Genomic DNA, 72089 nt, shown 5'->3' with positions numbered 1-72089 from the left:
CCCATAGACCTTGCTGCATCATTATGGCCTTCATCTTGAGACGCCATAATCCAAAATCATTCTTGCCGATGAACTTTTCAATCTCGAACTTTGCAGAAGCCAGCGCGCCGATCAATCACCCAAGATCCTCGTTCCCACAGATGACGCCAATTTGTTAGAAGATTGATTGGTGAATACGAGTTGCAAACGAGCTAAAGAAGTGCATTGATTGCAGAGCAATAACTAAAAGCATCATTAAGTATAGGCATCTCATAGATTGATCTTTCTAGTGGTATCATCAGATTAGGATGAAAGAGTGAGATGAGTGGAAAACGATTTTCAAACAAAATTTGGGTTGTAGGAGTTGTTGGTCATCCCTTTTGGTTTGACTAATGCACTATGTACTTTTATAAGATTAATGAACCATGTGCTATAACCTTTATTTGGAAAGTTTGTTGTGATTAATTTTGATGATATTTTTACATATAGCCTAAATATGGAGTAACACACTAACTAAGAAACCACTTTTTCTTTTGATGGAAGATAAATTGTATGTCAAATCACCTAAGGGTGTGTTTTGTATTGAGGAAGCTGTTTCCTTGGACTTTTTTTTGGGAGGGATGGTGTTAAGGTGGATGAGGAGAAAGTTAGAGTCATAAGGGCATTGGCCACACCTAAGAACGTTCGTGAAATTTGATTTTTCACGGCCATTTTAGTTTTCATAGAAGGTTTGGTTTTGTGAAAGATTTCTCAACTAAAGCCCCACATTTAACATATTTTGTAAAAAAAAAGTGTTTTTTTTTCAATTGGGGAGAGGGGCAAGAAAATGGTTTTAATACTTTGAAGCACGACCTCACACATGCACATTTGCTTGCTCTTTGCCCAATTTTGATAAAACTTTTGAGTTGGATTTTGACGTTAGTGGTGTTGGGATTGGAGGGGTGTTGATGCAAGAAGGGAAGCATATTGCATATTTTTTTAAAGAAAAGCTTTATGTTATGGTTAGATGTATGGAAATTCGACAACACTATATGGACCATGAGTCAATTAAATTTTTGAGTGGGCAACATAAGTTAGATAAGAGGCAAATCAAGTGGAGTCCCTTTTTGGAAACTTTCCCCTACGTCATTAGGTAAAAAAATGGAAAAGAGAATGTGGTCGTCGATGCCTTGTCCCTAAGCCTTCTCTAGATGCATTGTGAGGTTATGCATGATAGTAGTACTATTGCCTTAAGAAAATATATGCTTGATACGTGCAGTTCCAAATTCTTTGCTTCTAAATGCATTAAAGAACGTTATGAGCATAATCAAGACTTTACCACTATATTTGTTCCTTGTGAAAAAAGGTTCTTTTAAGATGTTTTATAGACATGATGGTTGCCTCTTTAGGGTGAATCCGTTGTGTATTCCATAAGAATCTTGAGGGAAGTCCTTGTTAAGGAATCCCAACTTGGGGAATTGATGGGAATTTTGGGGTGGCTAAAACTTATGATAACTTGTGTGAACACTTTTATTGGCCCATAAGGAAGAGAGATGTTGACAATTGTTTTGGGGATGCATCGAGAGTAGATTTTTATTTATTCAAACACCGTCACGGTGGAGGGTTTGTGGGTCCCTCATCCCTATATATCAAAAAATAGTTCTCGGTTACATTTGCCCTAGCACAAGACTAAAGGTACAAGTAGCTATTACAACCAGAAATCAAGAACTATAAAAAATGAAGTCACCACAAGAGTAAGTAGGGGTCGTGTCATAACTGGCTTGACACCCGCCTACTCTACAGTGTCCTCCTATGGTTCTTCCTCGGCACGGACCCGGACATTAGGAATCCCCATTTGTTCCATTCGAATGACATCGTGGACGGCTCTCGGAATGTCTTGGGCCTCCAAAACTCGACAGTGGCTCATATCCACGCCGATCTTCGCAAGTAAGTCAGCCGCCTTATTGCCTTCCCGGTGGATGAAGGTTGTTCGAAGGGTGAGTAGATGCTTGTGTAAGGCCATGTGCGCCATGACTTGGCGAGTGTGAGCAGGCCCCAGCTTGGCCCTTTGATAAGATTAAGTGCTTGCTCGGCGTCCGATTCAAGCCAAATTGGCTTCCCGAGCTCCGAGGCCAGCTTCAAACCGTGGTGCATGGCGAGCAGCTCGGCTTCGAGTGGTGATTGTGCTTCGAGGGGGAGCGCATAGGCGACGAGCACCTTACCTAGGTGATCTCGAATGAGACCTCCTCCCCCGGCTTTTCCAGTTGCTTCAATAAAGGACCCATCCGTGTTGAGTTTAATCCAGGGCTGATCCGGTGGTTCCCACTTAACCATCATAGCAAGACGCGGTGGCCGTTGGGGTTCGGCATGGCTTGGAATACTAAATCCGAGCTTCACCCCTCTCCAATGCTTCGGCTTGAGCCTGCCATTGGCCATGCTGTTTCGGACGAATGTGAGGACCTGCCAAATCACATTGCTCGGTTTGAATTGAACATCGTGGTGGCGGCTTCTATTTCTCTCTGCCCAGAGGAACCAAAAGAGAAGGTAAGGCATGGCTCGGCTGAGGTGCTTCCTTCCTGGCTGCTGCGATCTTCTCGCCCATACTCCAATTCTTGTTGGAATCGTGTCATTCACCCCGAGAGTGGGGGTCGAGCCTTCGAACCACCCGTCGAATTCCCTCCATACTCTAATCGCACCTGCGCCTTGTATGAAGAGGTGTTGGAGGGACTCGGTACTTGGCCTTTGTGGGCAGCATTGACATTTGGATGCAAGTTCAATCTTGCGCCATTGTAACTTTGCGTCAACAGGGATGCGGTTAGAAATGAGCCTCCAATTGAAGATAGCAATGGAGGTTGTGAGGCCAGCCATAATCTATTTATACTAGGTTAAAAAAAGTGAGGAATTTCCGTATTTACAGTCCCCTATTGACTCCTACACACCCTTGGGTTACTCTATTTATGGATTTTTTGCTAAAATTACCACCATCACTAAGAAAGAAGGATAGCATTTTTGTGGTGGTGGATATGTTTTCCAAAATGACTACAATAATAATAATCGTATTTATTTTTTTGAATAAATGAGTATAATACTCCATGTAAATATAATTACAATTACATTATTATATATTATGATGGATAATCCATATTTAAACTATCCATCATAATAATAAATAATAATAATATTATTATTTGTAGCTAATAATTTATTAAAAATTTTACATTATCATTCATTTTAAAAATAAAAATAATAATAATTATATTTTTAGTTTGGTGTTTAAATTAAACATAAATTCAAAATCTTAATATTTTCCAAACACATGAAAGTAAAGTCCCAGGAATCATATTCCCGTGATTCATTTTCCCATGAATCATTTTCCTTGCCAACTTTACTTTTCCGTCAACCAAACATGGTCTTAGTTTAGACCCCATTTATCGATGACGATCTAATCAAAGTCTGCACAAAACTTCTAAACTTTGTTGGAAACGTAACTCAATATATAAAGGATATTTATGTGAATTCAGTAAAAAAGTAATGAGAATCTTGTAGTTAAGGAGCATAAGATATCCAATACTTGTTCTTGCAATACTCACCAACCCAACAAAAACAACCAAGAAATTAAACAACAAAAATGGAGACAATCAGACAATGAGACAAAGAAGGTGAAGGTGTTATGAAATTGTTTAATGTTTGGAACCTTGAACCTTCTCCAAAACAATGAATACAACCCAAAAGCTACTTTCATCAACACAAAAACTTATATGACTCTATTTAACTAGCAACACAAGAAATAGTAAATCATAACTTCTACCAAGCTGCGTCACATCCCTTCAATTGTTCTACAGTATAATTGTTCTTCAATTGAACAATGAATTTAGTTCGCCAAAAGAACAATACAACCACTAGTGAATTTAATTAATTCTTCGAGGTTGAAAAGAAAAGCTAAAAAAATGAGTTAAAGCTGAAATAGAAGAAACCCTAGTGCAGTATTTATACCAGGTTAAAAAAAGTGAGGAATTTCCGTATTCGACAATAATTAACTCCGTCCCCACTCTTACTTTATCATCCTATTTCTCCTACTTTACTCTCTCTCTCTTACTTTATTCTACTTTAGTATCTCTTTCTCTTTCTTACTTTGTTCCTTTTCCTATAACAATTTAAATCATTACAGACCACTACCTACGTTCTTATGCCAAAATAGAAATGCCCCACTTATGCTTGGACAGGAGTAGTACAAAATAAGCCAAAAATCGGCCCAACATCGAGTCCATGGGTTCAATATAAGCCAAAATCAGCTATCCGTTGGAAGCTGTCTAATATTCCTTGCGATTTTCAACGAGTCACTGGGTTGGATATGGTGTCTAAGTCTGCTTGGAACCCTTTGGAATAGCATGTTGTTGTCATCCAGTCAATGGGTTCAACATGGCGTCAAAGTCAGCGACCTGCTGGAATGTTCTCATTCTCAAAACAGTCTGCAGGTCGTTGGTTCTGACATAACATCAAACTCGACAACTCTCTGGGAAGCTCCTATTCGTCTTCGCGTTCCTATGGCTCGCCGCTCAGATCCCACTTGACCTTAAGGCCATCCGCAATGGGCGGACGATGGCACGCCCGATGGCGCGCATCGTCCGCGCCATCGATCGTCCGCGCCCATTGCGGATACGGACGATAGGTCGCGGACGATCGTCGCGGCCGATACTAAGGGCGCGGAGGATGGCGCGCCCGATGCCTATCGTCCGCGCCATCGTCCTCCCCATTGTGGCGTACACGGACGATGGCCGCGGACGATAGGCATCGTCCGCGCCATCGTCCTCCCCATTGTGGCGTACACGGACGATAGGTCGCGGACGATGGCACGCGGTTTGGTTTTCTATTTAAAGAGCGTTTGTCATTCATTTGTGCATACCTCTACATATTCTCTCTCACAAATCCAACCAATATGAATCCCGGCGACGACACCAATAGTTCTAGTTCCTCTGATGAGTCCAGTAATAGCATAGATATAGCATTAAATGCAGTCGTTGAAACGGCGATGACGCATTGCTATGCGTTGATGCAGCGCCAGGCGGCAGCGGCAGCGGCCTCTGAGCAAGTCCATAGACCTATTCGACATAGGTCGTATATCCGACGCGACCACGCGGAAGCTCACACACGTCTGGTTGAAGACTACTTTGCCGATCAACCGCGATGGGGCCCGGCTGTTTTTCGGCGCCGATTTAGAATGTCGCGGTACCTGTTTCTCAGCATTGTTCGGACATTGTCTTCACGTGATGAATTCTTCACGTTTCGGGAGGACGGCATCGGCAAACCCGGCCTTACACCATTGCAAAAGTGCACGGTTGCACTCCGTCAGTTGGCCTATGGCACCACGGCGGACCTTTTCGACGAGTACCTCCACTGCGGGGATTCTACAGGCCGCGATTGTCTGAAGCGCTTTTGCCGGGGGATAGTAGAGGCTTATGGCGACACATATTTGCGCAAGCCGACTGCCACTGATTGCCAGGGTCTGATGCAGATGCACGAGACGGCGCACGGGTTTCCTGGGATGCTCGGGAGCATCGACTGTATGCACTGGCAGTGGAAGAATTGTCCGACGGCGTGGAGAGGCCAGTTCACAAGTGGATACAAGGGCAGCCACCCGACGATGGTCCTCGAAGCCGTCGCTGACCATCGGCTATGGATCTGGCATGCTTACTTCGGCGTAGCCGGGTCGAACAACGACATTAACGTCCTCAACTCGTCCACCCTCTTCACCGATCAATGTAATGGCAACGGCCCGGCCATCGAGTTCACTGCCAACAGACGCCAATACCATATGGGGTACTACTTGGCCGATGGCATCTATCCACGGTGGCCTGTTTTTGTGAAGACGGTTAGCTGCCCAATTGGTGAGAAGAGGGTTTTATTTGCGCAAAAGCAGGAGTCGGCGAGGAAGGATGTCGAGCGGACATTCGGCGTGCTCCAATCACGGTGGGCAATTGTGAAAGGGCCGGCTCGTTTCTGGTTCAAGGATGTCATCGCCGATGTCATATATGCGTGCATAATCATGCACAACATGATAGTCGAGAATGAAGGCGGAAGCATCACCGATTGGAATGAAGATGATCGTGCATCTAGTTTGGCCGGCGCGTCGACCGAGCCACCCGATAGAGGGTTACCGTTAGGCTTCAACGAGGTTCTATCTAGACAGGCCTCAATGCGCAACCAACAGGATCATGCGCAGCTCATGAACGACATGATCGAAGAAGTGTGGGCTCGCAACCGCCGTTGTTGAGTTCGCGTTTTTTTAATTCGCATTGTAATGTATTAATTTTTATTCAATGAAATGAAGTTTTTGAAATTCGTATTTTAATGTATTAATTTTGTTAAATTCGTATGAGTTTTGTAATAAATATTAAAAAAATGATGATGTGGCGCGCCATAGGGCGCGCCTTAGGGCGCGTCTTAGGGCGCCCCACTGCAGGTGAGGAGGTAGGAGGATAAAACTGCTGACGTGGCGCGCCATAGGGCGCGCCTTAGGGCGCACCTTAGGGCGCCCCATTGCTAATGCCCTAAGCATTGCTTTCAGCTTCTTGGAACCAACACTCGAGCTTTCTCTTTAATCCTCCCAAGGAGTCTTACATTCTTCGAGTCATAGCTCTTGTCTGCGGCCGGTGTAGGTCCTTGATTGGGCTCACCACATGATGTGTGTCCGAAATATTGGAATCGTCTCCCCTTTTCTTAAGAAGGATTTGGCGTTAAATATGAACGTCTTCTGAAATGTGAAATTAGCTCAACATAGACACGTTGAATGTTGTGCTAGCATTGTACTCACCTAGAAGGTCGACAGTGTAACCATTATTGTTAACTTTCTTCTTTATTTTTGAACGATATCTCGCCTCCGGGTGTTAGTTTCGACTTCACATTTTCGGGGAAGCCGATCTTTGAGAAATGCACCAACACCCAAGTACCCTTATTAAATATCACATTCTTATGCCCTTTGTTGGAAACCCTTGCATTATGTTAATTTCTTTTCCGGATATTCTTTTGGTCCTTTGCATGTAGCTCCTTCACGAACTCGACCTTTTATAAACAGCATTATTAATGACGTTTCAATTTTTTCTTTTCTAGGATTTAATTTTATTTGAAAACACCAATGGTAATGACATTTTTTATTAGACATAAATTTTATTTTTTGGTTAAACACGGCAGTGAAAATGGTATTTTACTAATAGAAACGCTGACATGGTTGACTTTTTTCTAAATCCAGACCACAATAAAAAGTTTCTCTATCATGGAACAATCTTCTCATAATCACCCAAAATTAGATTTTTCCCAAGAATTTGGTAAATATGCATTGTGCCCGCTTAACATATGCATTATTATCAATTATACTCCATCCGTTCCTAAAAATAGACAACAATTTGAAACAATATGTGTTTTAATGCATTATTGGTAAAATAAGAGAGTTAAAAGGAAAAAGTGATTGAAGTATTGTTAGTGGAGAATGAGAACCACCTTGTGCACTTTTTATTAGCACTAAAAATAAACATGTGAGTATATAGAGTATATCTATCATGAAGAAAACTATCACAAGATTTCTATCCTCTAATAAGCTTCTTTTACTATTTGGAAACACAAAGATTTTGGTTTTGAAAATAGAAAATTTGTAAAATAAAGAAAGCAAGTAAACAATTGCAGATATAGTCACAGAGATAAAAACAAATGAGATAAGGGAATTCCAGTGCTTTCATAGTTATGGTTTATACAAGTTCCAACTACAACACCCTAGTACAGTTCGTACTTTACTAGAAAAGTCACATAAATATTATCCATGCGACACAAAGTAGATCACGTACACTAGGGGCATTGAAAGGTATGAGTATTGCACGCTTGTCGGAGCTCGTGTCCCTTCCTATTCAACAATATTTATAAGTTCCCACTTTCTAAAATACTATTAATTTGCATATGGTAGTGTCTAACCCACGAGGAATGGTAGCATCCGTTATGTATTTCCACACTTAATAGTTTTGGCGATGCCGCTACGCTTCAAATTGGGGGTGGAAACTGGAAGACGAAATATAAACAAGACTTTAAACTAATGTGGGAACTAGAAATGAAAATAAAATTCAATAAGAAGAAAGCAATTAAACTGGAACGCAAATTGGACAGGTTGATAAACTGGGCAAGTTTAGACACATGTGAGAAAAATTAACACTTAGCGAAAATTAGAACTTTTCGGAAATGAAATAAAAGTAGCATCTTGCATGAATATTCCTAAATTCAGATAGAAAACGAGGGTAAGTTAAAAGCTAAGGAAGATAAACAAGTGTTAGCTACTAAAGAAATCTAGTTTAAACTAGGATTGTGACCGCCAAAATGTGGCCTAAAGTAACCTAAAATAATTGACTCCTGAAAGCTAAACTAAATTAGATGTAAATGGGAGTTGAGTGCAGAAATTAACTAAGCTAAATGGCGGCCACAAGTGAAAAAAAAGCATGTACTAGTGATAAGGCTAATTTCATGCATTTATTAAAGGGTTGAATTCGTGCATTTACGGGGTCTAACAAATCTTTTTAAGCTAGGTGTGTAGAAAATTCGCTAGGTCCAGGAAGAAGAGAGGACAATTGCATGACCCAAGGAATCTGGCTAATAAGTTAGCATTGTGGAGAAAAATGACTAGACGGAGGTGATCACGAAGCTGAAGGGCAGAATGGAGATTTCTGCGAAGGCTTCTAGAAGATCAAACCTGCACCTATATAAGGAAGAGAGCGTACAATCTAGAAAAAAGACTTTTTTTGGGCGCTTTGCTTTTGGCTCTCTTAGCTCAATCACTTCCACACACTTGGGGGGACTGTTCGAGAATTTGTAGGGGTTCGGGTCATTTCATTTGCTGTTTGATGTTGGGTAACACCGTCCTTGTGTAGGGCGAAGATACAATTATTTACTTTCGTTTTATTTGTCGTCGCGAATTTCACCGAGCTTCGTTGTTCGAAGTCGGCTCTGTTTTCTGTTGAATTCTCGTTATCTATACATTTTTTGTTTCTGTATTTACTTTACTGCTGTTGATTCCGATTATGGATGCAAATTGTTTTGAGTTTGATGTAGTTGCTGAACTGGATGTTTGTTTCTCGCGTTGGTTTATTGAGTTTGAGTAGAATTGTTGGAAGCTTGTGTAGATCGGGGCAGATCTGTTGAATCGGAAGTTATGGAGTTGATTTTGTTGGTTGTTTGGTTCGGAATGCTTGGATCCGGAGTGGATTGAGCATCCGACGTGTGGATCTGAAACATAGTAATTAAAGTTTGATGCCTAGTTTTCGTGTTTTCGTTTCATTCCGTCTAGTATATGTAGATCTGTTCTATTTCCGGCTAATTGCATGTTTCCGACGTCCGAACTTTTACATTTTGTTTGAATCTGGATTTGTGCTCTGTTTTCTTCATGTTCGCGTTCGATTCAGGTAATGAGATGCACGTCATTGTTAGTTAAATTCTTAGTTTGTTAGTTGCAGCTTTTCTTCCGTACTTTCTGTTTCTGGAAAATGGTCCCCACTGTTTACTCGCTTTCTGTCTAGCTATATTAGGAAGTTCTTTACTGGGTCTAGGAAATTAGTTTGAGATCTCGTGGTTATAAGGATGTTCGGCGTCAGCATGATGCTTTCAGTTTCCTAGGTCTAGTGTCTGATTTTCGTTCTTAGGTCTAGTAGTAGTAAAACCTCAACCCAAAATTGCGTGGCAGCAGCCAACAATTTCCCAGAGTCTCCTAAATGCTTTCTTACACGTCCATCTTCGTGGGATCGACCCCTGCTTCCCTATACTAATCCATAGTATAGCTGGTTGAGGGTTTTTGAAAGCGCGAGGGGTTTGTGTGTCCGACAACTGAGACTTCCAGGATCCTCTGAGTTCCTAGACCTTGTGATCTAGCGGATTCTCTGGACCTGAGGGCTCGACCCAACATAAAAGTACACACGAATCTTCGGTTAAATTTGCTGCTTCAAATGGCGCCGTTGCCGGGGATGGATTGCGTAGTTTATAATTGTGTTTAGAGATTTTGGCATATATAGTTTTGATTTGTTTTTCTTTCTCTTAATTTGCAGTTTATGAGCAGAGGCTCACAGTTTGGACACTAGGGTAACTCATCTGGGTGGAGGAACGATCAGTTTACTTGGAAGGTCAGGGACACAGCATATATGGTCACCACCAGATCGGGATTATCTACGGGAGATCCATTTCCGTTTGGTTCGAAGATCCATTTCAGAAACAGATATAGAGGAGGAGAGATCAGAGACATGGCACACTTAGTTGATCCAGATCTGGAGATCGGTTCGCTTACTGCCCATCTAGATGGTGAGCCAGCCCAGGCTATAGTTAGGAACCCACGTCAGAGGGCCATCGATATTAAGACAAATGTGTTAGGCATTCTACCAACGTTCTCTGGACGTAGGAACGAGTGTTCATGCGAGTTTCTAAATGAGTTTAGCAAGCTGTGCAGTATTCCGAAAAGGCCCAACGATGCGACGGAGGAAGATTACCGCTTACGTGCAATTTCGTTCTCCCTGAAGGGAGAGGCTAACACATGGCTACTGAGGCTACCTCCGGATTCCATCCGAACATGGAGGGATTTCAAGTTGGAATTTCTAGATTACTTTTTCCCTTCAAACAAGACCAATGCTCTCAAGAAAGAAATCGTGGAGTGTAAGTAGGAGTATGATGAGTCTCTTAGTCAGTATTGGTCGCAGTTTGAAGGATTGTTAGATGCCTGCCCAAATCATAGAATGATCGAGGCAGAGATTTACTATCTGTTTTATGAAGGAGCAAACCCTGAGTCAAAGGATTTGATGAACTCCTCGAGCGGGGGAAATTTTACAAAGAAAAAGAGAAGTGAAGCAAGAAAAATTTTGGGAAAGCTGATAGAGGCTAAGAAGGCATACGACAGTCCGAGGAATGTTATGAGAAGAGGGACGACAAACGCTCTAAGAGAGCAAGATGACGAGAGGGTCGAGACTAGAATAGATAGGCTTGAGAAGCACTCTTGAATGCAATCGAGAAGACTAATCCACCAGCCTCACAAGAAAAAGAAAAGCCTCCAGGGCCCGGAGAAATTTTACCCCAGCAATATTATGGTCCTCAAGAAGGAGATTACCAGGCCCAAGTTAATGCGATGGGGAGTTGGAATCCAGATGGAAGTTGGAATCCAGGGAGACAGAGGGATGCACCTTGGAGAAACCATCCCAATTTCAGATGGTCTGACAACGATCCGAACCAGCCAGCTCCACAACAAAACACCCTGTTGATGTATCAACCAGAAAGGCAGACTAACTGGTCTGGGAGCAGCAGGGGCAGAACAATTGGAACAACCAGAACCAGGGAGATCACTCTAATTGGGGAAACATGAATCAAAACCATCAGGGGAACTCTTATGTACCGCCACACCAAAGGAACTACCCCGTAAATTATCAGAATACCCAACCCATTTACCAGGGAAACCAAGGGCTAGGAAATCAGTACACCAACAGTTCAGGAGGTCAGGGGAACTTTCGCCAGAATCAAGGAAGTGGACCACATCTGGATCCAGGACCAAGTTCCGGCCAGTCTAGTTCTAAGATACCAAGGAATCTAGATGACATGGTGCATGATCTAGTTAGTTCTCAACAGCATATGCTATACAACTTGCAGTCCAACAATGACGTGGTGCATAAGCTTCAGGACGCTCAGCTTGAGCAGAAGGCAGCAATGGATATGCTGGCAAAGCAATTGTCTCAGATCACAACTTCCTTGAGCGAGATATGAGGAAACGAAGGAAAGATTCCTACCTCAGTAAGGCCGCCGGATAGGGCAAATATCAGTCAAATCACTTTGAGGTCTGGGCGAGGATATGAAGGTCCAGCGATGAGGAAGGATGAAGAAACAACTCCAGTGAAGGGCAAGGAAGGGAAAGATCTAGTTCCTGAGTCTGAAAATTTTGACCTTCGGGAAGGTGATTTGAGGAAACCATTACCGAGTATGGCTGAACCATTGTTCCTAGACCCAGAGCCAGAAGTGGAAAATGAGGTAGCGAGGAAAGAAATGGGTGAGTTTTCAGCTGAAGGATCTACAAGTGCGGAGAAACAATTGAAACCGTTCCCCCACCGAGGAGAGGCAAAGAGGAAGAAGGATGAACCGATGGATTTTATGGATATCTTTGGAAAGTTGGAGATCAACTTACCATTCTTACAAGCTTTGAAATTACCGGTCTTCAGCAAATTCATCAAGGAGTTTATAGCTGGGAAGACAAGGCCCAGTGGGAAGATTCTGATTGGAGAAAATGTTTCTTTGATGATTCAGAAGCGAAGGATGCCCTCGAAATGCACTGACCCAGGTGTGTTTGTGTTCGCATGAGCTGGTGAATATAATAAGGCAAGATTCCCTTAGTGAGAGCAATTGAAGATATGATGCATGTCAACTTTGAGACCTTTTTCCTTAATAAGCTGAATTCAGTTTGAATGAAGTAAGGACGATAGAGGATGCCTTAGATGACTAGTTGTGAAGCCCCACCATAAATGTGAGTTATAAGCCTATACATTGTGAGCTAACTTGTATAAAAGTGGCCGCCACTGAATGCTTAGGGAAAAGAGTTGTAAGGAGAGAAATAAAAATTGGGTTATGGAGGTATAAGCTGGACGAAGTCCAGGGGAGGAAGAAAATAAAAAATTTCGGAGGTATAAGCTGGACGAAGTCCAGAGGAAAAAAAATGGTAGCAAAAGAAAAAATTTCTAAGGGCAGGAAACAGTAGTAACTTGACCTAGGAAGCAAAAAGGAGGACTGTAGGAAAGCGAAACTCTCATAACCCGATGCATCAGTGGTATAACATTAACTTAAGAGTGATTCAATCCTAACATCCCTGGTGAGGAATGAGTGATCGAGTGAATCCAACAATTGGGAAGTCCATAGGCTATCTTGACGAACTGACAGACCATTTAAGTGGAAGAAGGGAGGAGGAGGATTTGAAGACTGTAGACAATCAGATAGAACTTAAGCTTGTGGGGACGATCGCCTAAAAATTGAAACTAGTTCATGCTTATGTGTTTTTCTTTAAGTGTTTCGTTTTGAGTCTGTAGTATGACTAGGTCTAGTAGTTGGAGTAGTGTTCGTGTCTTGTTTGTAGAGTCATTCATGGAAACTGTGCACTGAAATTCGCCTTATATCTTTTTCTTGTCTTTCATGCTTGAGGACAAGCAAGGTTTAAGTGTGAGCAGTTTGATAAGGCTAATTTCATGCATAGGTCTAGGGGGTGAATTCCTACAATTATAAGGTTTAACACATGTTTTAAGCCAAGTGTGTATAAGAATTCACCAGGTCGAGGAACAGAGAAGGTGGATTCCAAGGACCATGCAATTATGGTGAATAAGTGAGCAAATTCGGAGGAAACAGTTAGACGGAGGGATCGTGAAGCTGAAGGGCAGAATGGATATTTCTGCGAAGGTTTCTAGAAGATCCTACCGCGCCTATATAAGGAAGAAAGCATGCAATCTGGAGGGATCCTCTTGGTGGGGACCTCAGTAACATATTTAGTTTGCAGCTCACTTCAATTCTACACAATTTTAGGTTTTGATGGGGAAATTGTAGGGCAGTTATGGATCACTGGTTGCGAGTTAGTCGTCGGAGTAACACCGTCCTCGTGGAGGGCGAAGAAACAATTTAAATCGCTTACATTTTAGTTTTCTGTCATGAATTTCACCGAGCTTTGCTGTTCAGAGCTCTGCTTTGTTTACTGTCGAATTGCTTTAGTTTATGAAATTTCTGTTTTTCGCCATTACCGAGTTCTATTGATTTCGATTATGGGTGTTCATTATTTTGCATTTGTTGTAGTTACTGAGTTGGGTGTTTGAGTTTTGTGTTGGTTGACGAGTTTGGTGAAATTGCTGGAATCTGGGGTTGATCAAAGTAGATCGAAGTAGATTTGGATGAATCGGGAACCAGGGAGTTGATGTCGCTTGCTGCTTGGGTGACTTGGATCCAGAGTGGATTGAGTTTCCGACGTTGGATCTGAAGAGTGATTGAGACTTATGCCTAACTTTCGTGTTTTCATTTCATTCCACCTAGTATACGTAGATCTGTTCTATTTCCGGTTGTTTGCAAGTTTACGACGTCTGAATTTTTACATTTTGTTTGAATCTCGGTATATGCTCTGTTTCTTCCATCTTCGTGTTTGATTTAGTTGATGTGATGCATGTCGTTGTCAGTTAGATGCTTTGTTAGTTAGTTGTAGCTTTAATTCCGTACTTGATATTTCTGGAAGTTGGTTCCCAATCTTTAGTTGTGTCTGTTTAGCTATAGTTGGTAATCGTTTGCTCTATCTAGGAAGTAGGTTTAAAATTCCGTAGTTCTAAGGATGTCAAAGCACTGCCTGTTGTTTACAGTTTACTAGGTCTAGTGTCTAATTTGCGCCTAGGTCTAGAAGTAGAATACCTCAACTAAAGTTTGCGTGGCAGCAGCCGTTTTCTAACCAAAAAAATCTCTAGATGTTTTCTTGCGCGTCCATCTTCGTGGGATCGACCCCTTGCTTCCCTATACTAGTCTATAGTATAACGGGTTGAGGGATCTTTGAAACGTAAGAGTTTGTGTGTCCATAGCTAGAGTCTTCCGTGTCGCCTTGAGTTCCTGGACCTAGTGTTCAGTGGATTCAGTTGACTTGGCAACTTGATCTAGGAATTTATCATACACACGCTCACACGATATCAGCATTTTCAAATGACGCACCATCCCAATTTCAGATGATCGGACAACGACCAGAGCCAACCAGCACCACAACAGAACATTCAGTTTTTACCTCAACCGGAGAAGTAGAGTAACTGGTCTGGGAGAAATCAAGAGGGGTAGAGCAACTGGAATAGTCAGAACCAGGGAGATCACCCGAATTGGGGGAACAGGAACCAAAACCCTCAAGGGAATTCTTATGTACCACCACACCAGAGGAACTTCCAAACCACCTATCAAGGGGCAGGAAACCAATTCAACAATAGTTCGGGAGGTCAAGGGAACATTCGCCAGAATCAAGCAAGTGGTTCGAATGCAGACCCAGGATCCAGTCAGTCCAATTCTAAAACACCGAGGAATCTGGATGAGATGGTGCATGACCTCGTAAGTTCGCAGCAGCATATGCAGAACAACTTGCAGTCGAACAATGACGTAGTCCACAAACTTCAGGACGCTCAGCAAGAGCAAAAACAACAATGGATATGCTGGCAAAACAGATGTCGCAGATAGCTACTTCCTTGAGCGAGATGCGAGGGAATGAAGGCAAGATTCCTGCCTCAGTAAGGATGCCTGATAGAGCTAACATCAGTCTGATCACTTTAAGATCCGGAAAAGGGTATGAAGGTTCAGAGATAAGGACGAATGAGGAGACAAACCCCACAGGAAGCAAAGGAAAAAGGGGTATAACCTCTAGACCCGAGAACTTAAAGGGAAACAGTCCCGAGAGAACAGATGACCTTAGGGCAGGAGATTTGGAGAAACCATTGCCTAAAGAAGCTGAACCATTTTTCATAGATCCAGAGCCAGAGTTTGAAAGGGAGAAGGTAAAGGAACCAATGAGCCCTCAGCTGGATGTTCCACTGGAGCAGGGAAGTTACTGAAGCCATTCCCGAGTCGAGGGGAAGCTAAGAAAAAGAAGGAAGAACCGGTAGACTTCATGGACATTTTTGGGAAACTGGAGATTAATTTTCCGTTCTTACAAGCCTTGAAGTTGCCGGTGTTCAGCAAGTTCATTAAGGAATTTATAGTTGGAAAGGCTAGACCCAGTGGAAAGATTCTAATTGGAGAGAATGTGTCAGCAGTGATTCAGAAGCGGAGAATGCCCTCCAAATGCACTGACACAGGTATGTTTACCTTACCTATTTCAATCGGTGATGTAAAAATTGAGCAAGCCATGTGTGATTTAGGGGCTTCGATAAATTTTTACCGCTTTCCATTTATAAGAAACTGGTAGGAATAAGTATGGTAGATACGAAAGTGGTGATTCAGCTAGCGGATAGGTCGTGCATTTGCCCTAAAGGAGTGCTTGAGAATGTGATAGTCAGAGTGCATGATTTCTTGTACCCAACTGATTTTCATGTGATAAAGATAAGTGACAATGAATCTGCTGAGTCTAGTGGCGTACTTCTAGGAAGACCTTTCCTTCGTACAACCAAGACCATAATTAATGTTTTTGACGGGACTATATGCCTTGACTACAATGGGGAGAACTACACCTTTAGCATCGATGAAGCAATGAGGAAACCTCTTGATGTAGAAAATTTGCATGCTATTGATGTTATTAACCCCTTAATCCAGAAATACCTTGAGAAAGAATTAATGCAGGAACAGATTGAAAATTCAGAAATGAGTTATTCTATCGACAGAGAAGTGGCTGGATGGTGTGAAGCAATGAACACAAATGAATTATCACATGAAGAGCTAGCCGAAGCAATCTTGGAATTCTGTAAAAATCCAGGAGTAGCTATGTCAAGGAAGATACCCCATGTGGCGAGTATGGAAGCTTGTTCTAGGTCGAGGAAAGACATAATATCTGATGGAACAGAAAAAAACCCCTTGCCCCAGGAGGCAAGTACTTTGAAGAAAGAACTGAAGGTGCTCCCACCAGGCCTCAAGTATGCTTATCTCGAGGAGAATGAGACTTTTCCCGTCATTGTCAACAGCAACTTGACCAAGGAACAGGAGAACGAGTTGCTGGACGTGATCAGAAAGAACAAGAAAGCCATAGGATGGACTCTCTCTGATCTGGTAGGAATAAGTCCGGATCTTTGCATGCACCATATTCGGTTGGAAGAGGGAGCGAAGGCTTGCAGGGACCCACAACGTAAGCTTAATCCGAACATGAGATAGGAAGTTTTGAAAGAAGTTTTGAAGTTACTCTCCCTGGGAATTATCTACTCTATTCCGGACAGCGAGTGGGTCAGCCCAGTTCACATGGTTCCCAAAAAATCAGGGATTCAGGTAGTCAAGAATGATAAGAATGAATTGGTTCCCACTCGACTTGTTACTGGGTGGAGGATGTGTATTGATTATAGGAAGCTGAACGAAGCGACCAGGAAAGATCATTCCCCGCTCCCGTTCATTGATCAAATGCTGGAGAGGCTGGCAGGAAAACAATATTTCTGTTTCCTAGACGGATACAGTGAATACTTCCAGATCTATGTAGATCCAGAAGATCAGGAGAAGACCACATTTACGTGTCCTTTTGGCACGTATGCTTACAGAAGGATGCCGTTTGGTTTATGCAATGCGCCAGGCACTTTCCAACGATGCATGATGAGTATCTTCTCGGATTTATTGGAGGATTGCATCGAGATTTTCATGGATGATTTCACTGTGTATGGGAATTCTTTTGACTCCTGTCTAGCAAGTTTGGACATTGTGTTGAGGAGGTGCCAGGAAAAGCATTTGGTTTTGAACTTCGAAAAATGCCACTTTATGGTCCCTGACGGAATTGTCTTAGGGCATGTAGTTTCAGAGAGGGGTATATAGGTAGACCAAGCGAAGGTTGAAGTGATCTCAAAATTGCCTTACCCTACGAATCAGAAAGAAGTTAGAGGATTCCTAGGGCATGCGGGGTTCTATAGAAGATTCATTAAAGATTTTGCGAGGATCGCTCAACCACTCACCCATCTGTTGCATAATGAAGTTGATTTCGTTTTCGATGAGGGGTGCAAGGAAGCTTTTCAGTTACTGAAGGATAAACTAGTCTCTGCCCCTATTATCAGAGCGCCTGACTGGAGTTCACCGTTTAAGATAATGTGCGATGCGAGTGACTAAGCAGTAGGGGCGGTGCTAGGTCAAAGAATTGATGGGAAAAGCTATGTGATTTTTTATGCATCGAAAACGCTTAATCAAGCCCAGAAGAACTATGACACCACTGAAAAAGAAATGCTGGTGGTGGTATACTCGTTTGAGAAGTTTCACCCGTATTTACTGGGGTCAAGGGTGATAGTCTTCACCGATCACGCAGCTATTAAGTACCTGCTGGCAAAGAAGTAGTCCAAACCCAGATTGATCCGTTGGGTGTTACTTTTGCAGGAATTTGATTGGGAGGTTCGTGAGAAAAAGGGGACAGAAAACAAAGTGGCTGATCACTTGAGCAGGATTTTCCAAGGAGAAACGGATGAAGCTATACCTGATGCATTCCCAGAGGAGCATCTGTACCATTTAGGGGAATTTCCAAGACCTATCAGTTGGGAAGAGATAATGGCGTTAACAGATCAAGGAGATTCTGAGAAAAGGAAATGTCAGCTGAACGCTGAGCTGTGGTTCGCAGACCTGGCAAATTATTTAGTCACTAGAGAGGTACCGAGCTCTCAGTCAATCACCAGGGCCCAAAAAATGAAACTGAAAAGTGAAGCCAAGTATTATTTTTGGGACGACCCGTATTTATGGAAAATGAGAGCTGACCAGGTGATTAGGAGGTGTATTCCAGAATGGGAACAGAGGGATGTACTGAATCATTGCCATGCCCTAGCTAGTGGAGGTCACTTTGGACCCAGGAGGAAGGCGAGGAAGGTGCTAGATAGTGGGTTTTACTCGCCCACATTGCATAAGGATGCTTTTGAGTTTTGTCAGAACTGTGAGAGATGCCAGCAGACAGGGGGAATTTCTAAAGGGATGAAATGCCACAGGTCCTAGTGATCGTTTGTGAAATCTTTGACGTTTGGGGGATGGACTTCATGGGTCCATTTCCATCTTCGTATGGGAACACATATATCCTTGTGGCAGTAGATTATGTGTCGAAATGGATAGAAGCCAAGGCTACCACATCCTGTGAAGCTAAAGAAGTGGCTAAATATCTTAAGTCTAACATTTTTAGCAGGTATGGTGTGCCTAGGGCTGTTATTTCGGATCAGGGGACACACTTCCGAAATTGGATAATAGAAGCTCTAATGAAAAAATATGGAGTACACCACAGGCTGTCTACACCTTATCATCCCCAGTCAAATGGGCAGACAAAAATATCAAATAGAGAGATCAAGGCTATACTAGAGAAAACGGTGAATCCGTCGAGAAAAGACTGGATTAAGAGGCTTGACGACGCACTATGGGCCTACAGGACAGCCTATAAAACACCTATTGGAATGTCACCCTACAGGCTAGTGTTCGGTAAGATGTGCCATTTGCCTATGGGTGTGGAACACAAGGCCTATTGGGCGGTCAAGGAAATTAACATAACCCTCAGGCGTGTAAAGAAGAGAGGAAACTACAGCTTCAAGAACTAGAGGAATTAAGACTTGAGTCTTATGAGTTCGCAATGTGGTATAAGGAGAAGACTAAACTTTGGCACGACAAAAATCTCCGGGTCAAGGAACTACAAGTAGGACAGAAGGTTCTCTTGTTTCAGTCCAGACTCAAACTGCTACCGGGAAAGTTAAATTCCAAATGGGTTGGACCTTACACTATCAAAAGTCTTCGCGCAAATGGAGCAGTGGAGATCCAGGGAAGTGCCGCAAACTCTACTCCCTTTCTTGTGAATGGTCATAGGGTAAAGTTTTTTAGGGATAATTCTGAGTTGTGTGTAGTGGAGGAAGTACCTCTACACGCACTCTCCATTATCACTTAAATGGTATGTGGGGGAAAAAACTCTCGACGAATTCTTGGGTCAGGTAAATTGGAATGTTTCTTTTCATATCTATTCACTGAACCAGGGGATCTAGAGAGTGTTTAATTGAAGGTGTAAATATTTAGCTGGGTTTTATAAAAGAAAAAAATTCCAAACAAAAAAGAAAATTAATTTTCTAAAAAAAAATATTTTCGAAACATCAGTCTTTTCAGGGAAAATGTTTTGTCATTCTTTTTCCTTGACCTGGACGACTGGCGTTTCATTTTCTTTTGTTTTTGCCTAAGTCTGGTATCGCGGGAGTAGCATTCACATGGGGCAGAGAAACTTAGTTTGGGAGGGAAGTGGAACAGTTTTGAAATTCAAAAACTACTTTATGGGAAAGCAAACGGTTGCTTATGTCACGCCTGCAACCGTCTGCATATCCGTACGCGCCCTTACCCACTTTTACCATTTCCACTCCTTATACTCTATTTTCTCAATCCAAACTTTCTCTCTCTAAAAAAAATCCCCAATTCTCTCTCGCGGTACCTAGCTTTTCATTAACCCTAACCGTAATTTCTTTCAAAGTTTTTGAGAAATTTTCAGATCCGAGCAATGGAGAACACATCAACTGCAAGAAGCACCGCCGGATCTGCCGATTCCAACACGACGAATTTCATGGCAGAATTGATGCAGAAATTTGGAGGACCGGAAGAAGCGATGAAAGCTTTTGCCCTGCTCACAACAATGATGGGGAAGACCGCGCCCACCGCACCATCACCACCACAAGTCCCGGAGGAAGCGATTTCCCAACCGTCTGCCTTTCATGCAGAAGCCAAACCGGTTACTGGCGAACCGGACAAAAACGTCGCGATGGCCGAAGAACAGGAACAAGGTACAGATCTGGTTGCGGAGATGGAGCAGGTTACGCTAGTTGAGGGGGAAACCCATGTTATCTCTGGTTTTGATGTAGTCGAGGGGGCAACCCCTGTGGTGTTTGAAGAAATTGGACAGGGGGAAACCCCAGTTGTTGGTGAGTTGGAGGGGGCAACCCCTGGTATTTCTGACGATTGTGTTGGGGAGGAGACCCCAGAAAGGATGGCGGGCGGAGATGCCCCAATTTCTGAGAAAATGGTTGCTGAGGGGGAAACCCTTGTTTACATTGAGGGGGCAACCCCTATTTTGTCTGAGGAGGGAGAAGCCCTCATTACTGATGACGGGTCAGAGCCCAAGGAGAGCGGGCTGGAATTGGTAATAGAACTGGATGACCAGCCGGTGGTTACAGAAGTACCGATAAATGACCGGGAAGCTAAAAGACTGGCCAGACGGAATTTGAGAGAAGAGATCGAGGATCTCACTGTGCCCGCAGAAGAAGAAGTCCACGTCTTGGGAACGGAGGGTGAGCTAGAGAAAGAAACCCCTAGATCTGACGGGGAAGGAGACGAAGAGGAGTAGCGCCGCCTGGCGGCCGAACGGAGAAGGAAGGGAAAGCAAGCTGTTGCTTCCCGGGTCAAGAAGGCTAAGGCAACCGCATGAAGCATATCTGAGGAAGTTTTGCTCCCGACCCCAACTAAGGTTCCTTTCGCCAAGGAACCTGCCAACCCTCCTTCGTCTAGCGAGTCTGATGAGGACGAAGTGCCCGAGGAGATATTGAACTTTGAGCCAGAAGAGGTCTGGCTAACCAAACAGCTACTGGAAGCAATGAAGAAGTTTGAGGACTCCAAGAGAACTGCTACGTACAAGGAGAGATGTTGTCACGACCGCCCATACTAGGGTTACTACAAACGCGGCAATCGTGATACAACATGCAAGGATAGCGTTTTATTTGAAAACTTAATTAACTTAAAAGAATGAAAAACATTTTGGTTTAAAGAAGTTTAAATTTATAACTTTTCTATTAAATAAAAATGACTCGTAATAAATACCTTTAAAAGAAAGCAGCGAAGAAAAATTAATTATTAAAAACCCGATCAACTTCTAAGAAAAACATTTAGTTTACTTCGCGGGAAACATCATTTTCAAGTAACATTGTAAATACTCATTTAAAACCTAACACAACCAAGCATACTCAAACACAGTACGGAAAAGATTAAAGTATTGGAACATAGTTCAAGTCATAGCAGCGGAAATAAGGTTCAAAGAAAGAGTCAAGGATAACGCCTACGTATGGAGACACATCGCATCCTATGTTCTTAGGCCGACTCAACATCCTCCGCAACATCCCTCTCAACCTGCACATAAAAAAAAATAATATGCAGGGTTGAGTACTTGTTGTACCCAATGGGCTCATGCCGAAAATATTTTATATTAGTTATGTCATCCATACCAGTGATCTCGAGTTTTATGTAGTAAGAAAAATCACGAGAACACAAAAATATTTCATAGACTAGCCAGTCAAATAATCTCCCCATTTTCTCAACAATCCATCAATCACAATCATCAATCCACAGTGAAACGAAAGTGTGGCCATACTATTCGCCCACGAGACCGGCCGACTAGCAAGGACGGCTCCCGATCTCACCAGTATACACAACCTGATAGGGTTTGCGGCCCTACTCAGACCCGAATTCGTTTCACAACACAGCCATATAACCTAACGGAGTAAACTCAGACGAACTAGGCATCAGGCACACAATCTCAATCAAAACAATCCATGGCATGACATAACAAGTTAAACCACCCTTATAACACCACATCATATTTTCAGAAAATAAAAAGATTTGTAAAGAAAGCCCACCTCGATTGCTTAACAACACAATTCCAACTTATGCAACTCTCGTTCCTTGAGCTCACGTATACTCAATCACCCTTGCCAACGACAACACAATCAGCTTTCCATAAACTTATGTTATCATGCATGTCCTATTGTTCCTTTTTATCATTTCCCTTAAATTACCCATCCCATCATTCATCGACATAAGGAAAAACATGCCATAATATTTCTCAACATGTCACACATAATCACGTCATAGGATACTTTCCCAAATCATACATGCATCATATAGTTCATCAAACTTAGCAACAAATGATATTTTCACATAACAACAAAACTGGCAGAACTGCGCGGTTGGTTTGTAAAAATCACCAAAACTTCATCCGACCTCATATAAAATTAAATTTTGGTCACAACACAGTAGACACATTCAAGTTCATTCAGTTAAAGTTTCACACTCATATCATGGCATTTGGTCAGTCAAAACATTTATACAACTCTCTGGTCGGAACATAGAAATTCTGGCAGCATTGCGCAGTTTATTTGAAAAATTCACCATAAATTCATCCGATGTCCAATGAGGCTGAACTTTTTACACGACTCTGAAGACACTTCATATGTTCATTTAGTTCAAGAATCACATCAAACGGAGGTCATTTGGTCGGTCAAACAGAATACGAAACTTTCTGGGCGAGAACACAAGTTTCTAGCAGAATTGCGCAGTCAATTCAAACATTTATTAAAAATCCATTTTTGACAAATAGGGCTGAAATTCACACGAGACACAGAAAATACCTTGAAATTTACGCAGTAAAATTCACACATCAAAATTCGATCGTTTGATAGGTCAATTACACATCAGAAACTGTTGTTCGAACGTCACAGATTTCAGGCTCACAAATTCGAAATTAGTGTTTCTTCCTCAATCATCAAAATACAATTTTTCATGCTTATAACACAAAATCATGCTAAAAAAGGTTCTCATAATCCTGTTTGCACATAAACTCACATCATTCACCAAAGATTCAAATCGAACTTCACATAAACTCATTCAAAAATCGCATGTTCATCAAAGTTCTCGTGCAAACACAATTTCCCACCGATTAATTTTGCGATCTATGATTCCTACACTCACTATATGCATGTAGGATTCAAGAACATGGATTAAATGGAAAGATTGAGGGAAAGTGAATCAAATATACCTTTCTTGATAAAAACGAATCGGTAGAAACAAGAATTGATGCGATTCGTCGGAAACTCTTGAAAATCAACTCCAACGGATGCAAGAACAAGGATGAATGGAGGATTTTTGGAGAGAATATGGAGAGGGAGAGGAGAGGCGTGAGAGAGAGAGAGAGGGAGAGAGTGGACGGCTAGGGTAGGAGAGAATGGGGGCTAGGGTTTAGTTTAGGTGATTTTATAGTTCTAGGTTAAATCCAAAATTTAATTAATTGTGGGGGAATAAAATAGAGGACAATAATTAAAATTCCCACAATTAAAAGAGGCATAATTTTCGAAAATTATGCCTCTTTTAATTAACAAGGAATTATTTGATATTTACTTGGAAAGAAATAGATCCACAATTTAGGAAATAAAATAATGAATATTCCATAAATAAGGGAACAAAATAAATTAAATCTCCAAGTAGGAAAAATGATGTAGGGGCCGAAAATTTAAGAGGAATTGCACAAGGGAATTATTTAAATCATCAATTAAATAGAATAGGATTTAAATTTGGTAATTTCTTTATAGGAAAAAGACTCCCATAAAATAGGTAACCATAAATAAATTCCTACAAGGAAAAATAATAGCATGGGGCGTGTGACATGGAGGGTGCAACACAAGGAAATATTCACATCCCCAATTAATTTGGCATAGGTATTAATTTGAATAAAAGGGTCTCACAAAAAGGAAACAATAAATTCTCCTCTACAAAATAATGAGGGGGCCGAAAATAATTAGGCTTAACTAGTCAAGGAATTATTTCAAATCTTTATTTAATTTGGGTGAAGAAATAAAATATGACATGATTTAATTGGATTTAATTCAAAAGAAGGGAGTCAACAAAGCACCAATTAAATCAAAGAAAATAAATCATCTCCTATTTTAAATAGGGGATTTTCAAAACTCCCAAGGATAATAGGCTAGAGTTCGAAATTCATGTGGTACAATTTAGGGATCATTTGGTTTGGATTTAATATGGATAAATATCCTAAAATAATTAATTAAATCCAAGAAATGAAATACTATTTCAATAATTAGGAAGGGCTGAAAATTCCAATGAATTGGCTCGAAAAATATAAATGCATGATCCTATTAATTATTTCCCCACATTGGAAAATATAAAATATCAATCACTTCATTCCACATCACTCACGACAATTAATTCACGCAATTCACTTAATCACGTAGAAACAAAAGTTTCATAATCGAAATTTCAAATAAACATATAAAAAGAGTCACAAAAATTTGGGATGTTACAGATGTAGTTCTGGTAAGTTGGCAAAATCGGGAAAGAGGTATGTGCGGGAGGAGTTGAAAGAAATAGCTTCTGACGACGAGTTCCGGCAGTATATAGATGCGATCGGGTTCGATTGGCTCCTGAAACACAGTGAAGCAGAGGTGCTGATAGCTTTGGCACGAGAATTCTTTTCTACTTTCCGTTTGAAACCAACCACTGACTTGGATGCCGATTCCATCACTTTCCGCCTATTCACCGTGGAGTATGAAATGAGTATACGAGAATGGTCCCTCCGAATGGGACTATTTACGGGTACGGAGGACGATGAAGGGCTATGGAATGATCGGGTGGTTGGAGCGTCGAAGTTTACACCCGGTTTCAAACCACAACCAGCTTGGGAATTCATCACCCACCCAAAGGTAGGACAGTTTAAAACAAGTGTTCCAAAGGGGTTTCATATTGAGAATCGCATACTCCGATTTGCTCAGACCTTCATCAGCTACAATCTCATGGGGACTGCGAACTCAACCTTGACAACGGAGGATTTATACTTTACTTAGTGCATGGCCACGAGAGTAAGAGTGCATTTAGGCTACTGGTTAGCCCAGGCATGCCACCAAATGACTGCCAATCCTTCCCGACATATGTACACGTGTCACCTTTTAGGGTTCAGAGGAACATAATATTGAAGATGACAAAGTCAGCCCCTGAAGTGGTTATGTGTGAGCCCCCAGAAGCCTTTAACGTCGACTATTTTTTCAACTAAGGGCTGTTGTACATGCACGGGAAGGAGGTGTGTTTCTATGAAGTCGGCCGAGTGGAACCCCAGGTAAAGCGAGAATCAGAAGTTGTCGAATCTACAGCTAAGATTGAAGTTGAGGAGATGAGAAAGGAGGTAGGATGGATGAGATCAGAAATTAGGATGGTCAGAGAGGAGATAGTGGCCCTACGGGGTAGTATGAAAGAGTTGGTGGGAATGTCGTCGACCAACAGTGGTCAGATGAAGGAGGCTGTCCAATTGATGATGATGATGACCAAATGGTTGAAGGAGAATTGCTCCGCGCCCCAGGCGATATTGAATGCTGGACCCAGCACGGTGTCTACCCACCCTGGGCCAGGAAGTTCATCTCTACAGTGTCCTCCACCCGCGTCTAACCCCGTCGGCATCAAAGTCCCTGACTGTGTAGAAGACATTGACCAGGTAACCGAGTGAGACAGAGCATGAGAAGCCGGATTCGCCGGCAAGAAAGAATGCAAAAGTGACCCGACCTTACGTACCGCCCCAGTCTGGCTCCCGCGGGGGCCAGTTCCAGAATTAAATCCCCCATGAACAAGTAACTTTTACTTTTCTGTTTTTTCTTTTCTTCTTTCTTTTTGTTTTATCTATGTTCTTTGCCCAGCATGCTTTATTCTGCATATATGTGTTGTGCCTTCCCACGCTTAGCCCAATGTTTGATATAAGTGTGCGAAGATGTTGTTTTTGATCGCATGTTTTGGCTTTTGTCTGTTACACTTCTCCCACTTAGCCCGATGTTCGGTTTAAGTGTGAGAAGTTTTTGTTAATATAGCATGTGTTTTTTATTTGTGTTTTCTGTGTATATCTTCTCCCACTTAGCCCATTGCTGGGCCTAAGTGTGAGAAGATTGTTGTGTATATACGTTCTGTTAGTTGATGTTTGTGTCTTCTCCACTTAGCCCAATTCTTGGTCTAAGTGTGAGAAGTTTGTGTTTTATTAGTGTCTGAGATCTCTGTTTTGTTGTCGCCACTAACTGCCCTGTTTTCCACCTCATTGGGATTGCTTGGGGACAAGCATGAACGATGTGGGAGGGGGAGAGCAGTTAGTGCAGTTAGTGTCAAGCATGTAAATAATCTGTTAGGTCTAAGAGTGTAGTTTTTTTTAGGTTCTGTGTTTGTGTTCGCATGAGCTGGTGAATATAATAAGGCAAGAATCCCTTAGTGAGAGCAATTGAAGATATGATGCATGCCAACTTTGAGGCCTTTTTCCTTAATAAGCTGAATTCGGTTTGAATGAAGTAAGGACGATAGAGGATACCTTAGATGACCTAGTTGTGAAGCCCCACCATAAATGTGAGTTATAAGCCTATACACTGTGAGCTAACTTGTATAAAAGGGGCCGCCACTGAATGCTTAGGGAAAAGAGTCGTAAGGAGAGAAATAAAAATTAGGTTCTGGAGGTATAAGCTGGACGAAGTCCAAGAAAGGAGGTATAAGCTGGACGAAGTCCGTGGGAGGAAGAAAATAAAAAATTTCGGAGGTATAAGCTGGACGAAGTCCAAAGGAAAATAAAAAAAAATGGTAGCAAAAGAAAAAATTCCTAAGGGCAGGAAACAGTAGTAACTTGACCCAGGAAGCAAAAAGGAGGACTGTAGGAAAGCGAAACTCTTATAACCCGATGCATCAGTGGTATAACATTAACTTAAGAGTGATTCGATCCTAACATCCCTGGTGAGGAATGAGTGATCGAGTGAATCCAATAATTGGGAAGTCCATAGGCCATCTTGACGAACTGACAGACCATTTAAGTGAAAGAAGGGAGGAGGAGGATTTGAAGACTGTAGACAATCAGATAGAACTTAAGCTTGTGGGGACGATTGCCTAAAAATTGAAACTAGTTCATGCTTATGTGTTTTTCTTTAAGTGTTTCATTCTGAGTCTGTAGTATGTCTAGGTTTAGTAGTTGGAGTAGTGTTCGTGTCTTGTTTGTAGAGTCGTTCATGGGAACTGTGCACTAAAATTCGCCTTATATCTTTTTCTTGTCTTTCATGCTTGAGGACAAGCAAGGTTTAAGTGTGAGCAGTTTGATAAGGCTAATTTCATGCATAGGTCTAGGGGGTGAATTCATATAATTATAAGGTCTAACACATGTTTTAAGCCAGGTGTGTTGAATAATTCACCAGGTCGAGGAACAGAGAAGGTGGATTCCAAGGACCTTGCAATTATGGTGAATAAGTGAGCAAATTCGGAGGAAACAGCTAGACGGAGGGATCGTGAAGCTGAAGGGCAGAATGGAGATTTCTGCGAAGGTTTCTAGAAGATCCTACCGCGCCTATATAAGGAAGGAAGCATGCAATCTGGAGGGATCCTCTCGGTGGGGACCTTAGTAACAGATTTAGTTTGCAGCTCACTTCAATTCTACACACTTTTGGGTTTTGATGGAGAAATTATAGGGCAGTTCTGGGTCACTGGTTGTGAGTTAGTCATCGGAGTAACACCGTCCTCGTGGAGGGTGAAGAAACAATTTAAATCGCTTTCATTTTAGTTTTCTGTCGTGAATTTCACTAAGCTTCGTCGTTCGGAGCTCGGCTTTGTTTACTGTCGAATTGCTTTAGTTTATGAAATTTGTGTTTTCCGCCATTATCGAGTTCTGTTGATTTCGATTATGGGTGTTCATTATTTTATGTTTGTTGTAGTTGCTGAGTTGGGTGTTCAAGTTTTGTGTTGGTTGACGAGTTTGGTGAAATTGCTAGAATCTGGGGTTGATCGAAGTAGATCAAAGTAGATCTGGGTGAATCGAGAACCAGGGAGTTGATATCGCTTGCTGCTTGGGTTCGGATTACTTGGATCCGGATTGGATTGAGTTTTCGACGTTGGATCTGAAGAGTGATTGAGACTTATGCCTAACTTTCGCGTTTTCATTTCATTCCGCCTAGTATACGTAGATCTGTTCTATTTCCGGTTGTTTGCAAGTTTCCAGCGTCCAAATTTTTACATTTTGTTTGAATCTCAGTATATGCTCATTTTCTTCCATCTTCGTGTTTGATTTAGTTGATGTGATGCATGTCTTTGTCAGTTAGATGCTTTGTTAGTTAGTTGCAGCTTTAATTCCGTACTTGATATTTCTGGAAGTTGGTTCCCAATCTTTAGTTGTGTCTGTTTAGCTATAGTTGGTAATCGTTTGCTCTATCTAGGAAGTAGGTTTAAAATTCCGTAGTTCTAAGGATGTCAAAGCACTGCCTGTTGTTTACAGTTTACTAGGTCTAGTGTCTAATTTTGCGCCTAGGTCTAGAAGTAGAATACCTCAACCAAAGTTTGCGTGGCAGCAGCCGTTTTCTAACCATAAAAATCTCTAGATGTTTTCTTGCGCGTCCATCTTCGTGGGATCGACCCCTTGCTTCCCTATACTAGTCTATAGTATAACGGGTTGAGGGATCTTTGAAACGCAAGAGTTTGTGTGTCCATAGCTAAAGTCTTCCGTGTCGCCTTGAGTTCCTGGACCTAGTGTTCAGTGGATTCAGTTGACTTGGCAACTCGATCTAGGAATTTATCATACACACGCTCACACGACATCAGCGTTTTCAAATGGCGCACCATCCCAATTTCAGATGGTCGGACAACGACCAGAGCCAACCAGTACCACAACTGAACATTCAGTTTGCACCTCAACCGGAGAGGCAGAGTAACTGGTCTGGGAGATATCAAGAGGGGTAGAGCAACTGGAATAGTCAGAACCAGGGAGATCACCCGAATTGGGGGAACAGGAACCAAAACCCTCAAGGGAATTCTTATGTACCACCACACCAGAGTCAGCCAGGTCAAGGGGATTAGCTCATGTAAGTAGTATGGAAAATTCTTCCAGGTCTGGAAAGGGAATGATAGCTGATGTGAAGGAAAAAGATCCCTTGCCACAAGAAACAAGTACCCCCAAGAAGGAGTTGAAAATGCTTCCGTCAGGACTTAAGTATGCCTATCTAGAAGAAAATGAGACTTTTCCGGTAATCGTCAACAGCAACTTGACCGAGGAACAAGACAGAGACCTACTGGAGGTAATCAGAAAAAACAAGAAGGCAATAGGATGGACTCTCACAGACCTAGTTGGGATCAGTCCTGATCTTTGCATGCACCACATCAGGCTGGAGGAAGGTGCGAAGGCCTGTAGAGACCCGCAACGCAAGCTGAATCCAAATATGAGAGAGGAGGTTTTGAAGGAGGTTTTGAAGCCGCTTTCGCTGGGATTCATCTACTATATTCCAGATAGTGATTGGGTCAGCCCGGTTCACATGGTACCTAAAAAGTCAGGAATTCAGGTAGTTATGAATGATAAGAATGAATTGATGCCTACCCGACTTGTCACTGGATGGAGGATGTGCATCGATTACAGGAAACTGAATGAAGCAACCAAGAAAGATCATTTTCCTTTACCCTTCATTAATCAGATGCTAGAGAGGTTGGCTGGGAAGCAATATTTTTGTTTCCTTGACGGGTATAGTGGATACTTCCAGATCTATGTAGACCCCGAGGATCAAGAGAAGACTACGTTTACTTGCCCTTTTGGCACGTATGCTTACAGAAGAATGCCGTTTGGACTGTGCAATGAGCCAGGCACTTTTCAACGTTGCATGATGAGTATCTTCTCAGATCTACTAGAGGATTGTATCGAGATTTTCATGGATGATTTCACCGTATATGGGGACTCGTTCGATTCCTGTTTAGCTAGCCTAGACGTAGTATTAAGGAGGTGCCAGGAGAAGAATTTGGTCCTTAACTTTGAACAATGTCACTTCATGGTACCAGGGGGAATTGTCCTGGGGCATGTAGTCTCAGAGAAGGGCATACAGGTGGACCAAGAAAAGGTCGATGTGATTTCAAAATTACCTTACCCTACGAATCAGAAAGAAGTCAGGGGATTCCTAGGGCATGCAGGGTTTTATAGGAGATTCATAAAGGACTTCGCAAAGATTGCTCAGCCACTTACCCATCTTTTGCATAATGATGTTGATTTCATCTCCGACGAAGAGTGTAAGAAAGCTTTTCAGCTATTGAAGGACAAGCTAGTATCTGCCCCTATCATTAGGGCACCCGACCGGAGTCAGCCGTTTGAGATAATGTGTGATGCGAGCGACTTCGCAGTGGTGCTAGGCCAAAGGATTGATGGAAAAAATTACGTGATCTTCTATGCACCGAAGACACTAAACCAGGCCTAGAGAAACTATGACACCACGGAAAAGGTAATGCTGGCAGTCGTGTATTCATTTGAGAAATTTCGCCCATACTTACTAGGGTCGAGAGTGATAGTTTTCACCGACCACGCAACTATCAAGAACTTGCTGGTGAAGAAAGAATCCAAGCTAAGGTTAATCCGTTGGGTGTTGCTTTTGCAGGAATTCGACTAGGAAGTCAGAGACAAAAAAGGGACAGAGAATAAAGTGGCTGACCATCTTAGTCGGATTTTTCAGGGGGAAAAAGACGAAGCTATACCTGATGCATTCCCAGAGGAGCATCTGTACCATATAGGAAAATTTCCTAGACCTATCAGTTGGGATATGATAATGGCGGTAACAGGTCCAGGAGATTCTGAGAAAGGGAAATGTCATCTGAACACTGAGCCATGGTTCGCAGACTTGGCAAATTATTTCGTCATAAGAGAGGTGCATAGTTCACAAGAAATTTCCCAGGCCCAGAAGATGAAATTCAAGAGCGAGGCCAAGTATTACTTATGGGACGATCCTTACTTGTGGAGAATGGGAGCTGACCAGGTGATCACGAGATGTATCCCCGAATGGGAACAGAGGGACGTGCTTAATCATTGCCATGCATTGGCGTGTGGAGGTCATTTTGGACCGAGGAAAGTCCTAGACAGTGGATTTTATTGGCCTACGTTACACAAGGACGCTTTTGAATTATGTCAGAACTGTGAGAGATGCCAGCAAACAGGGGGAATTTCTAAAAGAGATGAAATGCCGCAAGTCCCAGTGATTGTCTGTGAGATCTTCGATGTCTGGGGGATGGATTTCATGGGTCCATTTCCATCTTCATACGGGAATACATACATACTTGTGGCTGTAGATTATGTTTCAAAATGGATAGAAGCCAAGGCTATCACGTCTTGTGAAGCCAAGGAGGTGGCTAAGTTTCTTAGGGCTAACATTTTTAACAGATACGGCGTGCCCCGAGCGATTATATCTGACCAAGGGACGCATTTCCATAACCGAACCATAGAAGCTTTGATGAGGAAGTACGGAGTCCACCACAGACTTTCCAGCCCGTACCATCCTCAGTCTAATGGGCAGGCAGAGATCTCCAACAGGGAGATAAAGGCGATATTGGAGAAGACGGTGAATCCGTCAAGGAGGGATTGGAGTAAGAGGCTTGGAGATGCATTATGGGCTTACAGGACAGCGTACAAAACGCCTATTGGGATATCGCCCTACAGGTTAGTGTTTGTCAAGATGTGCCACTTGCCCATGGGAATAAAACACCAAGCATATTGGGCGGTCAAGGAGATCAACATGAGACCCCAATCCTGCGAGGAAGAGCGGAAATTACAACTTCAAGAGCTGGAGGAGCTAAGACTGGAGTCATATGAGTCTGCAATGTGGTACAAGGAGAAGGCAAGACTCTGGCATGACAAGAACCTCCGGGTCAAGGAACTACAAGTGGGTCAGAAGGTCCTCCTTTTCCAATCCCGGCTCAAGCTGATGCCTGGGAAGCTGAAGTCCAAGTGGATAGGGCCGTACACTGTTGTCGGTCTTCGAGCAAACGGAGCTGTGGAAATCTAGGGAAGTGCCTTGAACTCTACTCATTTCCTTGTTAATGGTCATCGGGTGAAGGTTTTAAGGGATAATTCTGAGTCGTGTGTGGTGGAGGAAGTGCCACTACGCGCACTCTCTATTATCACCTGATTGGTCTAGTGAGGAGTGCTCTCGACGAATTCCTAGGTCAGGTAAATAGGAATGCATTTTTAATCTATATACTAAACCAGGGGATCTCGGGAGTACTAAATTGAAAGTGTAAATATTTAGTTATTTTATAAAAGTAAAGAAAAACCCTAACAAAGAAAAAAATTTAATCTTCCAAAAATATTTTCGGAATGCCAGATTTCTTTAGGGAAATTGTTTTGTCACCTTTGAATCCTTGACCTAGGAGTTTGGCGTTTCATTTTTATTGTTTTTGCCTAAGTGTGGTATTGCGGGAAGGTAGCGTTTACATGGGGCAGAAAGATTTTAGATTGGGAGGGAAGTGATAAAGTTTCGAAATTCAAATTTTCACTTTACGGGAAGGCGTACGGTTGCTTACATCATGCCTGCAACCGCCTGCAAACCGTTCCCATCCCTACCTAAATTACTTATTTTCCTTCTTTATTCTTTATTTCCCAAACTAAACTCTCTCTCACTCTAAAAAAATCTCCAATTCTCTCTCGCAATACCCACCTTTCTCTAACCCTAATCGGAATTTTTCTCCCAAGAATTTTGTGCAATTTTCAGATTCAGATCATGGAGAACGCACCAAATGCAGGGAACCCCACCACATCTGTCAATTCAAGTGCGGCAACGTTCATGGCAGAATTAATGCAGAAATTCGGCGGTGCAGAAGAAGCGATGAAAGCTTTCGCCCTGTTCACGACGATGATGGAGAAAGCAGCACCTACCGCACCACCACCACCGCAAATTCCAGAAGTTTCAAAGGCCCAACCCGCTATTGTACATACAGTAGCCGAACCGTCCACCAGCGCACCGAAGAAAGGCGCCGCGTTAGGCGAAGAACAGGGACATGAGGCGGATCTGGCTGCGGGGTTGGAGCAAATGGCGGTTGGTGATCAAAGGTTAGCACATGTCGGTGAGGGGGAAACCCCTGTTATTTCTGCGAGTATGGGTGAGGGGGAAACCCCTGTTTCTGTTGACGGTGTGATTGAGGAGGAAACCCCTGTTGTTTCTGTTGAAGTTGCTGTGGGGGAGACCTCTGTCGGTGTTTTGGAGGGGGAAACCCCTGTTATTTCTGAGAAAGTTGTTCAGGGGGAAACCCAAGAAAGGCTTGTGGGCAGTGAAGCCCTAATTTCTGATCAGACAGTTGCTGGGGGGAACCCCCTGTCTACATTGAGGGGGCGACCCCTATTTTGTCTGAAGGGGAGGAGGCCCCCATTACTGATGAAGTTTCAGAGCCCATTGAGAGCGGGCTAAAGTTGATAGTTGATCTGGAGGAGAATCTGGCGAATGCAGATTCACCGGTGGACAAGAGAGCGGCCAAGCGTAGGCCCGGCGAAACTTGAGTGATGAGATTGAAGATCTGACTCTACCCACGGAGGGGGAATGTCTAGCCCCGGGAATGGAGGGCGAACAAGCGGAGATAGTCCCTGGGTCTAGCAGGGATGAGGACGAAATAGAAGAGCGCCGCCTGGCGGCAGAGCGTAAAAGGAAGGGCAAACATGCTGCTACTTCCCGGGTCAAGAAGTCCAAGCAGACTATAGAGGGCAAATATGTTGAAGCAACACTCCCATCCCCTACTCAAATTCCATTCGCCAAGGAACGAGTTGGCCTTACCCCAGGAAGCGAATCTGAAGAGAAAGCGTTGGATGAACCAGAGGAGGTGCTAAATTTTGAGCCAGCTGAAGTCTGGATAACGAAGGGATTACTGGAAGCAATGGGGAAGTTAGAGGATCCCAAGAGAATGGCAACGTACAAAGAGAGATGTGGTTCTGGAAAGCTAGCAAAGTCCGGGAAATGATATGTTCGGGAGGAATTGGGGGAAATAGACTGTGATGATGAGTTTCGTTAGTTCATCGGCGCAATAGGGTTTGATTGGTTGTTAAAGCACAGTGACACGGAGGTACCAGCAGCATTGGCCCGGGAATTTTTCTCCACTTTCCGACTGAAGACCACCACTGATTTGGATGCGGACTCAATTACTTTCCGACTCTTTACAGAGGAACATGAAATGAGCATCAGGGACTGGTCCCTCCGACTGGGTTTGTTTACCCGCGCAGAAGACGACGAAGGTATTTTGAATGAGCTCGTGGTGGGACCACCGAAGTACACTCCGGGATTCAAACCGCAGTCTGCTTAGGAGTTTATCACACATCCGAAAGTGGGACAGTTTAAGACCAGCTACTCGAAGGCCTTCCATATCGACAACCGAATCCTGCGTTTTGCTCAAACTTTCATAAGCTATAATTTGATGGGAACTGCGAATTATGCCTTGACCACGACAGACCTTTATTTCACATGGTGCATGGCCAAGGGCGTGAAAGTGCACTTGGGCTATTGGTTGGCCCATGCGTGTCACCAAATGGCTGCAAATCCTTCCCGCCACATGTACACATGCCACCTTCTCGGTGCTTACCTTTAGTGAAACTCAATCATGAAGATAGCAAAATCTGCGCCGGAGGTAGTGATGTGCGAGCCGCCCGAGATCTTCAGTATGGACTACTTCTTAAACAAGGGCTTGCTCTACATGCATGGGAAGGATGTTTGCTTTTATGAGGTCGGCAGAATGGAACCCCAGGTGAAGCCAGAACAGGATGTTGTCGACACGGTGGCCAGTGTAGAGTATGACGAGATGAGAGAGGAAGTGGGATTGATGCGGAAGGAGCTTGGAGATGTCAGAGGCAGTTTTACTGAGCTGGCGGGGAGGTCATCCACGCAGAATGATCGAATGGCGGAGGCCGTAACCTTAATGATGATGATGACGAAGTGGCTGAAGGAGAAATTTCCCGAGTCCCTGAAGAAATTGGCCACTGGACCCAGCAATGTGTCCAAGCCGCCAGGGCAGGGAAGTTCTTCTCTCCACCAGCCCCCACCAGTTTCCAAGCCCCTGATAGCCCCGTCTGCATCGAAGCCCCGTGACAGTTAAGAAGCCAGTGTCTAGACCGAGTGAGAAAGAGGAGGATAAGCCTGAGTCGCCGGCCAGGAAGAAAGCAAAAGTGACCCGACCCTACGTACCACCCCATTTTGGCTCCCGAGGGGGCCAAACCCCGAATTGAAACCCCCCTTGACCAAGTAACTTTACTTTCAATTTTCTTTTATCTCCTTTCAGTTTTATTATTATGTTTGTTTGCTTGTTGTTTGTGTTATGTGTTTGTTTTTTCCAGCATGCCGCGTGTTGTATATATTTGTCTGCGTCTATATGTGTCTTTTCCCACTTAGCCTAATTTTTGGTCTAAGTGTGAGAAGTTTGAGATTCTTTTGGGCATGTTTTGGTTTATGTCTGTTGTGCTTTCTCCAACTTAGCCCGTTGCTCGGTCTAAGTGTGAGAAGTTTGTTTTGTTTGTGAGTGTCTGTTATTATGTGTTTCGTGGTAGTCTGTTTTGTACTTCCCCGTTTACCCCTTTTACTAGGATAGCTTGGGGACAAACTTGAGTGAAGTGGGAGGGGGAGGGAGTCATACAGTTGTGTTTTAATGTGATTAGGTGTCTTTAGGTTTAGTTTCTTTATGTGTGTCGCATGAGCTAGTGAATATAATAAGGCAAGATTCCCTTAGTTAGAGCTAATGAAGATAGAATGCATGTCAACTTTGAGGCCTGTTTCCTTAATAAACTGACATCGGTTTGAATGGAGTAAGGACGATAGAAGATGCCTTAGATAACCTAGCTGTGAAGCCCCACTATAATAGTTAGAGCTAATGAAGATAGGATGCATGTCAACTTTGAGGCCTGTTTCCTTAATAAACTAACATCGGTTTGAATGGAGTAAGGACGATAGAAGATGCCTTAGATAACCTAGCTGTGAAGCCCCACTATAAATGTGAGTTATAAGCCTATACACTTAGAGCTAACTTGTAAGAAAGGGGCCGCCACTTGATGCTTAGGGAGTAGAGTCTGGTTTTGGAGGTATAAGCTGGACGAAGTCCAGGAAATGGAGGTATAAGCTGGACGATGTCCAGGGGATAAGTAAAATATAAAAAAAGGAGGTATAAGCTGGACGAAGTCCAGGGGAGGAGTAAAATAAAATAAAAAAATCGGAGGTATAAGCTGGATGAAGTCCAAGGAAAAATATATAAAGAAAAGGAGTAGCAAAAGAAAAATTCCTAAGGGCAGGAAGCAATAGTACCCTGACCCAGAAAGAAAAAAAAGGGGAATCTAGGAAGGAGAAACTCTTATAACCCGACGCATCAGTGGTATAACCCGACGCATCAGTGGTCCACTTACCAAAAATAGTGAAAAAAATGCAATAAAAAATAAAGATCGGATGAAAATGGCAAAATGAAACAATTAATTAGTAGGGGCGGCGAAATGGGTAGCGGGTAACTTCCATCCCGACCCGATACTCGCATGGTATGGGTACCCGCTACCCGAAGACAACAGGAAACGGGGCGGAATCTGGTGTTGTGTTTTAGAGTTTTGCAGGTGGCAGGTATACCTTTTAACCCCGATAATGCACGATATTATTAGTAGTAGTTATATACCATCTTCCAATACTTTTATATTAAATTATTGTTGTGAGATTAACCGAGAATAAGTATACATGGCGAATAAAAAATAAGCCACCAAAATTAATAGTCTAAATTGAGGAATAGTGTTGGCTATATTATTACTGGAAGATGGAAAATTTCAACATTTCATTTTTTATACATGATGGTATATTATTTTTATTTTTCTCTCACAAAATCTTAATAATAGTTGATGTATGGAGGAATGGACGAATTTGTGTCTCTTCTTGTTGAAATAACCGCTGTCTAGAGAGAGGGAGATTGTGGTTATGTTATGAGTACAAATGCTGATAGGAATGCCGTGTCCTATTTTTTTTATCGAGTGAACTACAAAAATAGTCTCTAAACTAAAGTTTTGTTTCACTATTAGGCATTGGACTTAAAAAATATCCCCAGTAGTCTTTGAACTAAGGATTTATTTCACCGGTGATCTTTTTGCACAATTTTTGCCAGAAAATTCCCCCCAAAGTGAAAAGGGCATTTTTGTCCTTTTACAATTTTACTTTCGGGGCTGTCATTCCCAAAGACTTTTTGCAGGATGTCTTGTCTCATTTTCTTCCCTATTCTCTTTTTCTTTCTTCGTGCATCCACCATGACAATCGCATCAATTTCAGTTCTCCGCCAGAAGTTACCGCTGCTCATCATCCGCCAACATCGTTTCATCTCCGCGACTCTGTCGTTAAAAACCCTATCAATGCGAGAAGGCAGCAGTAACAGAAGCAACATCAACCAAACATAAACGTGCTAAAGCTCGAGATACCTTCAAAATGCAATACACCTCCCTGGTGCCGCTCCTCTGCCCAGATGATATGTCGTCGCTCACGGAAAATCAGGCAATCAGCACGGTTGTTTCATTGCAGGTAGGGGTGACAAATCGTGCGTGTTGGGTCGTTATCGTGTCAACACGATAAAGACACGACCCAATAAGGATAAACAAGAACACGATCCGTTAAGAAAGTCTCAAACACGAACACGAACACGACCTGCTATCCTCAAACCCGAACCCGACACGAACCCATTAACGACACGAACCATCTTAGGTCAACACGACACGAACATTACACTACACGATAACGACACTATAACTACACAACCTGAAAACACGTCAAGAATATAATAACAACAAGATAAAAACTACTCATGATTTAAAAATTATAAAACCTTGAATCTGATTAGGAACTTAAAATCTGATTACACAATCTAGTTTAATGAATTATAAGATTAATAGATTCATATTTCATAACAACAAAATACAACACGAACACGACACGAAATTTAGGTATTTAAAATAATATTAAAATTCAATAATATTATAATATAATTTCTTTGCGGGTAACACGAACACGACATGAAATTTTCATGTTCTTAACGTGAAGGCTCGAACCCAATAAGCTTTGACCCAAGCCCATTAATTTCGTGCGAGTTCATGTCGTGCCAAAAATTGTCAGCCCTAGTTGCAGGCTAGTTTCACGCGCGTCGCTGTAATTTGGTAGGGGATGGAGCTGCTGTGCGTGGTGAATAATGTGCTGAAGAAGATAAAGATGTGCATTTTGGTGGGGGATAGGATTTAGTAGGGGCTATGGGCAGACCAGTAAGAAGTGGGGGAGAGTTTAAGCCCTTACCCAAAGAAGGGCATTTTCGGGTATAAAAAGGGCAAAAGAACCGATATTGAAATAAACCATTAGTTCACGGACTACTAGGGATATTTTAAAGTTAAAGGACTAGAGGTGAAATAAACCCTTAATTCAAGGACGGTTTTTTATAGTTCACTTTTTTTATATATAGAACACATTTTATAAACAACATTATTAATGGCGTTTCAATTTTTTCTTTTCTAGGATTTAATTTTATTTGAAAACACCAATGGTAATGACGTTTTTTATTAGACATAAATTTTATTTTTTGGTTAAACACGACAGTGAAAATGGTATTTTACTAATAGAAACGCTGACATGGTTGACTTTTTCCTAAATCCAGACCACAATAAAAAGGTTCTCTATCATGGAACAATCTTCTCATAATCACCCAAAATTAGATTTTTCCCAAGAATTTGGTAAATATGCATTGTGCCCGCTTAACATATGCATTATTATCAATTATACTCCATCCGTTCCTAAAAATAGACAACAATTTGAAACAGTATGTGTTTTAATGCATTATTGGTAAAGTAAGAGAGTTAAAAGGAAAAAGTGATTGAAGTATTGCTAGTGGAGAATGAGAACCACCTGGTGCACTTTTTATTAGCACTAAAAATAAACATGTGAGTATACAGAGTATATCTATCACGAAGAAAACACAAAGATTTTGGTTTTGAAAATAGAAAATTTGTAAAATAAAGAAAGCAAGTAAACAATTGCAGATATAGTCACAGAGATAAAAACAAATGAGATAAGGGAATTCCAGTGCTTTCATAGTTATGGTTTATACAAGTTCCAACTACAACACCCTAGTACAGTTCGTACTTTACTAGAAAAGTCACATAAATATTATCCATGCCACACAAAGTAGATCACGTACACTAGGGGCGTTGAAAGGTATGGGTTTTGCACGCTTGTCGGAGCTCGTGTCCCTTCCTATTCAACAATATTTATAAGTTCCCACTTTCCAAAATACTACTCCCTCCGTCCCCGAATAAGTCGCTAATTTCCTTTTTGGGCCGTCCCCCATTAAGAGTCACTCTTCATTTTTACCATAAATGGTAGTAGGCTCCACATTCCACTAACTCACTTCACTCACATTTTATTATAAAACCAATATAAAAAAGTGAGTCCCACATTCCACTAACTTTTTCAACCAATTTTTCTCTACATTTCTTAAAACTCGTGCCCGGTCAAACAACGACTCCTATTAGGGGACGGAGGGAGTATTAATTTGCATATGGTAAGTTAGGGTGTCTAACCCACGAGGAATGGTAGCATCTGTTATGTATTTCCATACTTAATAGTTTTGGCGATGCCGCTAAGCTTCAAGTTGGGGGTGGAAACTGGAAGACGAAATATAAACAAGACTTTAAACTAATGTGGGAACTAGAAATGAAAATAAAATTCAATAAGAAGGAAGCAATTAAACTGGAACGCAAATTGGTCAGGTTGATAAACTGGGCAAGTTTAGACACATGTGAGAAAAATTAACACTTAGGGAAAATTAGAACTTTTCGGAAATGAAATGAAAGTAGCATCTTGCATGAATATTCCTAAATTCAGATAGAAAACGAGGCTAAGTTAAAAGCTAAGGAAGATAAACATGTGTTAGCTACTAAAGAAATCTAGTTTAAACTAGAATTGTGACCGCCAAAATGTGGCCTAAAGTAACCTAAAATAATTGACTCCTGAAAGCAAAACTAAATCAGATGTAAATGGGAGTTGAGTGCAGAAATTAACTAAGCTAAATGGCGGCTACAAGTGAAAAAAAAGCATGTACTAGTGATAAGGCTAATTTCATGCATTGATTAAAGGGTTGAATTCGTGCATTTACGGGGTCTAACACATCTTTTTAAGCTAGGTGTGTAGAAAGTTCGCCAGGTCCAGGAAGAAGAGAGGACAATTGCATGACCCAAGGAATCTGGCGAATAAGTGAGCATTGTGGAGAAAAATGACTAAATGGAGGTGATCACGAAGCCGAAGGGCAGAATGGGGATTTCTGCGAAGGCTTCTAGAAAATCAAACCCGCACCTATATAAGGAAGAGAGCATACAATCTAGAAAAAAGAATTTTTTGGGCGCTTTGCTCTTGGCTCTCTTAGCTCACTCACTTCTACACACTTGGGGGGACTGTTCCGGAATTTGTAGGGGTTCGGGTCATTTCATTTGCTGTTTGATGTTGGGTAATACCGTCCTTGTGTATGGCGAAGATACAATTATTTACTTTCATTTTATTTGTCGTCGCAAATTTCACCAAGCTTCGTTGTTCGAAGCTCTGCCCTGTTTTCTGTTGAATTCTCGTTATCTATGCATTTTTTGTTTCCGTATTTACTTTACTGCTGTTGATTTCGATTATGGATGCAAATTGTTTTGAGTTTGACGTAGTTGCTGAACTGGATGTTTGTTTCTCACGTTGGTTTATTGAGTTTGAGTAGAATTGTTGGAAGCTTGTGTAGATCGGGGCAGATCTGTTGAATCGGAAGTTATGGAGTTGATTTTGTTGGTTGTTTGGTTCGGAATGCTTGGATCCGGAGTGGATTGAGCATTCGACGTGTGGATCTGAAACAGAGTAGTTAAAGTTTGATGCTTAGTTTTCGTGTTTTCGTTTCATTCTTTCTAGTATATGTAGATCTGTTTTATTTTCGGCTAATTGCAAGTTTCCGACGTCCGAACTTTTACATTTTGTTTGAATCTGGATTTGTGCTCTGTTTTCTTCATGTTCGCGTTTGATTCAGGTAATGAGATGCACGTCATTGTTAGTTAAATTCTTAGTTTGTTAGTTGCAGCTTTTCTTCCGTACTTTCTGTTTCTGGAAAGTGGTCCCCACTGTTTACTCGCTTTCTGTCTAGCTATATTAGGAAGTTCTTTACTGGGTCTAGGAAATTAGTTTGAGATCTCGTGGGTCTAGGAAGTTCTTTACTGGGTCCATTTACACAACTAAGAAAGCAAGAGAAACACAAAATCAACATTTAAACCTATTTATATGTTTCCTAATTGGGATAGGCTTATTTTCCTAATTAGGATAGGATCTCATGTGTGCCTATTTATATGTGAGTAGAGCACATAATTCTGTGATCGTGATCTTAAATCTGTAACAACAATCATAATATAATTTGTTCTCCGTTCATGCCCGTGGATGTAGCCAATTGGCGAACCACGTAAATTATATGTCTCCTTACGTTCTTTCGTTTGTCGATTACACAATTACTCTATTTTGTCACAACAAACTGGTATCTAGAGCCTGGTTTTCGGACTACGGTTTTGAATTCCACATCTGTTAGGGTTTCCGTGTTAATCGATCAAGATGTCTGCTTTGAACGTGAAGGTCGACAAATTCACCGGGAGAAATAGTTTTAGCTTATGGCAAATCAAGATTCGATCTCTGTTGAAGCAGTAGGGTTTGTGTGCGCCGCTCAAAACAAAGAAGGCAATGGAGGATGATGAGGAGTGGACAACCTTAGACGAAAATGCCCACTCGACCATCATGTTGTGTCTGTCTGACGATGTTATCATCGAAGTTGCTGAACAGGAGACTGCTGCCGCTCTTTGGACAAAGTTGGAGAGTCTATACATGACGAAGTCTCTAACCAACAAGTTGCTACTGAAGCAACGTTTGTTTCGATTGTGCATGCAGGAAGGTATGCCCCTTCAGGATCATCTGGAAAATTTGAACAAAATTTTGCTAGATTTGCGTAATGTTGATTTTAAAGTAGAAGACGAGGATGATGCTTTAATTCTGCTAGTTTCTTTGCCTGAGTCGTACAAGAATTTTGTTGAGTCTTTTATGACTGGGAAAGAAACTCTTTCTTTGGAGGATGTTCGATCTGCTCTTCACATCAGAGAGGATCGTCAACAGGCAACGAGTACAGCCACAAAAAATCTGGCATCGGGATTATTTGTTACGGGTAAGGGACAGAAGAAATTCGGACAGAAGAAGCAGAACTCCGAAAGTTCAAAAGGTCCTAAATCCCCTATGTCAGATGACATTTGCAGATATTGTAAAAAACCAGGGCATTGGAAGATTGATTGTCCACAGATAAAGAAGAAATTGGGCAAGAAAAAGGATGCTAACGGTTCTGCGACTGTGGCAGAAGCTGATGACGCAAACTCGGAAGAAGAATTGGCCTTGGTTGCCGATGAACAACCACACTGTAATGATGTGTGGATTTTGGATTCTGGAGCATCGTATCATCTCTGTCCTCACAGGGAGTATTTCACCACTTATGGGCAGATAGATGGAGGCAATGTTACCATGGCCAATAGTGTTGTCTGCAAGGTGGTTGGCATCGGCTCAATCAAGACTAGGACGCATGATGGGGTCTTCTGCACCTTGAACGATGTTAGGCATGTTCCACAAATGACGAAGAATATGATTTCGCTGAGTACTCTTGATAGTAAGGGTCTCAGTTTCAAAGGTGAGAGTGGAGTAATGCGTATTCTAAAAGGTTCGAAGGTGGTTCTGACAGCTCAGAAACGAGGTTCCTTGTATGTTCTGAGAGGTTCCATCGTGGCAAATTCTGCTGATATTGTATCATCCGAGGTTGCAACCATGGATATGACCAAGCTGTGGCATATGAGGCTATGTCATATGGGAGAACGTGGCATGAGAATCATGTCAAATCGTGATTTTCTATCTGGGCATAAAGTGCAGGAACTTGATTTCTGCGAACACTGCGTATTTGGGAAGCTTCATCGCAACAAGTTTCCAAAGAAGGGTGTTCATCGAACGAAGGGGACACTTGTCTACATTCATATGGATTGTTGGGGTCCCTCACGTGTTGAACCTGTTGGAGGACACAAGTATTTTGTGTCGATGATTGATGACTACTCGAGGATGACTTGGGTGATTATGATGAAACATAAAGGTGAAACATTCAAGAAGTTCAAAGAGTGGAAGACTCTGATTGAAAACCAGACAGGGAAGAAGATCAAGCGATTGAGAACAGATAATGGTCTGGAATTTTGTTCGTCTGAGTTCAATGAGTTCTGCAGGAGTGAAGGGATTGTTCGACATCACACCGTTCGACATACACCACAGCAGAATGGTGTGGCAGAACGCATGAATCAGACATTGTTGGAGAAAGCAAAATGCATGCTCTTTCATGCTGGTTTGACTAGGAAGTTTTGGGCAAAGGTAGTAAACACGGCATGTTATCTGATCAACCGTGGTCCTCACACTGGCATTGACTGTAAGATACCTTACGATGTATGGTCTCATGATATGCCTGCAGATTATTCTTCGCTTAAGAGTTTTTGGTTGTATTGTTTATTATCATGTCAGTGAGGGTAAACTAGAACCTAGAGCTAAGAAGGGTATATTTGTTGGATATGGGAATGGAGTTAAGGGATACAGAATCTGGTCGCCTTCAGAGGATAGAATTATTCTCAGTTGGAATGTGGTGTTTGATGAAAATTCTATGCTTAACTCTACTGTGAAGTCTAGTGTTGTAGAGGATTTGGAAGGTGTTGATAAACAGTTGGAGCTGCAAGTCACTCACAATGAGAGTGAATCACAACTTCAAGGTGGAGAAGATCAACACACTACTGCTGAAGCTACTACTGATACTACCTGTTCTGATGTTCATCCAGAAGCTCGTCAGAGAAGCATTGCTATTGACAGAGCTAGGAGGACAGGTGTGAAGCCTCCGTTGAAGTACGGCTTTGAGGACATGATGGTATATGCACTACAAGTGCCAGTGAGGTGGAAGATGAACCATCTACTGAAGAACCATCCACCTATAAGGAAGCTGTTTCGAGCAGTGAGCGTGCTAAATGGCCAGCTGCAATGGTAGAAGAGATGGAATCACTATGGAAGAATCTGACATGGGAGCTAGTCAAACGGCCTAAGGGGAGAAAGATTGTTACTTGCAAATGGATCTTCAAGAAGAAGGAAGGGACCACAGTAGATGAGGGTATTAGATACAAAGCTCGGCTAGTTGCAAGAGGGTTCACACAGAAGGAGGAGGTTGACTATAATGAGATTTTCTCGCCAGTGGTCAGACACACTTCCATCAGAGTGTTACTAGCGATGGTTGCACATTATGATCTGGAGCTTGAGCAACTAGACGTGAAGACATCTTTACTACACGGATTGCTTGAAGAAGATATCTACATGACTCAGCCAGAGGGATTCGTGGTTCCTGTCAAGGAGGATTATGTTTGCAAGCTGAAGAAGTCCTTGTATGGACTAAAGCAGTCTCCGAGGCAGTTGTATAAGAGATTTGACAGCTACATGGTCTAGCTGGGATACAGCTGGAGTCCGTATGATTGTTGTGTGTATCATAACAAAGCTAATGATGGTTCCGTGATCTATCTCGTTTTGTATGTAGATGATATGCTTATAGCTGCAAAGTCAAAATCCGAAATTCAGAAGTTAAAAGCTCATCTCAGTGCTGAATTTGATATGAAGGATTTGGGTGCTGCAAAGAAAATCATGGGTATGGAGATTTCTATGGATAGAGAAAAGAAGAAGCTTTCTTTGTCACAGAATAGCTATATTGAGAAGATTTTGTCTAGATTTGGCATGTCTACGTCAAAGGCTATTGATACTCCAAGTGCCATAAACATTCATCTGTCATCTGATCATGCACCGAAATATGAAGCTGAGGAGGAGTACATGTCTCTAGTTCCATACTCTAATGCAGTAGGGAGTTTGATGTACGCTATGGTCTGTACTAGACCAGACATAGCACCGGCTGTTAGTGTTGTCAGCAGGTTCATGGGACATCCGGGAAATGAGCACTGGCAAGCCGTGAAGAGGATTTTTCGCTATTTGAGAGGTGCGTCTGATGTTGGTCTCATTTATGGAGGTGATACTCATTGTTCAGTGACTGGTTATTCTGATTTTGACTATGCTGGAGATGTCGACAGTAGAAGATCTATGACCGGTTATGTTTTCACTCTTGGTGGTTCTGTTGTTAGTTGGAAAGCAACTTTGCAGGCTGCTATTATTTTGTCTACGACTGAAGCAGAATATATGGCGTTGACAGAAGCTGCTAAAGAGGGAATATGGTTGAAAGGGCTAGTTGGTGATCTTGGTTTAAATCAAGATCAAGCTGTTGTGTTCTGCGATAGTCAGAGTGCTATTTGTTTAGCCAAATATCAAGTCCACCATGAGAGGACTAAACATATTGATGTGAGGTATCATTTTCTGAAGAATGATAAAAGAATTGAGGTGAAGAAAGTTGACACTGCTGATAATCATGCCGATATGTTCACCAAGCCGGTCCCGCAGAGCAAGTTTCAACATTGTTGGACTTGCTTAATATCATGAGCTGTTAGTTACCCATGGAGGGCAAATTTGAGACAAGGATGAAGAAGTTTGTTTGTTTGGTATTATGATGATGCATTTGGAAGGAGGATTCAAGTCAAGATGAAGATTTGTTAGTATACCTTGAATTTGTCTCCTAATTGAGATAGGATTATGTTTCCTAATTGGGATAGGCTTATTTTCCTAATTAGGATAGGATCTCATGTGTGTCTATTTATATGTGAGTAGAGCACATAATTCTGTGATCGTGATCTTAAATCTGTAACAGCAGTCATAATATAATTTGTTCTCAGTTCTTGCCCGTGGATGTAGCTAATTGGCGAACCACATAAATTATGTGTCTCCTTACGTTCTTTCATTTTTCGATTACACAATTACTCTATTTTGTCACAACAACCTAATATGCATTGAAAACTACATTTAAAGCTTAAACTTACAGACTCATTGAAGAAGATAAAGAAAGCTTAAGAACACTTAAATATGGTGCAAGTACACTCAAGAACCGAGCTCATCAAAACTCATGAGAAATCATACGAAAATGGCACCCGACGATGCATCGAAAACACACAACACAATGGCTTTTTTTTTAAAAAAACTTTTCCAACTCTTTCTCCACATTTTTTAACTACAAAATAACTAAGAATATGCTTGAGATACTGATTTAAAAGTTTGGAAAGAAATCTTAACTAAACAAGAGCATAACACACTAGAACTAGTTAACATGCTAAAAACCAAAATTAAACTAGAGCTAAGCTTTAAAACACAATAAATGCAGAAACACTTAGAGAAATAACTACTTGAAATAAGCTTAAGATCAACAACAATAACTAAGAGTGAAAATGGTGCAACAGAACTCCAAAGTTAAGAACAAGCAACTAGAGAAATAAATACTACTCCAAAGTTAAGAACAAGCAAAAGAACAAAAGATCTTGGCAGCCTTGAGTTTGAAATCTCTCTTCTTAAGAAAGAGAGAAAAGTTTCCTAAGGAAAGAATTAACTAAACTCAACTAAAGCTAAAGTGATTAGTGGTTCTTGGAAAGTTAACGTATTTTTAATACATATATCAAATAAAAGATACTTCCCCTTCTTTTTTACTCTCCAAGGGATGATATGGGCATGTGTAGCTAGTGAGATATGTCCTTGATATTCTCCAAGGGATGATATGGGCATGTGTATCTAGTGAGATCTGTCCTTGATAAGTTTGAGGAAGTGGAGGAAGAAGATAAAGAAGACCCAAACTGCCCAAGCTGTTGCACGGGCAAGTTTGAACCTGACGGGGAAAATGATTTAAGAAGATTTTGCCTTCTTTAATTGTTTACCTGCTTTCATTATTTTACAAGTTTTCTATTTTCAAACCAAAATATTTGGGTTCAAAACCAATATCTGCAGGTTTATTTAGTACTAATAAAAAGTGCATCAAGTTTTTGGTGCCATTGCCGGGGATTACTTTCACGTTTTGTGACTGATATCTTTCAACAGATTATTTTGCTAATTTGGATTTTATTGATTTTTGTGTTTTAAATTTTGGTTTATTTTGTTTTTGTGTCCTATAGGTCGTGCATGAGAACACGTTATGAGAAGGACATCCTAGAACCTATTGACCAGGAGATCGAAAACACTTGTAGGAAACTCAAAAGTGACCTAAGAAAAATGGGAGACAACACCCGATCTGAGATCTCATTTTTGCGAAGGCAAATTAAAGAACTGATGGATGAGACAGTTGCGGAGAAGGCGGCCAAAGAGGAGCAATATAGGAAGAATAGGATAGGGCCTGTGATGCAAATGCTTAATCATGGGAATATGATAAGCTTCACTGAGAGTCCTCGCATAGATGCACACAACTTCGAGCTACGGATGCTCCTTATTCAAAGAGTGGAACACTATCCTTTTGCCAGGAGAGCCACCGGGGATGCAAACTGCCATATTACAAAGTTCGTGGAAATTGCAAATATTCTGAGTTAAATGGCCTCAGGGATGATGCCATAAAGGTACGACTCTTTCCCTTATCAAAGTCCATAATAGCGCTCTTCCTCGACATAAAGGTACGACTCTTTCCCTTATCAAATAGATTCTGCTAAAGAGTGGTATGAGTGTTCCACATGGAAGAACATAATAGCGCTCTTCCTCGACAAGTACTATGCCACCGAGGACAATCTTAAAGCTCAAAAGTGAAATCTTCGTATTTGTGCAAGGGCATGATGGTTTCAAAGTCCTTCTACGCAAGTGCCCCAACCATGGTTTCTCGGTAGACCATCATGAAGGTATTCTTTATAATGGATTCACTGGCCAGAATGAGGATTCTTTAAAAAGATCTTCGCCTTCTAATGGATTAAAAGGCTTTGACTTGTCACACATAGCACTTTGTTTCCACATCACTGCTTCCTTCAACAATTTTGCGTACCTAGGGATTTCCTGTAAAGCATCAATAAGAGGATGGCTAATATGAACTTTGCAAAACATATTTAAGAAGTGTTAAAATTGATCCTCAAGTTTAAACTTCTCCTTAGGCTGAAAAGGTAGAACAATGACATTATGTTACAAAAGGTGATATGAAGTCGGCGCTTTTGCCTCTTTTCCATCGGCCCATTGCAGTGAGTCCAGCGGTCCATCGTGATGCGCACAGAACTCAGTTTTTGTGCCGACATGCTGGCTTCATCCTTGGCCTTCTTACCAACCCACTTTTTGTTGATGTCACGACCCGTGATGCGCCCTTAGCCTTTTCTTCCTCTACTTTCTTTTGAATCCATTATAAAGAATACCTTCATGATGGAATTGTACCCAGAACTCTTAACTTGAGGGTAAAAAATTTCGGGACGAAATTTCTGTTAAGGTTGGTAGGATGTAACGCCCCACTTTTTGAACCCTAATTTTCGAACCCTAAAGTACTTGCATTTAATGCTTTTAATGTCGCGAAGTCCGTGGATTAATTGTCGAGTGAAATTGTTGTTGGATACTTTTCGTGACCTAATTGAGTTGGAATTTTGACTGGGTCAACTTTGTTGAATATATGACGTGGCTTCTTTGAATAATTGATGTGGGGTGAAATTAAATATTTTTGAATAATTGTTAATTTGTTATGAGAGCTAGAAATTTGTGAAGTAAATCACAATGCGAATTTAAATAATTCCTTTCCGTGAGGAATATTGATTGGACTCAATTTCGTGTTGGATCCGATAAATTGAATAAATAATACAAAAATCTAGTCTGGTGAAAAATAAATTGTGGGCTGCACAATTTAAATAAAATATAAAGGACTGTGAATCAAACTAATTTAATTAAATATTTTTTTCCTTGACTTGCTCACCAAGACTTTCCTTAGTTCAAATTTTAAATAAATATTTTGTAGAGATTTTCCTCTCCTCCTCCGTGATCTGCAGAGATTTTTTTTAAATGGAGCTACTTTTTTTTGATGAATCGATGAATGGAATATAACGACATAAAGTAAAGTACAAGCAGGACACGGGCATACCCGTGGGATACATGCCTAAAAGCCGAAGCTATGTTGGCCGGGGGGGGGGGAAGTAACCTCTAGAGCAAAGGAGCCCTTAGGGTCGGTAATCTAATCCAGAGAACATACAAAACCAGTACATGAAAAAAATCAAACCAAGGACATCACATCGGCTAAGTCTTCACGATGGGATCCACTCGCCAAACTCCGGTACTTACTTCCATCGATGTGTGCTTGTACTCAGTGCTTCCATCCACGTTACCCCAATGGAGGTAGGGTAGGGCCTCGTTAAAACCTCCTAGAGACAAAACCCAGTGGGAAAAAATGCCTTGGAGAGGAAACAGAGTACCCCGTGGCCGAGAGCAACGCTAGACTCCCAAGTGCTCGGTCACTTGATCATGCGGATAAAGGGAGTATAAGACTGCATATGTTACCTTCTTCACTTCAAACACCAGGTGCTTGGGTTCAAATGCTGATCCATCGAAAATGAAGGCATTCCTGCCTCGCCAAATCAGGCTGACCATCACAATGAGGGCTAGTCTTCTTGTCTTGCGCATAACTGCCGCACCGCTTCTTTCCTTGAGCATCCACTTGATGGCACTCGGGATAGTAGTGATGTTTCCTCAGCCTCAGCAAGGATTTGATCTCCTTCCAAGCTGCCCAAGTCTTGTGACATTTGAAGAAAAGGTGGTCCACGGACTCCGTATGCGCCATGCACAAGGGGCAGCATTGGTCGATGTTCTTGTAGCCCAGTCTGTCCCTCGTTGGAAGTCGTCCTTTGAGGGCTTTCCAAGTAGTGAAGGAGTACTTTGGCGGGACAAAGTCCTTCCACACGAATCGATGCCACAGTCGTCGTTCACCTTTTGTCCTGAACCACTGGGACGCCTCGACCCTCCCTTGGTCCCATACCATTGTCCCAGCATCTTCTCCACTTCTCTTCTCGGCCGGTCGGTCAGTAACTCGTCTCGGATTTCAAGCAGCCTTTTGAAGAGTGGTGAGTCCCGCGATCTTGCCGTCCATTCCCACAACGTCTGATTCTTAAGAAATTCACTGTGAATCCATTTGATCCACAGTGAATCCTTCTTCACGTGGATGTTCCACAGGTTCCTCGCAAGTAGAGCCTTGTTCCATGCCCCAAGGTCCCGAAAGCCGAGTCCCCCTTCATCTTTAGGAAGGCAGAGATCCTTCCAAGAAACAGGGGGGTATTTCGTACCCCACAGGAACTCTTTGCAGATGGAAACTACCCGGTCCCTAACGTTAGCCGGCTGGGGAAACACTTGTAGCCAGTAGCACTCGACTCCCTGCAAAACAGAGCGCACAAGTTCAGTTTTACCGGCATAAGAAAGATTCTTACTTGTCCACTTTTTGGTGAGGGATGCAACCTTGTCGATCAGCGGCGTGTAGTGCATGATGTTGAGCTTGCCTGATGCGAGAGGCACTCCCAAATACTTCACCGGCAAGGAACCGATCGGGAAGCCAAAAATGCTCTTGATCTCCTCCAAGTCCTGTGTTGGAAGCTTGCCTCCTGTAAAAAGGTTAGACTTGTCCTTATTGATCTCCAAGCCGGAGCAGCCCGAGAATTCCTCCATAGCATCAGCCAAGATCTCCATGGACATGTAGTCGCCCCTACTTAAAAGAATAAGATCATCTGCAAAGGCCAAGTGAGTAATCTTTTCCCTCGCACATTTTGCATAGAAATTAAAATTAGAGTTCGTCGTTCGAGGTGCAAGCAAACGAGATAAATATTCCATGCAAAAGATAAAGAGAGTAGGGGACATAGGATCTCCATGTCGAAGTACCCTTTTACCGGGGAAGAATCCGTGCGGGCTCCAGTTGATCGCGATCAAGAACCTACGCATCGTGACACACTGCATCACCCAATAGATGAACTTCGGGTGGAAGTTCAGCTCATGAAGGATGGCTCTGAGGAAATCCCAATCCACGGTGTCATACGCCTTGCGGAGATCGATCTTGACCGTACACTTGGGAGCATTCTTGTTGTCCGCATAACCTCGCATGAGCTCTTGAGCGAGGTGGATGTTGTCCATGATGTGTCTCCCCGGTATGAACGCTGATTGCGCCCTGTCCACGAGCTTGTTCAGTAGCGGCGCCATCCTTCTCGAAAGGATCTTCGTGATGATCTTGTAGAAAACGTTGCAGCAGGAGATAGGCCTGTAGTCGCCCACTGTTGGATTGATTGACGTCTTCGGAATCAGAGATATCACCGTTGTGTTGAAGTTCTTTAACAACTGGCCCGTCTCAAAGAATTCCTTAGACGAGGCTGACTCGTTCATCCCAACAGTTGACCGTGTCACAGGTTGAACTAGGTACGACACTGTGATCCTATTGTACCACGCCATATAGCCCGGATTAATGCGACCATCCATGGTCGTCGTGGTATGGTCAAAAGTTGATTGGAACCTGTCGTGTCTCAAGTCCCATTCATCAATGAAGAACTTATGTACCTTAGCCCAATCAGCGCCCTTCCTCCCACGGCGGTGACTTTTACTCAAATGTCCGGCTTTATGTAGCATCCTATCACAGTACTGAGGAATATGCTTGTAGTGGTTAAATTGTCGGCAAACACGTCCAGCCTCGTGTGCCTCGACAAATGACCAGCACACCAACTAAGTGTCGCACAAGAAGAATGCAGTTGAATCAATGCAGTAATTAGGCAGGATACAATCTGCATACGGTGTCCACAGAAACTACAAAAAACTTAATATAAATAAATCACAATGAATTTCATACTATAGTAAATTCATTAACTAAGACAACAAAAATAAATTTCACCTGGCTGGGACGAATCAGTGATAATTGATCACGATAATGAACTACTGAATGTCGGGGAGCATTTCCAATTTCAGTAACTCCGTGCCACCTAAACATAATATTAATGTCAAAAGTTACCAAAATAATACATAATTAAGTGAGTTAATGTAAAAAAAACATTACTTGGCTCCACATGGGGTATACGGCGCGTGCATAAGCGATATCAAGAAGGCTGGTCTCAATGTAGGCATTCTTTCCCACGCCCACAGTTGCAAAAGAACCATAGGTCCACCCACATCTCTTTTCTGTCTGCCTACAGAAGCCTCGCACAGATAATGATACAGAAATGCTAAAGCAACACTACCCCAACTGATATTAACCACTTCTTCCGGATCGTCAAAGGCATTTAACCACAGAAAGGGGACCTTGCACCCTGTGGTGTCCGGTATAATAAGCCCCCCTAACAAGATCAGAGCATGTATACGTGCTCTTTGGATGTATGCATACTCAAGCAGCCCATCACCTAAAGGTATCGTCGCTTGGTGGATCAGAGATGTCATCAACAAACCACCCTGCTTCGTTTCTGTTTCTGCATCAGGTATCCATCCCAACAAATCTCGACACTTGCTGGGGCAATCTTCATATCCAATAGGGTAGTCACTGCCAGTGAAAACACGACCGTCTGCTCTCAAACCCCACAGGCTTTGCACATCATGTAAGGTTACGGTAACTTCTCCAACTGGTAGGTGGAAACAATGTGTCAGGCCTCCAGCACTCGATCAAGGCAGTTATAAGCTCATTGTCCATCCTCATCGGCCTCCCACATTCAACCACGCCACAGAACCCCCATACATCAAGCCAATACATCACATTTTCATGTATTGGCACTGCCCAAACCTTACTCTCCGTCCTACGAACTCTCAACACATTTGTTGTGCCATTTGCCAACAATGAGGCTGAAATGTGTTCGTTTTGATGAAATAGTAATGATGGATCCTCAGGTCCATAACATAACTATTGTTCAGAACTTGCAGATGCCATCTACTTCAAAACATTCACCCAAGATTCAATTTTTATCATAAAAACTCAACAATCTAACTAAATTGCAACTTCAATTGACAACGTCAAGCTATATTCCAATTTGGAGACATAATCAAGATTCAAATTAGGCAACAAAAGGGGCGCAATTACAAAAACTTAATCAACTGCTTCTACCCATTTAATTATTTGCATATGAAATACACAAATTACGGAAAATCGACCAACAAATCCATCAATTTTGTCATAAACCCTAATTTTGCTAAATTATATGCATATGAAATACACAAATTATGAAAAATCGACCAAAAATTCCATCAATTTCATCATAACCCCTAATTTCATCATAATCCCTAATTATAGGCAACAAAACAACAAAAATCGACCAAAAATCCATCAATTTCATCATAAACCCTAATTTTGCTAAATTACGGAAAACATGCACAAATTAAGCAATAAATGATGTATTTAGCCAAATTGAAGAACAATTACCGGAATATGGTTGCAAAATGGTGGAAATTCGCCGGAAATTGCTGGGATTCGTCGGAAATTGCTACGATTTCGTCGCTTGGTTAGCTTCGCTGCTTCTGCTCTGTTTGTTTCTGAGATGCTTCTGCCTTCTGCCTGTTTTTAAAACGCGACGGAAGACGAGCGTTATGCGTCGCTAGTGAAAGACGCATAAGTGTTTTGCGACGCTAGGGAAAGACGCACAATGCTTATGCGTCACTTAATAAAGACGCATAATGGTTATGCGTCTCTCTATTAACTACGCATAACGGTTATGCGTCACTCCCTCAGTCGGAATTCGACTAAAGAGCTACATTAAAATGAAATTCCATTAACATGCATTACTAAAAATAGAATTTTTCCGGAGAGCTTGTTGTACCTGTTTTGGGTGTAATGTAGGAACAAATGGAGAGGGTACGTGTTCGTGGATGAGAGTGTACTATTTAATTACTTCTCTTTTCTTTTTTATGTATAGGCGTGTGATGTTGGGGAGTAGTAATCCCTTTTTAATTGTTATATTCTTCATTCTGTTATAAATATGATGCATATTTATAAATCCTTTTATTGGGTTGTGCTTTTATCTTTTAGGATTATTGAGGAGTTGGGAATATACTAATACATATACATGTGTTGGTTTTACTTAATGGGATGGCTGTGTACGTGTGGGAAGAATAGGAAATAGGGGTAATGGTTTATTCGTTTATTTCTTCTTTTTTATTTCTTCTAACTTTTAGTTTTTGACTGAAAGTGAAGTTGGGAAATATAATGTCATGCAATGATCATTTTAGGTCATGCTTTGTTAGCATGACTTAAAAATTAATTAACTATGACCTAAAAATGTCCTACGTATGATATTGTTCTGTGTTTTCGTATTTAAATCTAGTTTCTGTATATATATGCAAAACAAGATTTAAATACAGAAACGCAAAACAATATCATACGTAGGACACTTTTAGGTCATAGTTAGTTAATATTTAGGTCATGTTAACAAAGTATGACCTAAAATGATCTTAGCATGACATTAAACCCAAATATTATAATATGACCTAAAATTGCTTAATTATGACCTTCCGTGTTTTTGGTTAATTATTGACCATTAGATCATCTAATCCTATGGCCAAGATTTGGGCTGCATTTCTGGATTTAAATGCATTTTTATTTTTATCATCTCCAAGGGAAATGATCCAAACATGTATCACTTTAAATCCAGAAATGAAGGTCGATTTTAGACCATAGGATTAGGTGTTTTAATCTTGAGATGAGAAGATCTAATGGCTTAAAAATTTACGCAAGTTTCTTTTTTTTATTCACTTATAATCCTAAAAGGTTAATAGTGTCATTCTAGCTCATTAGATTGTTATTCCAATTCCTATAATGATGCATGTCTCTCTTTCCATTAACAATTCCTTCCGTGATTGGGGAGTTATTTTTTATCTTCTTCATCTCCTGCAGATTTTACATCTTCTTCAATAGATCTGCCATTATTATTGTTTCATATGCGATCATTTTCTTGTCTGATTCGTATGTGTTGTTAATATTATTCTACACTCTGCCGCCGTTTATTTCATCAGTAATTTAGGTTCATATCAGTTTCATGCTACTCGCACTTTTTATTTTAGGCCGTAAATTTGAGATTGATTTTTTTGTATAATTAAAAAAGAATTTTAGGTGTAATGAGACATCACTTAATAAAAGAGCTCTTAACTTAAACTAACATATTAATTAAATGCATTAATTCTAACTTAAATTATAAATAGTGTAAGGACTTTGTGACGAGCCGAAAAGCAAACGTGCGAGTAGCACGGGACGGAGGGAGTATATCCTAATTAATTTCTTTAGTCGGTTTTCATTATTTAATATGTAAATTCATTTTCTTAATTTTTTCTGATTCTGTTTAACAATATCAATTTTCATTTTAGTTGTTTTTTGTGGCATAAATTTATTGTACCGTTTCTCCATAAATGGAAACCGTAGTAGATCCTTCTTCGCTGGGAGACAATCAATCATTCTCCGATGACGTTGTAGAAAACACAAGTTCTGTTGTGAAATTTTTGTATTATAGTTTTCGACATATCTCAATGGCTTGGTTGTATATTTTATCGCAACAATGTTTTATGTCGCTTGACGTTATGTTTGCATTTCATTTTTTTGGGAAATGTTGTCAATTTTAATTCATTTGTTATGAGATAATTACTTGTTTAGCATGACTCATTAACGTTTTTATTTTTTGAATTTTTGTAATTTAACTTGTATGACACATTTTTGGCATTTGTATGATACGTTCTATTATATGCTCTGATTTTACCTATGTATGATTTATGTGGTTAGTTCGTAAAGAAAGCATCAGATTTTTTATGATGGCGTAGTAATGTCTACAGCACAAAAGAAGAAACTAATAGAGGACTTTTATGGGGCAGAGTAGGCGTGCACAAAGCGAACCGGCCCGGCGGTTAACCGCAGGTTCATGAACCGGAACCGGCGATTTGAACCGTCCGGCGGTTTGCCGGTTCCAACTGGCCGATTAAGGGTCAAAGGTTTCATGAACCGTGAAGCCAGTTTGAACCGGCGGTTCAACGGTTCAAACAATAATTTTCCGGCATAGGGTTTGAAGGGTTTCAGGCACGGTTAAGAAAACCGACGGTTTCTGACAAAAACCGCCGGTTTCCGCCGGTTCCAGCTATTTTTCAGGCGTAGGGCATAGGCTGCAGTGTGTAGGACTGCAAAACCGGTCAGAAACTGGCAGTTTTCGGTGCAAAACCGTGGACCGAACCGGCGGTTTACGCTGAATTCAAAATTTGAATTTTTTTTCCTTCTTATTTTACTCCTATAAATACCCCACTTCCCCCTCATTTCTACTCACCCCATTCTTGTGTTAACAGGGATTTCCTTATCTCAATCTCCATTTCTCTATTTTCTCCTCATTCTTTCTAATTGCTCAAGTTGTTTACTAGTTTCTACATTCTAATACGCACTTGTCTCGCTCGACTCACACTCTCACTATTATATTTGTTATTGTGCTCGTACTTTACCACTTATTTCATACTCCATACATATTTCATCCATACTACTTTACTTTCATTTATCAATAATTCAATATGTCTTCTTCTCGTGGTGGATCGGGCCGTGATGATCGGGGCAAGGGTATTGCTCAAGATCAAAGTACTAGTCGTCCCTCAAAATCAAGGCGACCTAGTCGTCGAGAAATTATGGAAGAGGTGTCCCGAGTACAGGCTGAACGCATGCAAGTAAGTAATGAAAAATTATTTTTCCAATTCATATTTCATAATTTCATAAAATTGAGTTCATATTTTTTTTTTGCGTTCATACTTATAACTTCAACTTATATAATATTTGTAGATAGAAGAAGATCATAGGACCGCCATGCTACTCGCTGAAATGCAACAAGGGGGGGGTAGGGGAGGTGGTTCCCAACAAGCTGACGAGTTCGACGTTGGTATATCGTCGGACTCGGATACCAACGACGAGGATAGATCTCATTCTCGTATTCCGTCTAGCACCGACGGAAATGAGGAGATGCCTCCCCCTCCTCCACCCACTAACACGGCAAAAGCTTTGAAATCTGACATTTTTGTCAAACACTACAAGAAGGTCTCGGTGGTGATTCCAAGTCCTCGTGATCCGACCTCTCAAGAAGAGACATCGGCGTTTCATGCTTACTGCAACTATTGCGATAAAGTGTACAAATTTGCGAGTGGTGGAGGATATGGCACCCTCCGGCGCCATTTGGTGATGAAGCATCCAGTAGAATGTGGCATTACCTCTACCCAAACCCAACTCAACTTCCAACCTGGGCCCGGCGGCTCGGGTTCGTCAGGTACGCCTCTGTTTAAATATGATCAAATATTTTTTTCTGATGTTATGACTAGATGGGCGGCAATGAAGCACTTTCCTTTTAACGTTTATGATGACAAAAAATTTGAGGTTACTATGCAAAGTGGTTTGAACGTAGCAATCAAGAGAATTGGAAGAATGACCGTGCAACGATCTACTGTTCGGCAATGTTTGGAGAAAAAGGTAGATTTATCACGTTATTTAGTCAACTTGGGCCACAAAGTGAACATTTGCTCCGATGTGTGGACGGATTGTTTTAACCGTCATTCATACATGGGCATTACGGTTCACTTTGTGGACAATAGTTGGACTTTAAACAGGCGTTTAATAGGTTTTAGAGAATTTGAAACTCCACACACTGCACCCGAAATTGCTTCTTTGATTATACAAATTTTAAATGAGTTTCAATTATGCAACAAGATATTTTCTATCGGTTTTGATAATGCAACTGCCAACACCGTAAGTATTGGCGATTTGATTGCTGCTTGTACACCGATAATTGGAGGTAAGTATTTTCATCAACGATGCATTTGTCATATTTTAAATTTATGTGTACAAGATGTGCTTGAATTATGGCAGAAGCATGTTTCTCCTATTAGAACTGCAGTTAGATTAATCCATCAAAAGCCAGCTATTGGCAAAGCATGGAAGAAATATTGTCATCAAAAGAATGTCAGGTATACGAATTTTACTATGGATGTGTCTCATAGATGGAATTCGACATATGATTATCTGAATTCTACTTTGACAAATAAAGATGCTTTATGTGATTTTTATAGAACCTATCCCGTTCATGATTTATATCTTTCGCATAGTTGTTGGGAACATAGTGTGGCTTTATTTAAATTGTTTAAAAATTTTAAAAATGCCACTGTTGAATTGTCGGGTGTTTATTACTGCACTGCTGTTCGTGTTTTAGAGCATTGCATGTTCATATCCCTTGGTTTTAAAACTGCAATGAAAAATGCTTCCTCTTCCCCTGAGTTAATGTGTGCCTTATATTACATGATTGAAAAATGGCTCAAGTATTTCAGTGAGGTTCCAACCGTGTTTTTTATTGCAAAGGTATTGGATCCAAAATGGAAATTAGTTGGTACCTCTAGGATTTTGGAGTTTTATTATAACAATTTGAGTTCAATTGATCTTGGCCCCCTTCAAGGAATCCAATCCGATACTGGTGACGAATTTGGAGTAGACCTCTCAGAAACCTTTCAAATAACCCTCCCGAACAGGTCCATTGTCCAACAAACCTTCGAGTATAACTTGCGCGCTCTCTACACCGAATATGAAACTAAGTATAACAACACCCACCAAGTCAGAAGACCCCCCCTCCTCCACAACATAACTGTGGCTTTGCATTTCAAGCCGATTATGATGACCCCGACACCGCGTCCCAACTAGCCGACCTATACAGCTACAGCATCGGCGGAAGGAGCTCAGGTATGGTAAGTGAATTGGATTTATATTTCGATTCACTCTTTTCATTTGGTGATGAAATTCCTACTCCTCCCGCCCAAATCGACGTCCTCGATTGGTGGGGAACCCACGAGAAATATTTTCCCATCCTTGCGTCAATGGCCAATGAGATTTTCTCTGTTCCGGCTTCCACTGTCGCCGTCGAGTCCGCTTTTAGTGTTGGCTCGCGTGTGTTGGATGAATCAAGATGTAAGCTCTCGGCGAAAAATATGGAAGCCGTGATGTTACTTGATGAATGGGCCAAAGCCGACTTCAGAGAACAAGAAAATGATTGGGATGATCGTCAGGAGGGATCACAAGATGAATTCACCGGGGATGAATCTTAGGCCAACCGTAAGCCACCGCCGGCCAAGCCAAATAGGTAAGTAAAGTAAGAGAACTACGTGGGCTTTGATTCCCTAATGAAAATGAGTATTGGGGATACGTAGGCATCTCAACTTAAATTTAAAATTTAAGTTGAGTTCAAGTCCTTTTTCCTTTATTTCTTTTTTCCCATTTGTTTCTATTTTAAAAATATGCAAATACAATTACATAATTGTATTTGTATATACTCTAGTCGATGAAGTAGATTTCTTTATACGGCTAAATCTGGGAAACTTTTGACAATTCTACTATAATTGTTGATTGTTAGACTAAACTCAACATTTAAAGTTGAATTGCTAAAGGTGTCCTTGATTTACTTATGTACAAAGATTTCCTTAGCCGATTAGGAGTATATATACGTATAATTTTTTTAATAAGAACTTCTAAGTCTTTTTTTGTCATTTTTAATTAGCTTCGTTGTTGACTAGTAGTAGTCTCGATTTGTAATTGTTGTAACTTGTAAAGTTTTAATTGTTGTAACTTGTATTTAAATGTTTTGATTTGTAATTGTTGTAACTTGTAAACGTGTAATTTCAATAAAATTGCAACTTTCATCGTACTTTTTTGAATTTTATTTACGCAGATTTCATGCATAAACAAATACAATTAATGCAAAACAAAATAGTTGTCTCATCACCAAAACTCACCGACGAAAAAGGGGAACACTGTATATAATGATGCAACTTTCGAAAGTGAAATGTAATTTAATTTTAAGTTGAATAAATATTACACGTTGGAGTCGTAATTTAATCGAAAAATGCAAAAAAAAAATGGCCGAAACGCCGAACCGGCCCGGAACCGCCGGTTCAGGCCGAAAACTGGTGGTTTTGAACCGCCGATTTTTTTAACCGGAACCACCGGGACCCTAGGCGGGCTGGTTCCAGTTCATGCATTTCATGAACCGTGAACCGCCGGTTCCTGAACCGTGTGCACGCCTAGGGCAGAGGCACCCAAGAAGTAGATGTTCACCCACCAGAAGTCGTCAGCACGAAGGGATCTGGTAGTAGAGTCCCCTCTAGAGTGGAGAAGGCTTTGAAGCTTAAGAGCAAGCCTTTGCGTCAATGCAAGAAATGTCAGGAGTGGGATCATCGCGATTCAAGGAATTGCGACAAATTCAAAGAGAAAGAAAAGAGGCGGTCTAGAAGAAATTTTGAAGTTTGATGCCATGTAGTCTCTTTTTTGAAGTAACGTCTGTTTAAGTTTTTTATTGGACTCCATTTTATTTGCATTGTCAAGTTGTTTGAAATTACTCAGTTCGTTCAGATTTGTATGAGGCATCCTGGTACTCGGTAGTTTTATGTAATGACTCGAATATTGGATTATTATGACCCAATTTATTCATAAGTTGACATGACCCAAATATTCATTTAGTATGACCCAAAGAATGGATGATGTTTGGGTTATTGTTTGTGTATTTTTAATATGTCAAAAACATGAGAATAATCTTGTATTTTACTTCAGTTTGTTTGTTACGAACATTTCGATCAGATGTGTATGACGCATTCTGGTACTCCTTAGTGTTATATAATGACCCAAATGTTGGTTTATTATGACACAAATTAACCATACGATGCTATGACCCAAATATTCATTTATTATGACCCAATGTATGAATTCTCATATACTATTATTTTTTTTCCCTGATTATGCTTATTATGACTCTTACATGCATATATTTTTTTTTCTCACAAGTTGCTTGGTTATTGTACAAAATTTCCCACAAGAAATTAATGATTTTATTTTTATCTTTTTTGCCCAAAATGACTCTAACATGTACGAAGTATGACATAGAGTCATCTTATATTGTGTTTTTACTTTTAAGAAGAGATCAAACAACCATCATATTTTACCTTGGTTATTGATGTAAATCAAATAATGTTAACTTTACTCCAAGATTTCTCCTAATGTTTATATTAAATTATGTATCAATTAATTATTAAAGTTTAATTATTATTTTTAATTGATATATGTACAAATTGGAGATATACGTGTTGCATATAGTTTGATTTGAGTTTGATTTGTTTTGAATGTAAAAGCTATACACGTATGCTAGAAATTAATTAAATAATATTTTAGTTGAGGATTTAGGGGATATGGGCGACTACTTCTATTTGGAAAAGGAGAAAAAAGAAAGATATAAAATGGGGACGGCACTTTTGAGCAAGGGGGCAATTTTTGACGAGAGAAAACAGAGCATTGGACGATTGGAGCAGCCATTTTTTTGGAGCAGAGTGCGCTTTCGAGAGAAAAAAACGTCAGAAGCTTGGAGGAAAATTCAGCCATCATCTACTCCAAATTTACTCCATGGTTTCTAGGGTTTTATCTCCATTTATCATTGTTCTTGGTTAATTATGTTAGGCTAAGAATCTTGTGTTACTCCAAACACGTAGTATGACATTTTGATTTCGTGATTTATTCTATGCTCGTTTTTATCTCGTGTTCGTTATTACTACTTATTTGATTGAATGAATTTATTACTTTAGGTGCATCTTTAGTGATAATTCTATAGTTTTGATTTAATGCCTCTTTAGCTTGAATTGGGATGGATTGTGGTGGTAATAAATTATCAATTGGAATTGTTTAGATGACAACTTGATAATGGATTTTGATCTTAATTACAATTGTACTTTGTACTTTGAATCTCGCGCTTCCGTAGGGTTCTTAGGATTATTGAATTTGGTTTAAAGAGTAAGTGTTTAGCTATTCTTTGACTAGTTGATGTTTAGCATGTTCAGTGCTTGCATGTTGATTTATTTTAAATTGTCCCGAACGTAAGAGATAAAATTGAATGCATAGGATTAATCCGTGTCTTGTTTACAAGTGTTTGGAGTAGCAATTGTCTCACTTGTGTTAAATTGAATTCAACTTTATTTTTCATCATTTTCAGAAAACAAACTTCAAACAAAAACATTCATCTTTACTGTTATTTTTATTTATTTGGAGTCAAACAAACTTACCTTCCTGTGGATCGACACCTTAAATTACTACACACGAAGCTGTACTCTTGCAGTGAAGTGGTAATATTAGGGATAATTTTGTGAACTTGAGTAAATATCTATTCTGATTTAAAAAGACCTAAAATTACACATCAAGTTTTGGCGCCGTTGCCGGGGAAGGCAATAGGTTGTTTAACTTTCTGTTTTATTTTTATTTAATTTTTTTAATTTTATTTTATAGGTACTTAATTCGTGTTCTTACGCGTGATAGCCATCTACCACGTCTGGACTCGAAGACGAAGGAGTGATTTATTTGTGGTAGTATCTTTCTAACTCCTTGTGTTTTTTTCTTTTTTCTTTTTTTTCTTTTCTTCTTTTTTATCTTTAAAAGTTTGCTAGTACACATTCCAACACACATTTTTTCTAAGACTAACCCCGAAGTTGTCGAGAATCTCGCTTTCGGTAGAATTGGTATATTTGAGTTGTGCTTGGTTTCTTTTCTGTTGTGTAGGTATTCTAGAAAATTGAAAAAAAAAACAGTGGATGCGAACCAGATCTAAGGGTACACCGCAATTTGGGTTATTGATACATCATAGAAGAGGACAGAATTCATCTGTGATTGATACACATCAGGACTATCAGAGTCCAGTGAGAGAAAATCCAATTTTTAAAACAAATTTTGAGAGTAGTAGCAGTGATTCAGAAGCTGAGTCGATGGCCGAAAACAATAACAATGCTCCTCCTGCGGAAAAGTTCGGCGATACTGTCAGACCGGGAGTTGATCACCCGGGAAATTTCGCCTATGCTACGGATAACATCAGCATCCCATCTCACTACATCAGCTTGGTGAATGGTGGCACCTTGTTCCATGGCCGTGAAGACGAAGAGCCCATAAGCCACCTCAATGCATTCTATGAGTTGACCATGAACCATAGACCTGCGAATGTGCCACATGATAATATCAAGAGAGCTCTCTTTCCTTTTTCGTTGAGAGACAAAGCACGAGAGTGGTACGACTCACTTCCAGGGTACAATGTGGCGACTTTTGAAGATCTGAAATCCAAGTTTCTCCTGGAATATAATTCACCAATGAAGATCGAGAGATTGAGGGATGCCATCACATCTTTTCGGCAGCAAGATGATGAATCTTTTGCTGAAGCATGGAAAAGGTTTACTGAGATGTTGAGAAAGTGTCCTAGCCATGGTCTTGCTCCTGGCCGTGATCTTGTCAAATTTTACCAAGGCTTAAACAATGAACGCATGGGACTTATAAATGCAAGTACTGGTGGAGATCTTGATAATAAGACACATGAGGAAGTGAGGACACTGTTTCAAAAACTAGCATATAATCAAAGAAACTGGTACAATCCAAGGAGAGCGGTTGAGAAGAAAGGAAATACCTTTGGAGCTTCAGTAGAATCTGAAAGAATGACTGCGGTTGAGGCACAACTAGCTAATATTAGCACCCAAATGACATCGATGGTTAAAGCAGTATCTTCCATGCAGCTGAACCCACAACCTCAAGTTGTTGCAATGGTTAAATGTGGACTGTGCCAAGGTGGGCATCACACAGATCAATGTCAAATGATCCAATCCCAAGAAACAGTTGAAGATGTGAATTACATAGGCAATAACCGCCAAGGTTTTAGCCAAGGAGGTCAATTCAACAACAATAATCAGAACTGGAAGCCTCAACAACAAGGGAATTGGAATCAAGCTGGGTCAAGTAACAATGGTGGGTACCAATGGCGAAACAACTCCCAACCCCCTGGTTTTGATAAGAAACCATCACTAGAAGATCAGATGGGACAAATATTCGCTTTCATGTCAAGAGTCAAAAAGAGAATGATTTCTTCAAAGAGAAAACAATTGAGAAGTTTGGTCAGCTCGAGGCTTCTATGAGGAATTTGGAAACACAAATTGGGCAGCTTGCTACAGCTTCTCATACAAGAACTCCCGGCACCATTCCAAGTGATACAGTGCCCAACCCCAAGGGAAATGAACATTGCAAAGCAGTCACCTTGAGAAGCGGAAAAAATTTGGATTCAATGCCTTTAATGGACGACCAAGGTACTTCCGGCATCTCGCACGCAGGGGCGGATGAGATGTTAGGCTTACATTCCTCACACGCAGGGGTGGACGAGGCATGTAAGGGAAGTCCCGCGTTGGTGCAAGATGCCCAACATGGTCAAGAACAGGCTGCATCCGGCAGCAAGGAACAAGGCGATGGATCTAAGTTAAATGGAAGACTTACAGCAGGAGAGAAAGACAAAAAGGTCAATGAGACAGAACCTAAGAAGAGCAAGTCCAGTATTCCTAATGACATTCCACCGCCTCCATATCCATTCACGAGAAAGAAGCGAGTGCGGCAAGAAAAGAGTTTTGAGTGGATGATGAATGTGATTAGAAAGGTGAATGTAGACATCTCATTGGTGGATCTTTTCACCAATTTCCCGAGATTCTCCAAGTTCTTCAAAGACATGATGGCGAACAAGGAGAAACTTCAGGATGAGGGGATTGTGGCATTGAGCATGAATTGCTCACACCTGATATCTGGAATCATGCCGACGAAGAAAAGAGATCCAGGAGGTTGCATCATACCATGTGAAATTGGTAACACGATTTTCACAAAGTGTTTATTGGACCAAGGTTTAGGGATCTCACTGATGGCATTGAAAACTACTTGTGCCATTGGTTTGGAGGAAAGAATGGAGCCTATCGACATCACTCTACAATTGGCTGACCACTCCATAGTGAAGCCCACTGGAATTGTTGAGGATATCTTGGTTAAAATCGATAAGTTCATCATTCCCGTTGATTTTATTGTGCTCGACATGCCAGAAGATAGAGAAGTGCCAATTTTGTTTGGTAGACCATTTCTAGCAACGGGGGATGTATTGCTTGGAGCAAAGAATAACTCTGTTACATTCAGAATTAATGGTGAGCAACTGACCATCAATGTTGAGAAGGCCTATTTTGGTGGTGAAAGTGGTAAGGAAGCAAGAGAGGTGGTCACACTAGAGAGTCCGAAAGTGTAGACCGAGGATGAAGAAGGTCGAGCCAACGACTATTAAAAAAAGGCGCTGATTGGGAGGCAACCCAAGTCTTTTATTGTTCTTTTGTTTTTGCTTTCATATATTGGGGGTTTTGTTTGCTCAATTCTTTCCCTCAATATTTATTTTGAATTGAGCATTTTTTATTTTTTATTTTTGTTTTTTGTGTAGGAGTGAAGATGGAGGTCATATCTCTGTTGTTGGAAAAAAGAGTCGCCCAACCCACCCACCCATGAGCTCCACAATGACAGGGGAGTATCTTTATACCTACCTTATATTTGTCTTCTACCTTGAGGACAATGTAGAAATTAAGTTTGGGGGAGAGGGTTGAAATTCTGCTGTGTGCGCATGTTAGAATGATTTCCTATAGATTGTTACTTGCTCATACTTGTTGGGAGTCACTAAGTGGACTTCGCTTTTCTTGTGAACCTGTGCTATGAACTAAGTTGTCACTTACTTGCTTCTGGAGAACAAATAGTCTTACTTGTTAATTTAGGAAAGAGTAGTGTTCTTTGGTGTCTGATTTCTTGAGCTAAGGAGAGAGAACGATTTCGGTTTTGAAAAATGAGTTAAAAAATCTATATGGTTAATTTGCATAATTTGAGTAGGACTTGACTATATTTTGTTAATATCGATGCACAAAAATGATTTAGGCATTAGGAGTAAAAGCCTCATTGCCAAAATATCACATGCCTGACCCTACATGAACCCCTAGCGAGCCAGTTTGAGCTTTATAGCCTAATTTCTTTGTTAAAATTTAGAAGTCACTATACTAGCCTACATTATATATCATTTTGTTAGCCCTTCTTTTCAGTCCTTGTCACTAAAATTGAGGTGCTAGCACATCTTTGGGTAGTTGCTGTTGGTGGCAAGAAAAAAGGTCATAAGTTTAGATGCTTGTTATGTAATATCCAATTTGTGCTTGAGAAATAAAGTGCAAAGTTGCCAAAGAGAAAACGAAAGAAAAAAGAGGCAGCCTGTTCATAGAGAAAAAGCCAAGGCAAAAAAAAAATTCAAATTAGTGCTCGAAAGAAAGAAAAAAAAGTAGTAGCGTGATTTGTTATGTTGAAAAATCTTAAGTTTGGGGGTGGTGAGCTGTGGAAATTTCATTCTTAATTATTATAAAGCTTTGGGAGATGTTGTCCTATGAGATGTGCTAGTATTCTTGATTTTGGTGGAATGAGCTACTAACCAAATTTGATATCTCACCTTAACCAAAAGCCCCATTACAACCACAAATAAAGACCTTTTGATTTGTGCAAAGGTATTCACATTTTGTTGATGAGTTCTACTTTGAGTTTTGTGAAAAGACCAAATAGATTTAAAATAAAGAATAGTCGAATGAACTTCTTTTGACGATTTAGCAACGATGGTTTGAGACACTAGAGTCATTGCTTGGACTTGGATTGCTTGTTGGATAACTAGATCTTAGGGAGCTGATTTGTGTTCATACTTTCATTCTAAGTCATGTTCAAAGGATAATGTGGAGTTAGCTTAGGTAATCTCTTGACTTGTGAGAGTTTTTATGATATGAATTTGAGGATTTCATGAGTCTTGCCAATTTTTGAAAACTTTTGTGCTTGATTGCTTATCTTGCTCGAGGACGAGCAAAACTTGAGTTTGGGGGTATTTGATGTAAATCATTACTCCAAGATATCTCCTAATGTTTATATTAAATTATGTATCAATTAATTATTAAAGTTTAATTATTATTTATAATTGATATATGTACAAATTGGAGATATACGTGTTGCATATAGTTTGATTTGAGTTTGATTTGTTTTGAATGTAAAAGCTATACACGTATGCTAGAAATTAATTAAATAATATTTTAGTTGAGGATTTAGGGGATATGGGCGACTACTTCTATTTGGAAAAGGAGGAAAAAGAAAGATATAAAAAGGGGACGGCACTTTTGAGCAAGGGGGCAATTTTTGACGAGAGAAAACAGAGCATTGGACGATTGGAGAAGCCATTTTTTTTGGAGCAGAGTGCGGCACTTTCGAGAGAAAAAAACGTCAGAAGCTTGGAGGAAAATTCAGCCATCATCTACTCCAAATTTACTCCATGGTTTCTAGGGTTTTATCTCCATTTATCATTGTTCTTGGTTTAATTATGTTAGGCTAAGAATCTTGTGTTACTCCAAACACGTAGTATGACATTTTGATTTCGTGATTTATTCTATGCTCGTTTTTATCTCGTGTTCGTTATTACTACTTATTTGATTGAATGAATTTATTACTTTAGGTGCATCTTTAGTGATAATTCTATAGTCTTGATTTAATGCCTCTTCAGCTTGAATTGGGATGGATTGTGGTGGTAATAAATTATCAATTGGAATTGTTTAGATGACAACTTGATAATGGATTTTGATCTTAATTACAATTGTACTTTGAATCTCGCGCTTCCGTAGGGTTCTTAGGATTATTGAATTTGGTTTAAAGAGTAAGTGTTTATCTATTCTTTGACTAGTTGATGTTTAGCATGTTCAGTGCTTGCATGTTGATTTATTTTAAATTGTCCCAAACGTAAGAGATAAAATTGAATGCATAGGATTAATCCGTGTCTTGTTTACAAGTGTTTGGAGTAGCAATTGTCTCACTTGTGTTAAATTGAATTCAACTTTATTTTTCATCATTTTCAGAAAACAAACTTCAAACAAAAACATTCATCTTTATTGTTATTTTTATTTATTTGGAGTTAAACAAACTTACCTTCCCTGTAGATCGACACCTTAAATTACTACACACGAAGCTGTACTCTTGCAGTGAAGTGGTAATATTAGGGATAATTTTGTGAACTTGAGTGCATATCTATTCTGATTTAAAAAGACCTAAAATTACACATCAGTTATAGAGTCAGAAAAATAATTCATATTAACGTCTAATTTGAAGAAACAATAAAATCCAATGTCATTTTACAGTATCACCCATTGATGAAATAAAATGTTTGAAAACCCATATGTTAAATACGCACATAATTATAACAATGAAACATACTTTAAATCCAAAATTTATGACATGGCCACTACAGAAGCTCTGTAGCTTGCTATCATCTTTTCAACGTCGATCATCATTTTCTTGTTGTCTGTTGCATAATGTTTGGATGTCGATGTTTTATTGGAAAGGGAGTTGTGATTATTTTCGGCGAACTTCAACACAATACTTTTTAGCTCTTAAATACTGAAGCACACCCTTATATCTAGTCGATAGTCGACAATTCCAATGGCCTTCTCTCACCCATGTTGACTTCCATCTGAGAAAATAAACATTGCAGTCACTTATGACATAAAAGTGATACAAACATGACCTAATTCATATTTTTCACTTATGACATAGAAGTGATACAAACATGACCTAATTAATATATTGCTACTACATAACCCATAAAACTATTCCAATGCTAATCAGTGACCATACATTTATTTTAGGTGATTCCGAATTGAATGCAACTTATAGAAACATTAACAGTTTGTAAACATGACACAAATCTGTTACATATATGACCTAATACGTTTCTTGTATATGAAATGAAATTCTGAGAGACATTCTTAGTTTTTCTGTAAATCTATTACCTTTTAAAACATTGGATCCATCAATTGTGGGAGCCTTAGTAGATTCCTTTCCAATTTTTGGTGTTGCCATTTCATTTCCGATTGTGTTGTAAATTAAATGCCAATAGTTATTAATAAAAATTATTTTTCCAAGAAATTTAACTAAACCCACATTTAAGGTCATGTTACCCATTTCCAAAAAAAAATTAAAGTTCAGTTCACATTTCTCCATTACTGAAAAAGACATCTCGGTAAGTACCTTTTTCAGGACCATTCATATTTGCTTAGGCTTTCGCCTTTGCCATCAATGATTCCCTGTCAATTGTTCTTCAAAGTTCGCCAACCAGATTGAGCGGCTATTCGAACCACAACCAAGGTTAGAAAATTAGGGCAAAATTTAAAAATCCAAACAATCGACACAAAAATGACCCAAATCTAGGCGACCAAATACCATTTTTCGGAGGTTGGTTTTGTGCTTCTTTCTTGTTCACCTTCATCCTTTCATAAACTTGTGGACAACGAATAAAAATGCCAGAAATCGTGAATCAATTTTGACCCAAAAACTAAAAATAGAAGTTATTAGAAAGTTTTATTAACCTTTCCGTCCACGATCCCTGCTCCGGCAGAGCGAGTGGTCGTTGTCGCTAAAGAAGCGTCGCTGTTGAGAGATATCGTCGATTTCGCTAAAGCGTGTGAAATAAATTACTAGGGTTTTTTGGTTTAGGAGTGAATGGTTTTGTGTTATTTTCTTTGAAGAAATGATAAACCTTTTCTCTCTCTCACCTAATATCTAGCGTATGAAATGAAAATGTATTTTGCTGCCAATATTAATAAATGCCATAAAATCCGCCCACTAAAACGGTAGGTGACGGTTCCTAATTTTTTTTTTTCTAATTTACCCCTCTCATGACACAAATCCGTCTTACTATGACCCAACAAAAACGAGGAGTCATTCCAGATCATGGCCATTAATCTCAATATCTGACGGTCCATATATGGTCTGTATTTCTATACTTAAGGACTTTTTTTAGTAGATGAAAACCCTATATATATATATATATATATATATTATATATATATATTTGAATTCTTTTTATGTTCTTGCCTTTGTCTTTTAAGGTCACGGAGGAGCTGTGAGTATTTTAAGTTACTGTTTCTTTCTTTTTCAAAATTTGGTTTAGATGGATATCTTGTTGAATAGAGAGTATATACGTGGTGGCAGAGGAGTAACTTATTGAATTTTTGATTTCTTCTGACAGTGATGGAAAGAAATAGGCGTAGGTGGCAGGGAGTATATGTACTTTGTTTTAATCCTTGTCTTGTTTTGAGCATTTTTAATGTGAATCTTAGGCATTCAAGAAACATATGTTTGCCCCGGACTTGCTCTTGTAAATATTTTAATAATCCAAACAAACTCAACAAGAAATGAAACAATAAAAATGGTGGAAAAGGGAGAAGGTGAATGTGTTATGATTTAGATAGATGCTTGGAACCTAGGGACCTTCTACAAAACAATGAAGACAACCCAAGGCACCTTTCACCAAAGCAATAATCTAATGGTTCCACAAAACTAGCAACACAAGAACTAGAATTGCATACCTTAACATTCAATCTAAGCCCGGCAATAGATTAAAATGCAACCACAAGGGATTTTGATAAATCTTCAAAGATGAAGAGGAATGCTCACAATGGAGTCTTTGGTAGGTTTACAAAATGTTCAAAGCTGCTAGCAAAAACCCTAGACATGAGTATTTATACTAGAGGATAAAAGTGCTAAACGAAAGAGTCAAAAAGAGTTCAAAAATCGCAAGTCGCGCAAAAGGCCAGGTCGGGCGTTTTACCCTTGCAAAATCGCCAGCCCGCGCGTTTCATTCTGCATTGCGCGGCTTCAGTCAAACGGCCATATCTCTCTCATCCGAACTCCGTTTGGCGCTTGTGAGGTACCCACGCAAAGGTATTTCGACGATGAAGACGATGGTGGTCTTGAATCAGCATTTGTACACCGTATCAGTAGGAATATTGACGTTTGAACAGACCTCCACATTCGGCTTGACTCCTTGTCATGTCTCCACCCTCTTCTCGGACCCCAATCAACCCATGGCCCTCGACATCGTTCTATTCTATGATTGTGAATACATGGATTCACATCATCCTCTCCTTCTTTGTGTAAGGATTTGTCCTCAAATCCGGTTCTTTGGTTCATCATTAGGACACCCGGATTCACATCATCCCCTCCTTCTTTTGAAGGATTTGTTCTCAAATCCCTATCAAGTACACCTACAAAATCGAGCGAGTCCAAATCAAATATCATAGTACCGTACAAACGGTTGATTTCACTTTGGAACCAAAAAGACATTTCACTAACAAGGAGATGGTTCTCACAATCACAATCAACGAACCAACTTCCACTATCACATTCAAAATCGAATTTACCAATGAGAACAAAGGAGACCTCAATCTTAAGATCATTTTCTTGAAGCTTACAAGGAACCATACCAAGTAAAGAATCAGGGTTGTCAACGTGATGCTCACTTAATTTCTCCAACACTTTGAAAAAGTAATCATTATTATGAGAAGAATGTGACCAAAAATTATTATGCATAGCATGTAGGGTATGTTCAACACAAGACATGTGAACCTTGCAAAACACCACATGAATCTTGTAAAACATAACATCAATTAACATAAGGAACTTATCAAAATAAGCCCGCCGTAATTGCTCTAACAATTTCAAGACATGGGCACATACATGGGAACAAGACATTATTATGAATTTAGTCACAACATAACCCACAAAAGACATGTGAGTGGAAAAGTCCTTCCACAAAACGACCATAGAATATTCCAATCCCATTGAAGGGTTTTACCAGTTTCTAATAAAAGCATGTAGTAAACCAAGGAATAAAATCAACAATGTATGTACTCATCTTGGGTCTACTAGTTCCATTGACACACTTAAGAAACTCAAAATTTCCAACAAAAGAAAGTTTAGGTATCTTAGTATGTAAGGAGCTCATTCCAACATTCAAGCTAAAATCCTTAAGAGAAGTGACATTCCTATCAATGTATGGATATATCAAGAAAGGGTCAACATATGATGCAAAGATAGACTTAGCATTCAAAGATTCAAGCTCTTGATGCCACAAATCACCAATGACAAAGCTATCATCACAAGTCGGCTTTGCAAAATCAATCTTATTCACATGTGTCACTCTTGAATTTACAAACTCATGCTTTAAGTACAAGATAGGCTCAACATCGTTCAAATCAATTTTGCAAAGCAAGTTATTGTCCAACACATCAATCTTATCTAAGCACTTCAAAGAAACATCACAAGGAAGCAAGGATAGT

General features: G+C 40.6%; 1 protein-coding gene, 1 long non-coding RNA gene and 1 other non-coding gene across 3 annotated transcripts; 1 reads left to right on the top strand and 2 right to left on the bottom strand.

The window, feature by feature from the left end:
* Window positions 1–63233: 63233 nt before the first annotated feature.
* LOC121742819 lies at window positions 63234–63340 on the bottom strand. Its single transcript, XR_006038155.1, has one exon. It is a non-coding gene; the product is annotated as a small nucleolar RNA R71 (small nucleolar RNA).
* Window positions 63341–64030: 690 nt separating this feature from the next.
* On the top strand, window positions 64031–65170 carry LOC121810573. Its single transcript, XM_042211337.1, has 2 exons — window positions 64031–64202; window positions 64326–65170. The coding sequence occupies exons 1-2, from the start codon at window positions 64031–64033 to the stop codon at window positions 65168–65170; spliced, it is 1017 nt and encodes a 338-aa protein (XP_042067271.1).
* A 3020-nt stretch (window positions 65171–68190) lies between these two features.
* On the bottom strand, window positions 68191–69504 carry LOC121741339. The gene is made up of 3 exons (XR_006037837.1): window positions 69190–69504; window positions 68998–69094; window positions 68191–68440 (listed from the first exon to the last, which is right to left on the bottom strand). It is a non-coding gene; the product is annotated as an uncharacterized LOC121741339 (long non-coding RNA).
* Window positions 69505–72089: the final 2585 nt, after the last annotated feature.

The sequence above is a fragment of the Salvia splendens genome, chromosome 7 (assembly GCF_004379255.2).
Source record: "Salvia splendens isolate huo1 chromosome 7, SspV2, whole genome shotgun sequence".
In the NCBI taxonomy this organism is placed as follows: domain Eukaryota; kingdom Viridiplantae; phylum Streptophyta; class Magnoliopsida; order Lamiales; family Lamiaceae; genus Salvia; species Salvia splendens.
The sequence above is the reverse complement of the archived record's forward strand: the minus strand, read 5'-3'. Positions and strand labels throughout refer to the sequence as shown.

Coding starts and splice junctions, on each gene's coding strand:
- LOC121810573 (XM_042211337.1), top strand. CDS start 64,031: ATGAGGAATTTGGAAACACAAATTGGGCAGCTTGCTACAGCTTCTCAT. Junction 64,203..64,325: donor GCCTTTAATGGACGACCAAG/GTACTTCCGGCA, acceptor AACATGGTCAAG/AACAGGCTGCATCCGGCAGC.